The following is a 68,773-nucleotide window of genomic DNA, read 5'->3' as shown; positions in this document are numbered from 1 at the left end:
GTTTGCGACTTTAATAAATATTTTTTTTATCCTAATACCTAAAACCCCCCTTCATATATTGCAAACATATTTCTGTATTATTATTTATTATATTTTTTTATCCTTGAATCATATGCAGCTGATTAGTATTATCTTTATTAATGTAATTTTAAGCTTTACTTTTAGTGCGCATCTAGCAGTTGTATGATTAGATACTTTTATACTTTCATAATATGTCTGTGTATTAAAGAGAGCGTATAATCTTGGATAGATATTTTAATGTCGAAAATGGGTAAATGGCTGCATTAATAAACTCTGGGCCCATTTATTAATAAAAATAATTATTATTGTTAGTTTTTCTATATAAGTTGATGCTAAGCAATCACAAGAACATTTATGTTTAATGCCAAAAATTCAATAGGTCCAGAACTTATCTATCCCCAATATACAGAGAAATACCCCACCTGACCTATGTATTACTACCTCAAAATACCTGATACACCCAATATACTCTAATAATAATGATTTCTGAATTTCCATTGAATTTCAACCGCATATTTTTGGGCAAATTCTATGCTTTGGTTTAAACTCTAAATTCTAATATAAAATTCTTGCGCATCTTTGGTTAAGTTTATATCTCATATATCTTATATGAGTCTGGAACATTTTTTTAATATTAATATGACGGCAGCATGTAGTACTGAAACAGAAATGAGTATAAGCTAAATATAAGATATAGAATATACAAAAATTTTATTATCATCATTACAATTCCAAAATAACGAATTTTAAATCCTAATTCGAAAGCAACAGAAATAGTAAGACCGCAACACCAAGCTACAAATATGTAAATGCAATACGAAGTAGTTTCTGTGTCATTTACTGATCGCTAACAAAACAAGGATCCACTGGAACACAACAGAAGTAGAAGTAAATGTCGAAACAGTGGACTATATTAGTGGACAGAAGACTATATATTAGTAAAACACGCTCTCTAAATTATATTAAGATAACTCACATGTTGGCGGATATACATATGTACAGTTGCGGTCAAATTCTTAGTAGTGCTAGGCATTCATTTAATATACATACTTATGTGATCATACTTTTTTATTGCAACTTTTTTGTTGGGATGCATTTCAAAATAAGTTAGCTTCAGATGTTGACGTGAAAACATGCAACAACTTGTTTCGCTTGGTTTGCTGCTTTTGTTACAATTGCAAAATTATTTGCAACGCGTTTTCGGCCAGTCAAAATCTTAGTAGGGAGTGAAAGAAGTGTTTGAAAAACTAAAATTATCTGAAATTTTTTGTGAAAATTTAAAAATAACGGTAAAATTTATTTATTTAATTGAAGTTTTCGGTTTTAATGTTAAAATTTTACGTTTATTCATTTAGAAATGTCGAAAAATTAGAATTGTACGCCTGAGAAACGCCTGATAAAAAAATTGCTTTCTGGGGCAAAACTTATGTCGGTTTGATCCTAATAAATAGTCCTAATGGGTTATGTCGAAGTCCAAAATATTCTTAGTTGCTCAACCACAATGGTATGTAATGCTATCAGTTATCAATCAAGTAATAAAAAAACGTGGGAGCAAGCCAGAAATGGCAGCAAGAGAAGTCAAATCCATTGTCAGATACCCAAGGCAGATTCCATTTGTGGCTGCTACAAAGGTAAAAGGACGCCTTTAGTCTACCTAGAAGTATTTAAATAATATGCCGGCATTTGTGTGATCATGACTTGGGGCCCCCGATCCATAAAAAAGGCTTAAAACACATGTTGAACAAAGACTTTGATTCGCGAAAGCAAATTTTAATTGGTTTTCGAAAAAATTATGGAACATTTTATGGTCGGACGAATCGAAGATTGTTAAGTATGGCGGAAAAGGATCGAGTCAATATGTAAGACATCTGCCCAATACCGAATACCAGCCGAAATATACAACAAAAACGGCAAAACATAGTGGTGGGAGTATCATGGTTTGGGCATGCCCATTTATTAGATCAAGGAAAGCATGACTGATGATCCATATGTCGAAATACTCCAGAAAACCATGCTGTCGTATACCAGTGAAGAAATTCCGCTTGTTTGGACGTTCCAGCAGGACAACGATCAAACAAGTAAGGTTGCTAAAAAGGCGGCTTGAGAAGCGAATGACAAGGTAATGGAATGGCCGCCTCAGTCCCTGACATCAACCCCACAAAAAAATTTTGTGGACTGATGTCAAGGAGACAATGTATGTAATTTGACATAAATCACGCAACTATAAGATATTTTGAAGGTAGTCTATTTCCATAGAAAGATGCCAAGAACTCGTTGTCTCAATGCCACGACGCTGTGCTGCAATATTAAAAAATAAAGGTCACGCAAGTAAATCCTAATTTCATTAAAAGACAATATCCAATTAGAAAAAAAAGTAAAAACAAAAAATTTACTACATTTTGTCGAAATTTCGGGTTTAATTTGTTACACTACTAAGTTTTTGACCGCCGAAATTCCTCATAATTTTTTTCATATATTTTTTAATTCATTGAAACTAGTTAAACAACACTACTAAAAATTTGACCGCTGCTGTATATATATGGTAAGTCACTTGGAAGTTCGAAAATATATATGAACAAAAGTGCTTTCCAAAGTAAACAGGACTTAAAAGAAAACAGAACAAATGATTTTTCGGGAAAATCAATTTATTTTATTCAAAATAGTCTCCTTCTGCTTCAATACAGCTTTCTGCGGTCCAAAAGCATGTCAGTATGCCGGTACAAGCCTTTTGAATGGCCTCTTCGTCTGCATAACGCTTTCCATTCATGGGCAACTTTTTCCGAAAAGGAAGAAGTCGCACGGTGTCACATCAGGTGAATACGGGGAGTGGTTAATGGTTAAAAAGTGATTTTCGGTCAAACAATCGTCTTTCGAATGTTGGATTCGGAGCAATTTTTGGTCGTCAGTCAATTTGTGCAGAACAAACCGTGCACAACCCTTTCATAAGGCCAAATATTCGGTCAGAATGCGATAAATCGATCTTTTGGAGATGCTCAATTCTATTTCCATGAATTTCAATGAAAATTTCGGCTGTTTTTTGATGAATTCATGCATAGATTCAATGGAATTTCCGGTGATCACGAATTTTGTTTGGCCCACATGTTGATTGTCATTTATATCCTCACGACCACATTGAAAACGTTGAAAGCCCTCGTGCACTCTGCTACGGGATGGGCAATCATCGCAATATACTTATTTCATCAATTGAAGCGTTTCGGTGAAAGTTTTACCAATTTTAAAACAAAATTAATGTTGGCTCTTTGTTCGAAGCTCCTTTTCGCACCGATAACACAAATATACTGACACTTAAAACGCAATAACTTCACTTCCAATCGATAAAATGTCATGAAATTCTCACTGGACAATCGATAAAGATAAAGATAACAGTCGACTTATAGATGGCGCCACCAGGGGCGCTAGTTCAAAAGTCCCTGTTTACTTTGGAACGTACACCTTGTATTAAACTGTTTGACTTTTTCCCCATACGCTTGGCACACTTTTATTAAATTTCGCTACATCACATGGAATTTAGGAGACATAAGTAGTAACAATCACGATACTTTTAAGTAAATATGTGAAACTCATTTATTAGAAACAAGGAGATATACATATGTAAAACTCATATGCTATAGATCTAAAGGTCACTTTGACAGCTTAGCAAACAAAACCGTGAACAATATAAAAAAGATAGCACTTACATTGAAATATCTTAGATTTTATTATAGTTGTAGTTTTATAAGCTTTACACTATATAAATAAAAAATTAATTATATATTATTTACCTGAATAATATCAATATTTCTAAAATGCCAGTTACCTAGACAAATGAATGAAAGATAGGGAGACTCAATTCGAATGTAGCCGGATGTTCACAAATTGCGCGGATCAAAGGTGATGAAATACTTTCTGGTCTTGACAAAACTTTATATAAAATAATGTTGCGTTAGATTTATAATTCGTTATTTGATGGAATTGCTAATGATATGATAAGGGAATTTTGTATATCTCTAACTTATACTTAAGATTATACTCACTTGGTTTCAGTACCATGCTTGCTTCCTGTCCGATATTTATATTAAAATCAGCCTAAAGAACTCAAATGAGATATAAGCTTAACCAAAGATGCCCGAGATGCGCAAGAATCTGAAATCTTTATATTATTAATAAGGAATTTTGACCAAAGTCTAGAATCTTGCCGAAATATATGGTTGAAATTCAAATGGAAATTCAGAAACTATTATAACGGGTATATTGGGTATCTTGGTGGAAACAATATATTGGGTGTATTGGGTATAAATCTAGTACATTGGGGGCTAAGTTCTGAACCAATGGTATTAACTTTGGCTTTCAACATAAGTGTTCTAGTGATTGATTACTATCTACTTTTTCTACAAAACTAACGATAATTATTACTTTTATTAACATAAACTCTCAGAGTTTATTAGTACTTCCATTTACCCATTTTCGACTTCAAAATATGAACTATTTACGCTAACAAGTACTCGTAATACTCGTAGTTGGTCGATGCTGATTTACTGGTAAGTATATCTTATATCATATCATATGTATATCAATCAAAGTTAATGTTTTGACTTGTTTTTAATCCTAAACTGGTCGGACGCCTTAACACCATCACAATAAATGCTAAAACATTATAAAGTAGGGAAATATAATATAAACTTACATATATCTATTGATTTTATAAAAAGCACTTTATCAATATTTTGTGTAAAAATAAATAAAAAAATTAAAATCTTCAGAAATAAAATTCAATTTACCCTCTAAACACTAAACTTTTCTGAGTATTGGGAAGTGGCTACGCTCCATTTGCCTTGCAAAACTCTCCTCACATGCATTTACTGTTTACTGTATTCTGTTATTGAACATAAATATTAACCAAGAAGCTTTTTACAGCTTTACTGCTGTGGAGCTTTAGGCATGTAAGCTTTTAGAAGCACATATTTTTGATATGCAAAGTGAAAATACATGCTTGACAGCTTTAGCTAAAAAGCTTTTGCTAATACAGTTAAAATGTAAACTTCTTAGAGCTTTTTTGCAGCAATACTGTACATGAACCAACATTAATTAGGATTTTCCATAAAATTATAATATGTATAAATGTTGCAAAAAAGTCTGTCTGTCTGTTTATATATGAAATCTTGGCGCTCAAGCGCGTAAGTTTATTCGTGCATTCATGATCCAAAAAAATGATTATTCGTTTCTTTTAAGTCCTTTGAGTTATAGCGTCGCAAACATGGATCAAAATAAAGAGAAAATACGGCATATTTTACAGTTAATTTGTTTTTAATACGATAAAGGCAAAAATGCATCTCAAGCCGCCAATAAAATTTGTGCAGTTTATGGACCCGATACAGTTTCCATTTCCACCGCACAACGATGGTAAAAATAAATTTCAACGTTTTCGTTCTGGTCTAGTATTGGTCGAAGATGCGCCACGCTCCGGAAGGCCTGTCTGTATTCTGAAAATTGCGATAAAATCACTGAATTGGTCGAAAGAGACCGGCATAGTAGCAGCCGTAGCAAGGTCAAGAGCTGGGAATGAGTCATCAAAAATTCATTTCAATTTCAATAAAAAAAAAAATTCAATAAAAATACCGCAAGACTTTTTTGACAACCCATTAATAACGCAAATAAAGAGAGGCTTAGAAAATCTTGCTAAAAACAAATATGATTCTTCTATTTCATTTAATGAGAACATTTTTATTAAATAATAATAATTCAAGATACAAAATTTGACTCGTATATTCCAAAAAAAAAAATTTTCTTAGGTCTTACGCCGTTGAAAGCGATACGTAAATTTGTTAAAATCCTTGATTAGTATCGTTTTTGACAAGCCTAAGTCCAACACAATGATTATAGGTTTGGTAAAAACGTACGTGCCGATTAATTTGGATTTACCACGAAACTTTTCGTAATATTCGCGTAATAGTTCCGTTTTATGCATGGACTTTATTAGACGAAAGTTTCCAAGGTAGTTAGTTGTTGGCTGCGGCACCCCAAGTTTCTCCCAATATTGAAACTTGTACCGCGGGAAGGTAACCAGCAGCAAGCAAAGCGTGGAGAAAATAACAAAAGAGAGAATCATTTTGTGTGTAAAGTTTTTATTACGAGCTTAACGAATTTTTGATTTTTCACAGTTCGGTTTCGGCCATACACTTTCGGTTTCAGTGAACCTAAATCGACTAGTGCGTTGTTGTAAGTTCCGCGGCAATTGGCGTTTGTGTAAAAGCAATCGCTTGACTTTACATCAAATACATTTTTATTCCTAATAACCCCAAACGCCCTTCATATAGTTGCAAACAGGTTTCTTTATTATTATTTATTATGTTTTTTTATTTATATTTTTTCATGATTATCGATAAATCTCCTTGAATCACATGCTGCTGATTAGTATTATCTTTATTAATGTAATTTTAAGCTTTACTTTTAGTGCGCATCTAGCAGTTGTATGATTAGATACTTTTATACTTTCGCAATATGTCTGTGTATTAAGAGAGCGTATAATCTTGGATAGATATTTTGATGTCGAAAATGGGTAAATGGCTGCATTAATAAACTCTGGGCCCATTTATTAATAAAAATAATTATTATTGTTAGTTTTGCTATATAAGTTGATGGTAAGCAATCACAAGAACATTTATGTTTAATGCCAAAGTAAATTCAATAGGTCCAGAACTTATCCTATCCCCAATATACCAGATAAATACCCCATACAGCCTATGTATTACTACCTCCAAAATACCTGATACACCCAATATACTCATAATAATGATTTCTGAATTTCCATTTGAATTTCAACCGCATATTTTGGGCAAATTCTATGCTTTGGTCTAAACTCCTAATTCTAATATAAAAATTTCCGATTCTTGCGCATCTTTGGTTAAGTTTATATCTCATATATCTTATATGAGTCACTGAGACTGTTTTTAATATTAATATGACGGCAGCATGTGGTACTGAAACGAAATGAGTATAAACTAAATATAAGATAGAGATATACAAAATTTTATTATCATCATTTACAATTCCAAAGAATAACGAATTTTAAATCCTAACGCAACATTCTTTAATATAAAGTTCTGTCAACACCTGAAAGTGTTTCGTCACCTTTGATTACATTCGAATTTAGTCTCTCTTTCTTTCTTTTATTTGTCTAGCTAAGATATTTCAATGTGAGTACTATCTTTTTTATATTGTTTGCGGTTTTGTTTGTTAAACAATCAAAATCAAAGTCATTTTTTTAAGGAATCTGGTCTAGTTTTACAGATATCTCTTTTTAGTAAATGAGGTTCACTACTTATCTACATTAACCCAGTATCGGATTGTTACTACTCTCCCACGTTCCATATCATTCTTGAATAATCGCTTATTCGAATAGAAGTTCCGGTCAAAGTTATTACATTACAAATTATACTAAAGATATCCATAGAAGTACTATTGTGCGGTGGCTATCGCTTCTCTGCTCACATAACTGATGGTTAATTCCTGTAGGGAGCAACAAAAGTGAAAATGAATACCTCTTTAAATCATAGGTAGGTAGGTAGGAGTGCAGCCCTATCGGGCTCAATTAGCACTTGATGTGCCATTTTGATACACTAATCGTAGAACCTCCTGTATCTGCTTTACGTTTCACCTTCTCTCTCAAACCATTTTGAGGTTTCGATGAAACTGCTTATGTCCGATATGCTTTTAGTGGAAATCCATTCAAGGTTTGGTGCTTGATGGATTCCAAGTGTTTTGTGTCGGATCTGTGCTAGAGCTGGGCATTCACAGAGAAAGTGGAAGATTGTTTCCTTGTTCCCTGCTACTCCGCAGCCACGGCAGATGTCGTTGTAGGGCATACCCATTTTGGATGCATGTTCACCAAATGGCCAGTGCCCTGTTGTGGTAGCTGTTACTCTGTAAATTATTTTTCTTGACCTATTTAATAAGTCGTTGGTTACTTTCCTGTCTTATTTTGGCCATAATTGTTTAGTTATGACGCATTTTGTAATGTTTTTCCACCTGTTTTTTGCAACTTGTTGAAATTGTCTATTGATATCTCCTTTGATCGATCCTAGCGGGCTTGGTATTAGCTCCGCCTCGGATTCGTTGAGGAAAGCTCCTGCCTTTGCCAACTCGTCTGCTTTTTCGTTACTGAAAATGTTCCTGTGGCCGGGAACCCAGATCAAGTTTAGTTGGAGCTTGTCTTTTATTGAGCTTAGTGCTCTCTTGCAGTTGTGAACTATGCTGGAATTTGTCATAGATGAAGCCAAGGCCAGGAGCGCCGCCTGGCTATCCGTAAATATAGTTGCTTTATGTATATTCCCGTGGTTTTCTAATAGAACTTAGCAGGGTCGAACCTTAAGCGTCTAACCTTCAAACTTCGCTGCTATGCCATAGAACGATGGTGCCGGAATGGGGTAGTACGCGGAATGGAATCTACGCGGACGAATTAGCTTCCAGGGTTGAGGGAAGTTTCGGAATACCAATGGCATTTCCATAAATCTTTTAATGGCCGAACAAATTTTATTCACTACAAAGAAAAAAATTTCAGAGGCTGATTGCCATCAAAGAATAAAGCAGGTCTTCGTCCTGCTGAGGGAGTTAAATACCTAGAAAACCAAATATATATATGTATATGCACAAATATATATATAAATATATAATCCTTTGCTGCGTAAGGCACTGATGGATTTAGAAGGAAGATCAATGGGCGCGACAGCTGCTTATGATTTCATTCCAAAGAACTTGAATCTCCACGTCTTTGACCCTAGCCCTGGCTATCGCTTCTCTGCTCACATAACTGATAGGGAGCCTGCTCCAGTTTTTGGCTTCCTGACCACTACAGCGTCTTTCAAATGAAAGGGTTGCCATAAAGGTAGCAGTAGATCTGCTGCTCCGAAGTGCAGCTTCTTTACTATCCACTCCGTAAGTATAGCAGTGAAATTAGCCTTGAGCTCCCTGACGGTGCGCTCAAAATTAGTGAAAGTATGTCTAGACTCCTTATCGCTATCACCGAGTTACTACACCATTAGACGAGTGTGGATACTTTTTCTTAGCGGTATTTTAGGAATCTACAAGGCTAACCTCATCAGCCTACGACATGTACTTCAATAACTGTGGAACGGGTAGAATGTTGGTTAGCTTTTTTGTAGTTCATTACCGGTCTATTGGGCCGCAGACCACCTCGGCAAGCGTCACAAGATCCTTCTGGCTTAAATTCTATGGGGTCTAGTAAACTCTTCACTTTCTGCAAAGTACATTTTTGTAAGATTCTAAAAATTTTAACTCCACACTGACCTTTCGGTAATTGTGCAGTAGGTTTTTACCAGATACCAGTTGCATCAGTTGTTTGGAAGAAAATGACATAGAATCATCGCAACATTCCACTTGCATTCGGCTTGCATTTGACAGGTCAAAGCAAAAGCATCACGGATCTCATAAATTTGAATATCCAGGTGTAATAGCGGAATTAGCAATAACTACTTACTTATAAGATTTGTGATAGGTTCAGGTCACTTTTCACATAGCTAATATCAAAGTACAGGAGGTTTTCATAGGGCTCCTCAAAGGACTATATACATATATGTAACCGTCTAAATGCTATCCCCCGTCATGTGGACGCATCAGCCACTTAACCCAATCTAATACACTCTTTCCAGGAAGAGGCGCTACTTGAATGTCATGAAGATTACTCTTATATTGACGGGTATCTAGGGTATAAAACCAAATAAAAGTACGAAGGACCTCATGTTAGGCGTATGATGGCTAGAAGACCTTGCTAGAAGGCCAATTTTTTTATAAAAAATATATTCTCACTGAACTAAAATAATATCAATGCGGTTTCGACTAATTTTGCCATACAAACTGAACTATCAAATTCATGTCCTTGTACAGACGGAGGCAGTTTGGAGAATATAGCAAACATATTTTTTAGATCGGTGTATTTTTTTGTAAAAGTTCGCGCAGCTGCCATACAAATTGTCCGATGGAAATTAAGCTCTGTCAATAAAATTAAACTTCGCAAAAAGAGATATTTTTATTAGTAGTGTACTGTAGTATCAGTATGGTAGTCTTATCTCATAACTATCCGTTCTTTTATTGTCTCTGATCTTCTAATATCTCAACCCAATCTTAATAATCAATACATTGCACATAAAGCAATTTCCGTTCATGCAGCAATGTGTGTCGAGTATGTCTCGTCTGACTTTCAGAAACTGTTAAAGGAATAGAGCACTACTGAGCTAGAGAGTTACTAAAATAAATAAAAAATAAATAAAGTACATATCAATCCATCTGCTCGACCTAAAATTTAATAAGTACTATTTATTACAAAATCTAATTTTTAGCTTAGCATCAATCAGATTATCTTTCAGCGTCTTTAGAATAAAAAGATTCATATAGTAATATAAGTTTTATCTTCACAATTTTTCTGCCTTAAGCCAAATTTTGGAACCAGGCACAACTACTGAATTTAATTTAGCAGACTCTATAAGTGCTGGTGTCTTCTCCGATACGCTGAAGCGATAAGATTTTAACAAAGTTACAAACCCAACGCGCACTTGCATGCGAGCAAAGCGGATACCAATACAATTACGTGGTCCAAAACCGAAACCGAGAAAGGCTTGAGAGTGACGCTTTTGCTCTTCATCTGGGTGAAAGCGCTCCGGGCGAAACTCTTGAGGATTTTCATAGATATCCGGATCGTAATGGATCTCTTTCATGGGTATGTAAATATGTGTGCCCTTCTCGAGGGTAATGTTTGTGCCGGGCAACTTGTATTCATCAGTCGAGATACGAGTAATAGCAGAGAGCGGTGGATATTTGCGAACTGTTTCTGAAAGCAAAATAAAACAATATGAGTCTCTTATCGCAAAAAGTTATTATTTTAATTAAATACTTAAATATATAAACGATGAAAATGCTTGTGAGAAATTTAGATATTTTCGGCTATTACGATAACTTTCCCATGAAAAAACAAAATTATAAGGAATGGAAAATATATCCTGTGTCCAACTTACCTGTTATAATTAGATCCAAATATGTCATCTCCATCAGAGCCTCATATGTCAATTCGCCATTATGTTTTTCAAGAACGCTTTTAATTTCCGCTCTCGCCTTCTCCTGTACGTGGGGAGTCTTCGCCATTTCATATAGCCCACAACTCAAGCCAGCAGAGCTGGTCTCAAAGCCGCCAGTGAAAAAAGCAAATACCTGTGCAGCCATCTCTTCAACACCCATTGGAGGCACGCCTTCCTTATCTTGTGAGTTTTTCAACTCAATCAACAAATCAATTAAGTCATTACGTTGTATGTTTTGTTCTTCGCGCAAACGCAATGTATCACGTACAATCTGCACCACAAAGTCTTCTACGTCTTTTGAATGTTCTTTGATGTTGAAAAATTTCAAAAGTTTAAAAATAGCGGGATATGTAAGCATAAATGTACGTAGACGTATGGATATAAACTTTGGATGGAAAATACGATGTCCCATGCGACGAAATATCACAGTAGGGTCCTTTAAGCTATTGCATTCAACACCGAAGGCGCAATGAGCAATCACATCGGTGGTAAAGCGTGCCATCCAATCGTATAATTCTACATCACCGCTTGGCGTCTTAGCTAAGTGCGCGCTGAAAGCCTCTTCCAATTGATGCGCCACCGTCAACAGCGTGGGAAACATAAACTTCATTTTCGCCGTTGTGAATATCGGTGTAAGTTTCTTGCGCAATTGACCCCATCTGTCACCGCCCACACGAAAAAGCGTCTCATTGAGAATGTCGAACTTGTGCGTATTGTTCTCGCGTCGTTGAAAGCGATCCATAAGTTTGTTAAAATCTTTGATTAGCATGGTCTTTGCCAAGTCCAAGTCAAATACAATGAGTATGGGTTTGGTGAAAACGTACGTACCGAGTAATTTTGAGGTGCCACGATATGTTTTATAGTATTCGCGTAGTAGTTCCATTTTATGCATAGATTTTATGAGGAAGAAGTTTCCAAGATAGTTAGTATTTGCCTGTGGCACTCCACGCTGTTCCCAGTACTGGAACTTGTAGCGTAGGTAGCTGACCAGTAGCAAGCAAAGCGTGGAGAATATAACAAAAGAGAGAACCATCTTGTGTGCGAAGTTTTGAGCCGGAACTATATGAGTTAATGACTTTTTGGGGTTGGTTTTTTTCCACTATAGGTTTCGGTGAACCTAAAAGAACGAGTTCGTCGTTGTAAGTTCCGCGCCAGTCAGCGTTTGAATAATGATTATCGCCTGACTTAGAAGCTGATACCTTTTTTATCACTAGACGCCCTGAACACCGTTGCATTTAAATGCAAGTAGCTATCTATATAGTTTCTCATGAACATCGATAAATCACCTTGGATTACATACTACTACTTTGTATTATATTTAATAATATAAGTATAACTCTTTACTTTTAGCGCGCATCTAGCAGATTAGATATTCTTATACTCTCGCAACATATTGCAATAAAGTATACTATCTGTAGTTTTCTTCACCTAACGGTTTTTCGTAAGACCTGTGAACCACGCCAATGGCAGCATTAGAAATATATATGTATATATATATTAAATATTCGGTTACATCCGAATTGAATCCCTTATTCCTTTCTTTATTTGTTTAACTGACTCGCAATTAAGAAACGTTTATATCTGTCAGGTAAATAATATATACTTCATTATTTTATTAGGTGTAGAACTCATAAGCTTACAAGTATGAAAAAATCTAAACGATATCACAGTACACTTTAATCAAACTGGGAAGATGGCTATCTTATCTTGCCGTTCGCAAAAAGATAATTGAGTATGTTTATTTAATTATTTTCACAATGTTGTCGTATTTGTTTACTAAGTTATTAGGTTTGTTCACGCCTATCTGTGAATGCTTTTATGACTTTTTCAGGGACATGGTCCAGTATTAGAGGCATATTCACTTATTTATTAGCTTTACTGTGTCAATATTTCTCTGGGAACTCAACTGACTTCCAGAGCGGCAGAAGTAACGTGTTATATTTCTTTAAATCAAAGTTCGTCTTATCTTATCGTTTGTAATCTTTTTATACCCTCGCAATTGGAGAAGCGCAAAGTAGGGAAAATATTCAGTATAAGGTGTGTCCCGAAAAACCGAAATTTACCCGACCTATGACAATGTGACTATTTAATAATTCCATAACGGAAAACCTATATGAAAGAAACATTAGATGATGATATCACGAGATGCTGAAGATCGTTTCTGTAAACTACATAAAAAAGTCTATCCCTATGCTGGTTGTTCATTTCAAATGTACTGTAACGAATAATTAACAAACTTGAAAGATATTTCAATGTGCATTTATTCCTAAATTAGGTTAGGTTACCTTAATATTGCCAAATGGAGATTTAGTTTAGTTTGAGGTGAAGTATTCGTCATACAGGATTTGATGTGTCAGTTTAATACTTCGTCCAGCCCATTTACACTCCGAAGCTCCTAGATACTTGAAAATAGGTTAAGATAGTGCGGAACAAAGTCTTAGGACTCCTCTGCACTTTATACATGTTTCGTCAACATACATTTGATGGGATGCCAGTAAGTTTTGACCTGTCTAGAGGGCAAAATCCGTCAACTAGCCTAACTAAAGTTCCTAATACTATTTCCTATATAGATCCGGTTAGTATTCCTAGAACTTCAGAAGATTATACATATTGGGAATTCTACTTAAAATCTGGTAGAAAACGAGGGTTTACGAAGTGCCTCCCAATCCTCGACCATTAGCTTTTTTTTTAGTATACATTGTGGCCCAATAAATGTTGGTTAATACCCCCGGTTAGCTACAGCTACATATGTTACTTGTCATTATACATTTAAGTAACGACTCACCTCTTTCGTTGGTATAAACGCTTCCCCATGCATGTGTGTCCATTGCTCCTGAACTAAAGCCGCATCGTATTCAATCCTCTTTAGATTGTTGAGGACTTCGGCAGAGGCTACTTTGCTTTTATGCAGATTTACTTCAAGAATCTTAACTTTCTTGTTCGGGTTTCATCACGAGGTTGGGTTCAGTCTTCGGCTCACCCTTATCTGCTTCATGGAGCTTAAATGTGTCTTTGGATTTCTCCTAGATTCTTTTCCACATCTTGCATCTCTAGCGAGTTTTCGTTTTTGTCGGCTGGTCGCGCTTCTTGAGATGAAGGTACACGCTACCTATGCCCCATGCCATCTTCCCGACCCGTTTGTATAAAATATGCTCGGCCGACTTGTTAATTTGGAGGATGTAGTTTTGGCCACCAGATTGCCGGAGTTGGTAACCTTCTAGACCCTCCAATCTTCTGTCGGCAAATTAGGATTTTGTCTCCTGCCGCCGAGCATCCTCTGGTTTTACCGCCTTTCGCCTTCGGTATGGAGTTGCTTCGGTCGATGAGTCACATGATTAAACGCCTCTTAGCTATCTCGCTGGCCACCGTTGCCTCCTGAAAGTTGAGGGTTTCACTCGATGGAGTCTGACGTTTAGCTATACAGCGTCGTCCTATTTCCCCGGTCATTTCGTCTGCACCGTTGTTTGATTTTCAACCAACCCATGCCTTTTGGCTGCAATTCCTTCCTCGATCCGGTTTGCAAATCTCAGATCCAAGGATGTGAATTACGACCTCGATGCGTAATATTTCCGGCCTTCTTCTATTTTTGCTGTAGCCGGAGCCAATCTTTCCTCTTGCTCCTTCAGTTCTTCGTCTGGTTGAACTTGCAGCTAAGCTTTTAATGGACTTTCACCGCTGCTTTGTAGGTCGCTTTTGCCTTCAACTCCTTTTTACTGGGGTTAGCTTTCAGTCTAGTCTTTATCGTCGACATAGCACATTTGGCCTCTCCCGGAGAGCATAGCAGAGCTTCTTTTCCATTGTATTTACGCTTTCAATGCTTTCGAGGTCTGGGTCTTCATGGACTATAGCCCATCTACGCCTCAAAGCGGGTTTGGTTGTAGCACTGCAACTACTGTGAACTGTTCCCTTCACAGCAGAGGTGACACAGCTAGTAAGCTCCCACCGATATTGCAGTACGAGGACCATTTCTATATTCCGAAGGTTGGTTATTTGAGCGCACACGCATATGGTTCTACGGAAATTACTAAACAGGTTTTAGAAGATGCAGTCTGAGTTTCACTAAAACATCCGGAATGTATCTAGCGTTTCGAGTTGACTGTAACATTATGAAATATTTAATTTTTGAAGAAATATGGGTCAATGATTCTTTCCGTCCATAAAGCAGACTTTTTGAGGATGCAATGGCGTCTCAGTAATCACTTCAAATGCGACAATTCTGCTTAATAGCGAACCCCTTCGACCAAATGAGAGCTTCATGGTTGGACAAAATTTTCTTGTGAAAGTAGGGATCGGTGGACGAATATGCGTCGTATTTGTTTGTTGTTCGGCTTACATTTTTACATGAACCGCATGGCAAGATCACTCCTCAAAATCTTCCATAAAATGGATCGGCACAGCTCCAATTCTTGCGCACGATGGCGTATGAATTCATTTTACTTGGAAACTCTGATGCACTGCAGCAGCAGACCCATAGTCTCTTAAGAAAAGTTGTCTGATCACTGTAAAAACTTTTTTTATATCTGAACATCAGTACTCCTATATTAAAATGCCTACGAAAACATGTGAAAACAGCATAGCTCTATAGATGGTTGGTTATGGAGCTCTTGTTGCTGTAAATTTTTAGAATAACCCATGTTTCACGAAAAATTGCGAAGGTAAGGTGGAAACATCCAGACAAAATATACTCCATCACTCACCTTTTGCAGACTGAGATTGAAACATCTCGGCAGGCATACCTTCTGCGAATCGTGAGACGTAGCCGCTTTAACAATTTTGTGATCGGTTCAAAGTTATCTGGTACTTTGTGAGAAGTTTTATAATCAATTCATAGAAGTCTACCATTTAACATAATATATCTTAACAGTTAAATGTATATAATAAAATAAATAAAATCACTTTCTCGTGGAAAAAAAGTATCAAATATTCAAACTTGATATTTCAACGATTTTTATTTTTCCAATTTTTCGGCCTTTAGCCATATTTTGCTCCGCGGTACAAGTACTCTACTAAATTTAGAAATTTCTAATTCTGCTGGTGTTTTCTCTGAGAAGCTGAAGCGATAAGATTTGAGCAGAGTTATGAAGCCAACGCGCACTTGCATACGTCCAAATCGGAGACCAATACAATTACGAGGTCCATCACCGAAACCGAGAAAAGCCTGAGGGTGACGTTTTTGCACTTCATCGGGATGGAAGCGTTCCGGACGGAATTCCTTTGGATTGTCATAGATGTCCGGATCATAATGTATCTCTTTCACGGGTATGTAGATGAGAGTGCCCTTTTCAAGTGTGATATCCGTATCGGGTATTTTGTAGTCGTCAACTGAGACACGATTGAGAGCGCCAAGTGCTGGATACATACGTAGAGCCTCTGAAAGCGAAATACACAAGAAGATTTTTTCAATAGCGGTTAATAAGTTAGTTCGAATATTCATAAATTGTTTCAAAAAAACATGTTGTTTGTATAATTGTTTCATAGAAAAAATTTCAAATCGTCAGCTTACCTGTTATAACTTGGTCCAAATATGTCATCTCCATCATAGCCTCATATGTCAACTCGCCATTATGTTTCTTTAAAACGCTGAAAATTTCTGCTCTCGCCTTCTCCTGCACGTGGGGATTCTTCGCCAACTCATACAGCCCATAACTCAAGTTACTAGAGCTGGTCTCATAACCAGCAAGAAAAAAGATGTACACTTGTGCAGCCATCTCGTCAATACCCATTGGAGGTACGCCTCTCGTATCTTTGGAGTTTTTCATCTCAATTAATAAATCTATGAAATCGTTACGCTGTATGTGTTGTTCTTCACGCAAACGCACTGTATCATGTACCAGCTTCAATATGAACTCTTCAATGTCTGACGGAACTTCTTTGATATCGAAAAATTTCAGATATTTGAAGATAGCGGGGTATGTAAGCATAAATGTACGTAGACGTATGGATACAAAATCTGGATAGAACATGCGATGTCCTATGCGACGAAATACCACATTTGGATCCTTCAAGCTATTGCACTCAACACCGAAGGCACAATGACCAATCACATCGGTTGTAAAGCGACTCATCAAATCGTGCAGTTCTACTTCATCACTCGATGCCTTAGTCAACTGTTTGTTGAAAGCTTCTTCCAATTGTTGTGCCACCTTTAATAGCGTGGGAAACATATACTTCATTTTCGCCGATGTGAAGGTCGGTGTAAGTTTTGAGCGCAATGGACGCCACTTTGCGCCTTCCAGACGAAACAGATGCTGATGAACAACGCTGACTACTGTCTTACGTTGTTCGAAGCGATCGATGAATTTATTGAAATCTTTGATTAGCACGGACTTCACGAAGTCTAAGTCTAGTGCAATGGCTATAGGTTTCGTAAAAATGTATGTACCGACTAATTTCGCTTTACCATGAAACTCCTGATACGCTTCATTTAAAAGTTCGGTTTTATGTATGGTTTTTATGCGGAAGAGGTTTCCAAGAAAATAATTCATCTTGAGCTGGGGTACGCCAAGTAGCTTCCAATATTGATATTTGTAGCGTAGATAGCTGATCAATAGGGCAAATATTGTGGAGAAAATAACGAAGTAAAAATCCATCTTGAAAGACCTTTTTGTCGGTTTGGATTGCTGTTAAAACCACTTTCTGATTTGTTAATATTTTTTAGTGGTTTTCGTTTTAATTCCTGTGAATTTTTTCTAAAGCTATGTATTTCAGTTCTTGATTTTAACACTTAAAATTTTGTTACCGTAATATGTTTTGAATTCTTCTATTATGTGTACTAAAGTGATCTAGATACACTCAGTGACTATTTATAAGAGAAAATAAGTCTCACCTGTATTTTTGCAGTGCACTTTGGATCGTATTTGTCTAGAAATATTTTCAATGTATTACTTATTACACTGATAAGAGACATTGTAACCTTTATTGTTGCCTTAAAGTTATCCTACTTTATTAGCTCTCTCATATGATAGTATGTTCAGTATTAGGTTGGTTTAGTCAAGTTTTTCATTCGAGCACTGTAGGTATAGAGATTGGGCTATTGAAGGAAACATTTATCAAAAGCAAGAATATTTCTGTAGGGGAATGTATTAAGAGGATTGAGTGTTGACTCTATAAGAACTTACTGGTTTCAAAGGAAAAGTCATCATTATTTCTAAGTGCTTATTTAGCAGTATTTAATTTACAGCGCACTTTCAAGGAACCTGTGTGCCATTTAGTTATTCAGAGTTCTTACAGAAAGAGGTTACAAGGATTATATCCTTTTTTTGTAATATTTCGCAATTGATGTAACCAAAGAAGCTAAAAGCTACAACCAGGTAAGCGCGGAATTTTTGCATAAAAATTTTGATTTTTCGTTTTAGAGACAAGGGTAAGGGTTCAGGTAAATTTAGATTTACAATGATTTTGGTTCATATTTGATACTCGTGCCGAAAAAAACAAACAAATCAATTCGGCTGATCACACACTTCTTTGTTGATGAGCCGAGTACCGACCAGCGTCAATAATTTTAATGAAATGTGGACAATTTATTACTCGGCAAACACGAGCGAGTAAACGGTGTGAGCGTCTTCGGTTTAAGTAAAATCTTATCAGCTCAAAGCGTTGCGACAATTACCTGAATACAATGTTCGAAGCGGTTAAGATACGACTTGAACCAAATTGACTGGAGTACTGTAGTATTGATTCAAGTCATGTTAGGCATACTTGGGTAAAAATGCTGAACCAAATTTACTCGAGCACCGTAGTACAAATTCAAGTCATGTTAGGCATACTCGGGTAAAAATGCTGTATACATACGTATGACCGCATGCTGGAAGGTTTCGATTCATAACATCATACACATAGTAAAGCAGTGTATACTGACAACTCAAACACTTTCGAACATTTCAATCATACAACCATGAGTATGGTTCAATTTAATTTATTGCCTGTAAACCGAAAGCTATAACCAAATTATGTATAAGCCAACTCCAAGTGATTCAAACTTGTCCTTTGTCGCTTATTTGAAGACATACCGCTGTGATCAAATAGAATTTTTAATTTATGCTTGCGTGTTTTTTGAATCTGTGAATGTCTTCTGTAAGTTGGTAGTACTCTATGCTAAATTTCACGTCAAAATATTCATTAATATTTAAGATACGCGTCGTTTTGTGAGGCTCTAAAAGTGAATTCTTCGATTTTTACTATATCTGAATTAATTGAACAGAGAAGTGCGATAATGCATCATTTCATATTGCATTGGTTATTCGTGATCATTTCGCCACATTTTCAGCTAATATCGTGCCGCAATCACCGGCTATTCAGCATATTCACACGACCAGTCCGAAGACACCGTTTTGACTCAATTGAGGGTATAAAAGCTGAATCGAAGAAGGCTCTGTTGGCCATCACGAGGGAGGATTTTTCCAAGTGCTATAATGACGGCAAAATTCGTTGGCATAGGTGTATTGCAGCGGGAGGGGATTAGTTTGAAGAAGAAGAAATGGACAAAATTCGCCTTTCAATTTGATCACAGTACGTGAATCAAACTGACAGCATCAGCCAGAGGAACGGATCGTACTTGAATATGAGAAAAGAAATCTATTACAGCTTGCAATTCTCTGAGTACAGACCTAATAATTCATGCGTGTTTGAGTGAACATAGTAAAATATAGACAATGAATGCAGCACATGTAAATATTAGTACATCATTAAAATAAATTTCAAGTCTAACTATTTCCGCAATTTTGTTTTGAAGATAACTCACTTTTAGTTTGCATAAAAATATATAGAAAATTTTTCTAACTTTATATGTACGTTGATATATATACAAAGTTTTTTCCAAAGTAAAAAAGACTTTTTGAATCTAGCGCACCCTGGTGGCGACATCAATATGTGCTTTAGAATCTGCTATCTTTATCGATTGTCCAGTGAGAATTTCATGATATTTCATTGAATGGAAGAGAAGTTATTGCGTTTTAAATGTCAGTATGTTTGTGTTATCGTTGCGAAAATGAGCTTCGAACAAAGAGTCAATTAAATTTTGTTTTTAAATTGGTAAAGCTTTTACCGAAATGTTTCAATTGATGAAATAAGTTTATGGCGATGATTACCTATTCCGTAGCAGGGTGCACGAGTGGTTTCAATGTTTTCAAAATGGTCGTGAGGACATAGGTGAGGACATGTGGGCCAATCAAAATCCGTGATCATCGGAAATTCCATCGAAACTGTGCGTGAATTCCTCAAAAATCATCCGAAATCATCATTGAGATTCATGAAAATGGAATTGAACATCTCCAAAATATCGATTTATTGCATTTTGACCGAATATTTGGGATTACGAAAGGTGTGTGCACGGTTTTTTCCGCACAAATTGACTGACGACCAAAAATTGCTCAGAATCCAACATTCGAAAGACATCATTAAATAGATTATTTGACAATCTGCTGCTTATGCTGGTGTACCTTATTTGTGCTTTACTATTTTTACAATGAATAAAAATATCGAACAAAAATTTGATCTCCAAACTTTTTTTTCTAACCAAATTGCGTGTGCAAAATCATTGTAAGTTTTGGAAAAGGCTTACGATGATTCCGTTTAATCAAAAACGCAAGCCTACCAGGGGTACAAAGCCTTCAAGCACGGTCGAGAGATCGTGAAGGACATAGTACTTGAAAATCGTGAGGCAAGTGCTAGAGAGATGGCAAGAGAGCTCGACATGCCTCGCGAGTCCTTTGGAAAGATTTTGATAAATATTTATGAGTTTGACATGCAAACGAGTCATTAAACATCGGAATGGTGGGAAAAAAACGATATGTAATCAAAAAATGCAAAATGGAAATTCGGTGGAGGATTCGTGGTGGGAGCTCTCTCCCACGATGTGACCCAAGATGCCTTCTATGAGCGCTTGGAGCGCACCGATGAGAGCTGCTCCCACCATAATGTCAAAATCGTGCTTGGCAATTTTAACGCCATGGTGAGCAAGGAAGGTATCTTTAGCACAACAGTCGGTAAATTCGGCCTCCACGAGGAAACATCTTCAAATGGGTTGAGGCTGATCGACATCATCGGAGCCCGAAATATGGTTAACTGTAGTACTAGATTCCAGTACAAGAAAATACATCAAGCTACCTGGCTGTCTCCGGATCGAAAAACCACCAACCAAAGCGATCATGTTGTGATAGACGGAAGACACGTCTCCAATGTTTTAGACTATCTTGATGCGGCCAAGATACGCACCCGCCTCTGTGCAGCAACAAACGTACGTTAACAAAAAAAAAAAAGAGAGAGCGGCCTCTCGTGAGTACGAAGAGCTTGACAAGCTGGCCGACAAGGGTAATGCTCGAAACTTCCGAGTGATTCTTTTCTTGTTCCCCAAACTGATACTGCCGCTCCGTGGGACCCGTTTTAAGCCGATCGAAGAGATAACGTAAAAAGGCCATCTCAAAAAATGCTTATTAAATTTGTTTCGAGGACTCGAAAAGTCGTTGTGGAGATTGCTTTACTTGAATTAATAGTTTCTAGTTTACGATAAGAAAACAGAGCTCAAACGAAAGAAGACGATCACGCGTGAGTCGTGTCATACTTTCATATTATTTTTGTTAAGTATTGTTTGGCATTTCATCAAGGAAATATTCAGTCTTGAACAACGTTTAAAAAGTGTTAACTTTATTATGAAAATTCACGTTTCGTAAGGAATGTGTTTTCCGCCGTTTGCTCAAGTTATGATCAACATAATAGGCCTACTGAACGTACTTTTCGCGATACCATCTCTCATATTGAAATCCAGCATTTATTACTGGATATTATTCGACCAAATATACTACATCTAACACGCAGACTGTAGAGAGCCGTTTTGGCGCCGTTCGCAGCAACTCGGACTGCGACGAAATTGAAAGCGTACCAAATACAGCTTGTGCAAGAACTGAAGCCCTCGACTTTCCCAAGCGACATCGCTTACTGCTATGGGCTCTTGATAAGTTCCAACTAAATCCGACGTTAACGAGACAATTTTTTTTAGCGGTGAGCCGGATTTTATGCTCAATGGGTATGTAAACAAGCAGAAATGTCGCGTTTGGGCCGAAGGGCAACATGAAGAGATTCAATACTGTGGGGATATGTAAAGTCTAAAGACTATGCAGACAATCCCGCTTCGATTAAGACCTTGGAGCAAAACATCAGGCGTGTCATTCACCAGTTAAAAGTCGAAATGCTCAAAGGAGTCATTAAAAATTGGATTTACCATCTGAGACATAGCCATGGCCAACATTTGAAAGAGATAATCTTCAAAAAATAAGTACGAAGGAATCTTATTTCGAATGAGAATAAACATTCCCCATTAAATTTGAAGTTTATGAGCTTTTTCTTAAAAAAATTAAGAAAGCTTGAATTGGATCACCCATTATATTATACTATAGTCGTTATGGTGGTTTCGTAAATGACTTCCTTTCCTTGATTAAGATATGAAGAGAAGCTCACGTCGAAGGTTATGAGATATGTTTTGAAAATGACGCGATTTCAATGCGGTTCCGAAATGGCAATTCGTAAGATTTTGTCTTAGGTGGAGTCGATAGACGGCACTTGAGAGACCATTTTAATGCCCTCACTGTAACGTATTCTGAGCAATTTTTACAAAAATGTTTCTTGTATGATTTATGTTTACTTCAAGTTTATTTGTAGTTATCAGTTAAGAAAACATGCATTACATAGGTCGCCTTTTATGTTTCATTAACCTTAGTGTTTTAAACCAGCAACTGATAACTTTATCGTAAAGTTGGTCATTTTTCATGTTACACATATTTAAAACGTGTTGACAATCAAGCGCGATTTGTGTTGTTTACAGTATTTTAATATTTATCTTGGCCAAAGAATGGAATTAAATCGCGAACATTTTCGAGCGATTAATTTTTACAACTTTAGACTTGTATTAACTCAACAATAGTTCATCGATGAACTTAATTCGTTTTTGACGATGAAGCTCAATCAAGGACCAGTTTTTATCTATAGAATAGTTTATCTAATCGATGTCGTATATCACTCCAAGACGAATTTTGTGTAGGTCGTCGAAAATCAATTGTGGTGCCGGAAATTATTGATGCTGTGGGCAAACTGATATTGCAAAATCGTCATGTGACCTATCGTCAGACTGAGAGAACTAAAGGCTTTAATTGTACAAGCATCTATTCAATACTGCATGAACATTTGACTATAAAAAAACTTTTGTTCACGTTGGATACATCTCAATTTGACAATCGTTTAAAAACAGATAAAAATATAAAATAATTGTATTTCGTCTAGACAAAGTGGTAAGAGATGAATTCTGGCTTTGCGCATCGAAAGTAAGCAACAGTCATCTGTATCGCTGGTTCCAGATGAGCCGAATCCGACAAAAGTAACTCGTGCATGAAGTACTCCAAAGAAAATGGTTGTACAAACTAATTATTATTGCGTTAGAAACATTTAATTTTACTGCACTTGGTTTACAGAAATATGATTCTGATATGAAAATCCGACCAGCAATTGCAACACACATAAAATAAATTTGGTTGGTTCATTCCACTCTTCTCCAAAACCCACTCACTCACATGCAAATAAAAACGTCAAACATCCACAATCAGTGAAGAAGAGAGGCGCAGCATAAACATCTTGGACTTGCTTATTAGTCGGTAGAACAAATAACAGTAAGAAATAAGCACAAAATATAAAAACAATAGAGTGTCGTGAACTTTAAAAATAACGTGACGAATGCGAGCGACAAAGTATTATATTAGCTATACGAGGGTAAGGGTAAGTATTGAATCGATGTGATAAATTCTTGTCATCACGCTATATGATCTTCCGAACACATGTTCTCTTAAATATTTTCGAATTTTGTTACCGTGTTTTATGAAACATTTTCGTATCACGTTGGGTGTAAATTAAAAGTCTCTGATGCATTTATTTAGTGAGTTATCGCACTTTAAGTAGTTTCCAAAGCAACCAATAGACGACGTGCTGTGTGATGATGTGAAAGAAGAAGACAAACATTTCCTAAAAGTTTGATCGATACAGCCCTTGTAGGTTGTACTGTTTTCACAAAAATTTAAACCATTTCACTTAAACCACTTTTTCATGGTTTGGTTAAGAACTTTGTCACTCCTGAAATAAAATAAAAAAAAAACGACTTTATTCTGCAGAAATTCTTATATGGCACCATTTATTGAAGCTCTGAAATTCTACTTCGGCACAAATATTGCTCAACTTCGTCGACCATAAAATATATATAATTGTGTATCAACACAAGTATAATCTTTACAGCTTTTCTGCCTTCAGCCAAATTTTGCTATGCGGTACAAGCACTATACTATATTTAGAAATCTCTAATTCTGTTGGTGTCTTCTCCGATAAGCTGAAGCGATACGACTTGAGCAGAGTTATGAAGCCAACGCGCACTTGCATACGCCCAAAGCGAAGACCAATACAATTACGAGGTCCGTCACCGAAACCGAGAAAGGCCTGAGGGTGACGCTTTTGCATTTCATCCGGGTGGAAGCGTTCCGGGCGGAATTCCTTGGGATTATCATAGATAGCTGGATCATAATGTATCTCTTTCACGGGTATGTAGATGCGTGTGCCCTTTTCAAGTGTGATATCCGTATCGGGTATTTTGTAGTCGTCAATTGAGACACGATTGAGAGCGCCGAGTGCTGGATACATACGTAGAGTCTCTGTAAGGGAAACACATAAGCATTTTTTTAATATTACTAATTAGATTTACTTTAATTCAATAATAACTAAGTTGACATATTTATGATATATGGGAGCGATATCTATAGTTTGCGCTATATGTTGCTTTTGAAAAAGATGTGTTTCAGGCCCTGCATAGTTGCATGGCCAATATTTCAACTGGTCAGCTTACCGGTTATAACTTGATCCAAATACGTCATCTCCATCATGGCTTCGTATGTCAACTCGCCATTATGTTTCTCAAGAACGCTTTTAATTTCCGCTCTCAGCTTCTCCTGCACGTGGGGATTCTTCGCCAATTCATATAGCCCATAACTCAAGTTACTAGAACTGGTCTCATAGCCAGCAGCAAAGAAAATATACACCTGCGCAGCCATCTCTTCAATACCCATTTGAGGCATACCTTTCGTCTCTTTGGAATTTTTCAACTCAATTAACAAATCTATGAAATCATTACGCTGTATGTTTTGTTCCTCGCGCAACCGCAATGTATCACGCACGAGTTGCACCACAAAATCTTCGACATCTTTTGAATGTTCTTTGATGTTGAAAAATTTTAGATATTTGAAGAGAGTGGGATATGAAGTCATAAATGTACGTAGACGTATGGAGAAATATTTTGGATAAAAAATGCGACGACCCATGCGACGAAATACCACATTCGGATCCTTCAAGCTATTGCACTCAACACCGAAGGCACAATGACCAATCACATCGGTTGTATAACGACCCATTAAGTCATGTAGTTCAACATCACCACTCGATGTTTTGGCCAATTGTTTGCTGAAAGCTTCTTCCAATTGTTGTGCGACCGTCAACAGCGTGGGAAACATAAACTTCATTTTCGCCGATGTGAAGGTCGGTGTGAGTTTCGCGCGCAATGGACGCCACCTTTCGCCATCCAGACGAAACAGGTGGCGATTGATAATGCTCTCACTGCTCTTACGTTTTTCGAGGCGATCGGTGAATTTATTGAAATCTTTAATTAGCACGGACTTCACGAAGTCTAAGTCTAGTGCAATGGCTATAGGTTTGGTAAAAACGTATGTACCGACTAATTTTGCTTTACCACAAAATTCTTTATAAACTTCGTGTAACAGTTCGGTTTTATGTATGGTTTTTATGCGGAAAAGGTTTCCAAGAAAATAATTCATCTTGAGCTGGGGTACGCCAAGTAGCTTCCAATATTGATATTTGTAGCGTAGATAGCTGATCAATAGCGCAAATATTGTGGAGAAAATAACGAAGTAAAAATCCATCTTGAAAAGACCTTTTTCCCGGTTTGGATTGCTGTTAAAACCACTTTCTCATTTGTTAATATTTCTTTGCGGTTTTCGTTTTAATTCCTGTGAAATTTTTTTAAAGCTATGTATTTCAGTTCTTGATTTTAACACTTAAAATTTTGTTACCGTAATATGTTTTGAATTCTTCTATTATGTGTACTAAAGTGATCTAGGTCCACTCAGTGACTATTTATACGAGAAAATTAGTCTCACCTGTATTTTTGCAGAGCAGTTTGGCTCGTATTTGTCTAGAAATATTTTTAATGTATTACTTATTACACTGATAAGAGACATTGTAACCTTTTTTGTTGCCTTAAAGTTATCCTACTTTATTAGCTCTCTCATATGATAGTATGTTCAGTATTAGGTTGGTTTAGTCAAGTTTTTCATTCGAGCACTGTAGGTATAGAGATTGGGCTATTGAAGGAAACATTTATCAAAAGCAAGAACGTTTTTGTAGGGGAATGTATTAAGAGGATTGAGTGTTGACTCTATAAGAACTTACTGGTTTCAAAGGATAAGTCATCATTATTTCTAAGTGCTTAGTTTAGCAGTATTTAATTTACAGCGCACTTTCAAGGAACCTGTGTGTCATTTAGTGATTCAGAGTTCTTACAGAAAGAGGTTACAAGGATTATATCCTTTTTTTGTAATATTTCGCAATTGATGTAACCAAAGAAGCTAAAAGCTACAACCAGGTAGGCGCGGAATTTTTGCATAAAAATTTTGATTTTTCGTTTTAGAGACAAATCCCTCCATGAACAAAACATCAAACCGCTAATGTGTAAGGTTCAGGTAAATTTAGATTTACAATGATTTTGGTTCATATTTGATTGAATCAGATCAAATACTCGTGCCGAAAAAAAACAAACAAATCAATTCGGCTGATCACACACTTCTTTGTTGATGAGCCGAGTACCGACCAGCGTCAATAAGTTTAATGAAATGTGGACAATCTATTATTCGGCAAACACGAGCGAGTAAACGGTGTGAGCGTCTTCGGTTTAAGTAAAATCTTATCAGCTCAAAGCGTTGCGATAATTACCTGAATCCAATGTACGAATGCGGTTAAGATACGAGTAGAACCAAATTGACTGGAGTACTGTAGTATTGATTCAAGTCATGTTAGGCATACTTGGGTAAAAAGGTATGAACTGAGACGCAAGTGAGAGCATCGAATGCTGTATATGTATGTACATATGATCGCCTGCTGGAAGGTTTTGATTCATAACCTTATACACATGTAGATGTGTACGGAAAGTTAGGGAGTAAAGCAGTGTATACTGACAACTCAAACACTTTCGAACATTTCAATCATACAACCATGAGTATGGTTCAATTTTATTTATTGCCTGTGAACTGAAAGCCTATAACCAAATTATGTATAAGCTGATTCCAAGTGATTCAAACTTGTTCTTTGTCGCAACACTATGATCAAATAGAACTTTTAATTTATACTTCGCGTGTTTTTCGAATTGGTATATTTTTTCTGTAAGTTGGTAGTACTGTTAGTGACATCTATGCTAAATTTCACGTCAAAATATTAATTAGTATTTGAGATACGCGTCGTTTTGTGAGGCTCTAAAAGTGAATTCTTCGATTTTTACTGTGTCTGAATTTATTGAACAAAGAAGTGCGATAATGCATCATCTCATACTGCATTCGTTATTCGTGATCATTTCGCCACATTTTCAGCTAATAACGTGTCGAAACCACCGCCTTCGCCTGATTTACCTTCGTGTAACTTCTGGCTATTCAGCAAATTCACATGACCAGTCCAAGGACACCGTTTTGACTCAATTGAGGGTATAAAAGCTGAATCGAAGAAGGCTCTGTTGGCCATCACGACGGAGGATTTTGATGTGTCCTATGATGACTGGAAAATTCGTTGTCATAAGTATATTGCAGCGGGAGTGGATTACTTTGAAGAATATGAAATGGACAAAATTCACCTTGCAATTTGATCACAATACATGAATTAAACTAACAGCATCAGCCAGAGGAACGGATCGTACTTGAATATGAGAAAAGAAATCTATTACAGCCTGCGGTTCTCTGAGTGCAGACCTAATAATTCATTTGTGTTTAAGTGAACATATTAAAATAAAGACAATGAATACAGCACCTGTAAATATTAGCACATCATTAAAATTTCAAGTCTAAATATTTCCGTAATTTTGTGTTGAAGATAATTCACTTTTAGTTTACATAAAAATGTACAGAAAATTTTTCTAACTTTTTAATTACGGTTACATACATATATACGTGCATTGTGACAAAAAAGTAAAAGCAAATTGTATTTTAAAATTTGTATCAAAAGTATTTTCCTAAGCTTGTAGGACTATCCTTAATAACTATGCTAAATATGTTAAACAATTTATTACTGCTGCCGCTTATGTTGGTGCACCTCAGTAATGCTTTGCGATTTTTACAATCCCCAATTTTGTATTTCTAACCAAATCATTGCAAGTGTTGGAAAAGTCTTACGGTTATTCAATTTTATCAAACACTCAAGCCTACCAGTGGTAAAAAGCCTTCAAACACGGTCGAGAGATCGTTGAAGACATAGCTCGCTTTGTACAACCTTGGACCTTTTCAGGTGATGAAAATATTAAAAAGGTGTATGTAAAAAAACACTAAGCTCGGGTTTGAGACGAAGGGCATCATGAAAAGTCTAAGGTCTGTGCGGACAATCCCGCCTCGATTAAGGCCTTGGAGCAAAACAACACGCGTGCCATTCACCAGTTAAAAGTCGAAATGGTCGAATGAGTCATTGAAAATTGGATTTACAATCTGAGACGTTGCCGTGGCCATTATTTAAAAAAGATAATCTGCAAAAAATAAATGTGGGGTGAGTTCGTGTTTATTTTATAAAAGTGATTATTTTATAAAACTGATTATTTCATAAAAGTGTTTATAAGTTGATTTTAATTTTACAAACTGATTTTTATTTTGATTTTACAAACTGATTTTATTTTAATCTTACCAGCTGCTTGCAACTTGAATCGTGCTCGTTCGCGTGTCGACTGACTGTCGTTTTCAAAGTCTTCATTACTCGTTTCTTCGTCGCTACTCGTTGTCTATTGCAGTCAGTGTTGCATGTTACTGTCCGTACGTTCGCCCACTTCTAGTCTGTCCTTTCTTCGTTCCCACACTCGGACGTCCTGACATTCGTTCGTCCTCGAACGACGTGCACCATTTTTTCATGAACTCGGCAACGGTTGTCGTTTGATACGGTCCTTCGTGTTCACCTACTTTTTCGACATCATACCTGCCATGATTCAATTTCATAACAATTTTGTACAGACCTAAAAACTTTTTCTTAACCTTTAATGCGGGACCATATTGTGTACGCTTTATAGCTACTAACTCATTTTATTCATACGTTTGTTCGGCTTTTTTTGTTGCATTAAAATTTTTTCGATTTTCTTCCTGTATTATTTTGATATTTTTCCTAGCCATCTCTTTAAACTGGTCACGTTCTGTTTCAAGCTCTTTGATTACTTCATTTTCAATGTACTCACTCAAGTCTATCTGATTTTCTACACGCATGTCAAGCCCTGCTAACGGCTTGAATGGGGACACCTTTGTGCTACGTTTTTGATAATTGTTTAAACTTTTTTGTACATTATCAACGTTTTTATACCATTGATCTGGATTGTTCAAAGAAAGTTTCGTCAACATTGGAATTACTGTTCGGTGGATGCGCTCTACTTGTCCGTTTCCTCTCGGCACACCCGTCGCTATAAAGAGATGTTGTATTTCCTGCTCACTACAATAGTCTTTAAAAGCTTGAGAGGTAAAAGCTGCTCCTCTGTCCGTGATGATTCTTCTTGGCTTTCCAAAAATAGCAGCTTGTTTACGTAACCTATCAATCACTGTTGATACACCAGTATCTTTGGTACGATATAACCAGATAAATTTGGAGAATGCGTCTACAACTGATAAAATGTGGTTATAACGTTTCGCGGTGACCGTCAAAGGTCCTAAATGGTCTAAGTGATAGGTGCCTAATGGTTGATCGTCTTTAGGAATTGGGGTAAGAAACCCTTCTTTCTTGCCCATTTTTGCATTTGCTACAATGCACTCTACGCAACTGTTTACTATTCGAACAACTTTCTGGCCTAGTTTCGGAATATAATAAGATTTCTCTACTAACTCTTGTGTTTTACGTGCAGCAAAGTGATTTTGTCTATGCACTGTCCGTATTATGTCATCTTCCATTGAACAGGGAACAACGATTAGTTCTTTGGAGTGATCTTTGCATAAAATTCCATAAGCGATGTAAAAATCTTCGTAAGGACCCATTTCTAATATAGTCCTAACTGCTTTTGTCCAATCATCATTCATCTGTGCTTGTAATAGCCGATGTCTTAAAGTATCTTCCATCTGTAAGCAATGCATTCTGCTTAAGGCATCTACATGCCTCATCTGAGTTCCAGATCTGTGTACAATTTGGTAGTCAAATTCCTGTAAAAATAATGCCCATCTTGCAACTCTGGGGGGTACGTCTTCTTTTCGCATTGTAAGCGCAAATGCATTACAATCTGTAACTATTGTAAATTTTACTCCTTTTAAATATATTCTCCACTTTTTTAACGCTGTAATGACTGCTAAAACCTCTAGTTCATATGAACTGTACTTTTCTTCTGCCTGATTTGTTTTTCTACTTAAAAATTGAACTGGATGAAAATTATGATCTTCACTACACTTTTGCATAAATATTGCTTCATATCCAAATTTGGATGCATCCGTATGAATTTCGGTTTCACCATGAGGGTTATATAACGGAGGAACTGGTGAGGAGGTTAACGCACTCTTTAAGTTTTGAAAATACATTACCTGTTCTGTTCCTATTTGGAAATTGCTATTCTTCTTTAGCAAATCTGACAAAGGTTTTGCCAGTGATGCATACCCACTAACAAATCGTCTAAAGTAAGAAGTCAACCCAAGAAATCGTTCGACACCTTTCCTATCATTTGGCATTGGGTAATTCTTAATGGCCTGAATCTTTTCCTCAGATGGCTTAAATGTCCCCGACTCAATGACATATCCAAGGAAATTAACTTTCCGCTCTAAAAATTGACACTTTTTCCATTTGATGTGCACACCGTATCGCGATCCTACTTCGAGAACTCGTCTTAATTTCATTATTCCTTCATTAACATCTTTGGATGGAATAATGATGTCATCCATATATATAACAATCGTCCCGTCCTTTATAAGGTCTCTGAAAATATAGTTTATGAACCTACAAAATACAGCTGGTGAATTACATATACCAAATGGAACGTATTTAAATTCGTAATGCCCATCTGGGGTAACGAATGCTGTATATTTCATCGAATCTTCAGCTACAGGCACATGGAAAAATCCATCTTCCAAGTCTAGCGTTGTAAAAATTTTTGCTTCTTGCAACCTGTCCAAAACGTCATCGATCTGTACCATGGGAAAGTTATCTCGAATAATTTTCCTATTTAACAACCTGTAGTCGCAACACAACCTTTTTGACCCATCTTTTTTATTTACCATAACAATCGGAGATGCGTAATTCGAAAAACTTGGCTGGATAATGTCAGCTTTTAGCCAATTTTCCACTTGCTGGCTTACGGAATTTTTCTTCTAAAGACAATTTTCGTGGACGTTGGACTACTGGTACTTCGTCACATAAAACAATCTTCATTATACCCTGAACAGGGTATATTAAGTTTGTCACGAAGTTTGTAACACCCAGAAGGAATCGTCACTATGAAAGTATATATATAAATGATGTATGATGAGATTTTGAGCGTTTTTTTTTTTAAAAATATCGATTTATACCATGTCCGTATTTCTGTAATGTCCGTTTGTCTAACGAATCTGTATATATACGAACTCTTTGAAAAAATCGTTTTGAAATTTTGCAAATCATTTTTCTTCAAGAAGCTGCTCAACGTTTGTCGGAACGGAAAGTTATCGGACATATTGCCATACAAACTGAACGATCGGATTCAAATGCTTGTATGGAAAACTTTCACATTTGACAAGATATATTCACGAAATTTGGTATATAATATTTTCCAAAGCAACAATGTAATCTCCGAAGAAATTGGTCAGATCGGTTAACTATAGCATATAGCTGCCATACAAACTGAACGATCGGAATCAAATGCTTGTATAGAAAACTTTCACATTTTACAAGATATATTCACGAAATTTGGCATATATTATTTTCTAAGGCAACAATGTAATCTTCGAAGAAATTCAGATCGGTATATACTATGCCATACAAACTGAACGATCGGAATCAAGTTTTGTATGGACAAACATTTGACAAGATATATTCATGAAATTTTGTATATAATTCCAAAGCAACAATGTAATCTCCGAAGAAATTGTTCAGATCGGTTAACTATAGCATATAGCTGCCATACAAACTGAACGATCGGAATCAAGTTCTTGTATGGACAACTTTCACATTTGACAAGATATATTCACGAAATTTGGTATATAATATTTTCTAAAGCAACAATGTAATCTCCGAAGAAATTGATCAGATCGGTTAACTATAGCATATAGCTTCCATACAAACTGAACACATATTTACTAACAGAAATGCACCTGTGAAGGGTATTTAGCTTTGGTGCAACTGAAGTTAACGTTTTTTCTTGTTTTATATTGACATTTTCAATACATTGGAGCTTATAACTGTTTATCAATTTCTGAATAACTACGTTGTCACTATATTCCCCTGCACTCACACATAACTCCTGAAACTCTTCTAATAACTCTATTCTTTTTCCTTTGTGGCTTTCTTTCACCTCTTGTTCAACATCACTCCTCTCTATGAATTCTGCACCTTCTGGCTTTATATTAATATTGATTTTATCTAGTACTGATGTGCCTATGAATACTGAATATGGAAAGCGGTTTCGCTGGTGATGTGGAACTGTTGTAAGAATTTTAAACCATCAACCTCCAATTCCGGGACAAAACTACCGTACTCGTATGTTGAAAACTCTTTGGCAAAAGCGCCATACAAAGTTTGCTTATCATCGACTACTTCACCGTCAAATTTAATATTTTTGAAGACATCGCTCCTTATTAAGCATAAACAACACCCAGTATCAACCAATGCATCAACTTTTAGTCCTCCTACCTTCACTATTTTTACCGGTAAACTTATTCCTGCTTTGTCAATATTCACAACATTAATTTTATCTGATTCCTTCTTTACTTTTGTACCCGCAGTACCATTCAAAAGACTTGTGTCCTATACCATTACACTTGAAACATTTTGTTTGTTGACTGCTGCAGTCGCGAATGAGTTGTTTAGAGCTTCCACAATTAAAACACGATTTTGAGACTTTTTGATTATAAGGTGTATTTACGACATTCTGTATTGCCTTGACTGCTTTGGTATGTATTTTTTCGTAAATTTTATTTTTTTCTTTTAACTAACTAATCGTTTTTGCTTCGTACAGAACCGCTTTGTTCAATTTCGTATTATATATACTATTATACTATTATACCCTCAATAAAATATTATATTAAACTTTCAGTATCGATATTTACTGGCTTTTCAATTTCAGTAAGAATATTCAAATTCTCGCGAAACGTTTCGTTTACCCTCTTCTTACGACTTCTCAACTGACTATGCACTTCTGACGACGACAGCTTTTTCTCAATTTCACAGATCAATTCTTCCTTCAGTGATTCCCAACTGACCAAGCCAAGTTGGTTTCTAATAAACAGTTGGGCAGCTCCTTTCAGCAACTGCTTACTATAAATAAATTTCTGCACACTATTCCACCCTACTACTAATGCATTCTCCTCAAATTCATTTATCCATTGTTGAATATCGATATTATCGTCACCACTTAATTGTGTTAGGCCTTCTTGGATTTCATTAAACATAAAAACAGATCTACCTATCGGTGCCACAGCGGCAGTAAAATTTGTTTTTGGTACATCGTCGTAGGAACTAACTGATTCAATGAATAATATATAGTAGGTTGTCAAAAAAGTCTTGCGGTATTTTCGCTAGTTGGCGCTGAAAGCGCGTAGTTCTAGTTTTATTCGTCGCATCGGGTCATGCTATACCTTTTTGGAAAGCTCATTTCACACACTAACACGTGTTTGATTGATCGTTGAGTCATTTCTTTTAAGTCCTTCGTGAGTTATAGCGTCGCAAACATGGAGCAAAATAAAGAGAAAATACTCGTACTTATGGCATACCAAAAACAGTACTACTACGATAAAGGCAAAAATGCATCTCAAGACTGATTTCAATGAAATTCAGTTTATGGAACCGATACATATTTTTTATGGTTTCAACGTTTTCGTTGACTGGTGAACAAAAGGGGTGAAGATGTTAACGCTCCGGAAGGCCTTCTTCCAATATAACGCTGAATTTTCGAAAGAGACCGGCATAGTGATGCCGTAGCATCGGTCAATAGCATACATTAGGAACCAATCATTTATAGCGGAATAAAACTTTAAACAAATACGGTATTTGAAAAATATGTAAATGACTGATAATGAAATCTCGATTATCACTTTATCGTGCGAGAGTATAAAATGTTCGGTGAGAACTTAGCCCTTCCTTACTTGTTTCTCATATTTTGTGTTCTCTCGTACTCGAATTCGCTACTACCACTTATAGCTGGATCTGTATTTCATACGAATGGAATACATTAGCTGCTTTTACGCCGTTAATTTTGAAATGGCGATTTCGTATGATGACGAACAATTAATGACGCTTCCCGAACTTTATAGAATTTTAGAATGTTTGAAAATAAGAAATTTATATAGCGTTTGAAGACGTTTTTTTCTCACTGGCTGACACTTGATAGATGTTCGTGTATTGCACTGCGTTTGACGACGCAATTTTTCAACGCACTACAAACAAATGATTTTAAAACTTTTTTTTCACAATTCCACCGGTTGAGCCCCCAATTTGTAGGGTGGGTTCGTGTTTATTTTATAAAAGTGTTTATAAGTTGATTTTAATTATACAGACTGATTTTTGTTTTGGTTTTACAAACCGATTTTATTTTAATTTTACAAGCTGCTTGCAACGTGAATCGTGCTCGTCCGCGTGTCGACTGACTGTCGTTTTCAAAGTCTTCGTTACTCGTTTCTTCGTCGCTACTCATTATCTATTGCAGTCAGTGTTGCATGTTACTGTCCCTACGTTCGCCCACTTCTAGTCTGTCCTTTCTTCGTTGCCACATAAATACGAAGGAATGTTATTTCGAATGATAATAAACATTCCCCATTAAATTTGAAGGTTATGAGGTTTTTCTTTAAACAAGTAGGAAAGCGTGAAATGGATAACCAATTATATTATACTATAATCGGTATGGTGGTTTCGTAAATGACTTCCTTTCCTTGGTGAAGGTACGAGAAGAAGCTCACGCCGAAGGTTATCAGATATGTTCTGAGAATGATGCGATTTCAATTCGGTTTCGAAATGGCAATTCGTATGATTATATGTTAGGCGGAAAATTGCATTTGAGTACCCCCACTGCTCCGGATTCTAAATGATTTTTATCAAGACGTTTATATTTGTCATCTTGGAAATTATTTATTTTTGCTTCAGGCTTGTTTCCAGTTATCGGTTAAGAAAGCATGCAAAACGTAGTGTTGGCGGGTGGCAGAGTAAAACACTTATTTTAAGCCGATTTGAATTTTATTTAAGTTCAATAATTCGATCGTTCGATCGTTCGCTAAAATAATTGTGCTCCTTGTAGGTGTATGTACCACTCCGCCAGCGAATCAAAAGAGAATGAGCCAACGCAAATTTTTGGCGAAGGCCGTAGGTGAGCTAGCATAACAAATAGCGGGACATACACACTAAATTTTAATGTACAATCAAAATTTAATAAATCCTTAGAATTGTATTTTAATGTACATTCTTTAAGTTCAAACATTTTATAAAATTATGGTTGTTGCGCGCTAACAACGTAGGTTGCCTTTTAAGTTTCGACTTTTGGTAGCCGAAACTGGCAACTCACAACTTTAGCGTAAAATTTCATATTTTTGATGCTACACAGACTCAAAACGTTTTGAGTATCGCGCGCTATTTGTGTTGCTTGCAGTATTTTAAAATATTCATCTTGGCAAATGGATTTAAATCGCGAACATTTTTGTGCGATCAGGTTTTGTAACTTTAGACTTGGATTAACCCATCAAGAGTGCATAGATGACCATAATTAAATTTTTGGCGATGAAGCTCCAATGTCTATCGATAGCATAATCAACTCAATGGATGCCATAGATCACTCCAAGACGAATTTTGTGTAGGTCGTCGAAAATCAATTGTTGTTCCGGAAACTATTGATGCTGTGAGTAAACTGATATTGCAATATCGTCATGTGACCTATCGTCAGACTGTTCAATACTGAATGAGCACTTGACTATAAAAAAATTAGTTTAGGTTAGATACAACACAAATTTTCAATCGCTCAAAAACGGGTTCGTGTCAATTGATCAAGAGAAGTGTTAAAAAATAAGATAACGGTGCTTCAAAGGTCATCTGTGATAACGTGGCAGGAGATGAATTGTGGCTTTACGCATAGAGACGGAAAGTAAAGAGCAGTTGTCTGTATGGAGTGTTTCCAGTTGATCCAAATCTAACAAAGGTAACTCGCGCATCAAGTACTCCAAAACAAATGGTTGCTAAACGTGTTGATTGTACGAATTATTTATTATTGCGTCAGAAACCTTTAATTTTACTGCATTTGGTTAACAGCAATATGATTCTGATATGAAAATAAAATAAATTTGCTTGATTCCTTCCACTCTTCCTTAAAAGCCACTCACTCACATGCAGAGAAAAACGTCAAACGTCTACAATCAGTGAAGAAGAGAGGCACAGCATAAACATCTTAGACTTGCTTATTAGTCGGTGGAACAAATAACAATAAGAAATGAGCACAAAATATAAAAATATAAAAACAATAGAGTCTAGTGAACTTGAAAAATAACGTGACGAATGTGAGAGACAAGGTATTATATTAGCTATACGAGGGTAAGGGTAAGTATTGAATCAATGTGATAAATTCTTGTCATCATGTCATATGATCTTCCAAACAGATGTTCTCTTAAATATTTTCGAATTTTGTTACCGTGTTTTATGAAACTTTTTCGTATCACGTCGAGTGTAAATTAAAAGTCTCTGACGCATTTATTTAGTGAGTTATCGCACTTTAAGTAGTTTCCAAAACAACCAATAGACGAGTTGTTGTGTGATAATGTGAAAGAAGAAGACAAACATTTCCTAAAAGTTTGATCGATGCAGCCCTTGTAGGCTGTAGTGTTTTCACAAAAATTTAAACCATTTCACTTAAACCACTTTTTCATGGTTTGGTTAAGAACTTTGTCACTCCTGAAATAAAATTAAAAAAAAAAAACGACTTTCTTCTGCAGAAATTCTTATATGGCACCATTTATTGAAGCTCTGAAATTCTACTTCGGCACAAATATTGCTCAACTTCGTCGACCATAAAATATATATAATTGTGTATCAACACAAGTATAATCTTTACAGCTTTTCTGCCTTCAGCCAAATTTTGCTATGCGGTACAAGCACTATACTATATTTAGAAATCTCTAATTCTGTTGGTGTCTTCTCCGATAAGCTGAAGCGATACGACTTGAGCAGAGTTATGAAGCCAACGCGCACTTGCATACGCCCAAAGCGAAGACCAATACAATTACGAGGTCCGTCACCGAAACCGAGAAAGGCCTGAGGGTGACGCTTTTGCATTTCATCCGGGTGGAAGCGTTCCGGGCGGAATTCCTTGGGATTATCATAGATAGCTGGATCATAATGTATCTCTTTCACGGGTATGTAGATGTGTGTGCCCTTTTCAAGTGTGATATCCGTATCGGGTATTTTGTAGTCGTCAATTGAGACACGATTGAGAGCGCCAAGTGCTGGATACATACGTAGAGTCTCTGTAAGGGAAACACATAAGCATTTTTTTAATATTACTAATTAGATTTACTTTAATTCAATAATAACTAAGTTGACATATTTATGATATATGGGAGCGATATCTATAGTTTGCGCTATATGTTGCTTTTGAAAAAGATGTGTTTCAGGCCCTGCATAGTTGCATAGCCAATATTTCAACTGGTCAGCTTACCGGTTATAACTTGATCCAAATATGTCATCTCCATCATGGCTTCGTATGTCAACTCGCCATTATGTTTCTCAAGAACGCTTTTAATTTCCGCTCTCAGCTTCTCCTGCACGTGCGGATTCTTCGCCAATTCATATAGCCCATAACTCAAGTTACTAGAACTGGTCTCATAGCCAGCAGCAAAGAAAATATACACCTGCGCAGCCATCTCTTCAATACCCATTTGTGGCATACCTTTCGTCTCTTTGGAATTTTTCAACTCAATTAACAAATCTATGAAATCGTTACGCTGTATGTTTTGTTCCTCGCGCAACCGCAATGTATCACGCACAAGTTGCACCACAAAATCTTCGACATCTTTTGAATGTTCCTTGATGTTGAAAAATTTTAGATATTTGAAGAGAGTGGGATATGAAGTCATAAATGTACGTAGACGTATGGAGAAAAATTTTGGATAAAAAATGCGACGACCCATGCGACGAAATACCACATTCGGATCCTTCAAGCTATTGCACTCAACACCGAAGGCACAATGACCAATCACATCGGTTGTATAACGACCCATTAAGTCATGTAGTTCAACATCACCACTCGATGTTTTGGCCAATTGTTTGCTGAATGCTTCTTCCAATTGTTGTGCGACCGTCAACAGCGTGGGAAACATAAATTTCATTTTCGCAGATGTGAAGGTCGGTGTGAGTTTCGCGCGCAATGGACGCCACCTTTCGCCATCCAGACGAAACAGGTGGCGATTGATAATGCTCTCACTGCTCTTACGTTTTTCGAGGCGATCGGTGAATTTATTGAAATCTTTAATTAATATGGACTTCACCAAGTCTAAGTCCAGCGCAACGGCTATAGGTTTGGTAAAAACGTATGTACCGACTAATTTTGCTTTACCACGAAATTCTTTATAAACTTCGTGTAGCAGTTCCGTTTTATGTATTGTTTTAATGCGGAAGAGATTTCCAAGAAAATAATTCATCTTGAGCTGGGGTACGCCAAGTAGCTCCCAATATTGATATTTGTAGCGTAGATAGCTGAGCAGCAGCGTAAAAATTGTGGAAAATATAATGAAGTAGAAATCCATCTTGAAACACTTGTTTTCCGATTTACTATATATTGCTGTTAACACCACTTTCTCATCTAACAATGTTTTTCTGCGGTTTTCTTTTTAGTGTCCGTAAATATTTTCTTTAAATTGTTTCTTATTTTTTTTTGTTTTACCGCAACATATTATGCATGCTCTGCATTATGTATACTAATGTGGTGTAGGTCCACTCGGTAAGTATTTATACGAAAAATCAGTGTCATCTGTCTTAGTGCATTGTACTTTGGATGGTATTTTTGTATGGCATTGTTATCGCATTGATAAGATAGATTGTAAGATTTCTTGTTGTCTTGAAATTATGCTGTCTAATTTTGACTGTGATACCATAACTCGGCTATAGCCAAAGAAAGAAGATAACATAATATGCTTAGTCATGGGCTGGATTAGTAAGATCTTGAATACAAAGTGCGTGAGAAAAAAGAAATTAAATTTCTAGTAATCGTATCATCCAACAAAATCACTCAAATTGAAGAAAATTAGATGCAAACGACTTCTTCTGTGGTACGCAGTATCCGGCTATAAAGTAAGAAACTTCGCTAGGAGCCTCTGTATTTTGCGAAATCGTGGCAGTTGTACATCTCAAGTCCATTTAGATTCATATATACTTGACTCTTCCATTGGATTCGTAGGCGCCCTTGCTTCCGGTGTTCAAGAATTGAATGAGCTTTTTGCTGGAGCATCATCTTCCATGCGAGTTTCACGACCTAACCATCGTGGTCACTCATGTTTCTGCACCATATAATAGTAAGGGAATAATGACAGATTTATGTAGCATCTGTTAGCCAAAGTTATTCTGCGCTTCATCTCCAAGCCTCCTAAAGATGAAATTTATGCTGGTTCCGAGAGATACATAGTGCTTAACCTTTTCAAATTTATAGCTTCCAAACAGTGACGTAGTTCCCCAGGCGTGAAGAATTTATGTGTTTGGCCACCAGGTAGTTTAGCACAAAACCAAGCTTTTTGTTTTTTTTTAAGGCTTACGATGTCAGTATCATCTGCGCACCCCAGTAGCATTTTATTTTGAAAATAGACCGCCCCACTGCGGTTTACTTAGCGACGCTTTGAGGAAATCCCGGAACGGAAAAGTCCTTCCTGATTTTTACGGAGCTGATGATTGTGCTCAACGGTATTCTGCTTAGCCGTATGACTTTCGCAAGGATACCAAATTTAAACTTGGCGTCGAATGGGCAGCTCACGTAAGTGATGTCGAAGGCGTCTTTGAAATCGATAAAAAGGTGATGGGTGTCGATCTGTTTTATTTTCTTCCTCAGAGATTGACATATTGTGAAAATCTGATCTATGGTGGATTTATCAAGTCTAAGGCCACAGTAATAAGTTCAAATCAGTTTGTTTGCAATAAGCTTAAGTGTTCCACACAATACTGACAATATGTCTCTTCTTGTGAATAAGCAAGATAAGCCAGTGTACACTCATATTCCACTCACCGCCGGCTATAAACAGTTCAGCCGGTAATCCATCGACTACTGGTGTTTTGTTGTTCTTAAGACGCTTTAAAGTTGCTCTCACTTCGTCTTTGTGGAGAGGCGGGACGACAATGCTATCACTACAGATTGTTGGTGCGGATTCTTTTATTCTCGTCGCACCACTGCTTTCGCTACTTAGCAGTTTCGTGCACTGTTCTTTCCAAAATTCTACCTCCACAGAGGCTGACCCCGAGCTTGAAAGCTTTTGTTTGCTGCTTTACCTTGTGATAACATTTTCGGAACGAACTCCTGCCAGTCAGCATCTCAAAGCAAATTCGCGCTTCCGTCGTTCTGCCACTATTTCTTTTCTTTTTCACTTCTCTGAAAAAGGGGTTCAAATTGAGGCAACAGGGTACGAGTAGATCTCTTTAATCGAGAACATTGGATCTTCCAGCCAATTTCTTCTTCAGCACACAAAACAAAAACCACCTAGTAGTGTCTTAGAAGCAATATTCCTGGTATCATAATTGCCTGCAGATGATGGACCGTCTGGAGATACAGAAATCGTTAGACCACAGTTTGTGATCAGAGTTGGAGAACTTGGCTTATCCAATACTCGGCTGAAATTTAGAGACTCGCTTATCTATTATATCCATTATTACACACAATAACCTTTATTCAAAATTTTATTACAGTTACATCTTTATAACGGCTTGAACTTGCAGCAGAACTTATGACAGGACTAAGTGCATATCTATATACAATGTATAGTTATTTAATATTTCAGTTAGAGCTACATATTGTACAGATCATTCATCAACTACTTCAAACTGAAATGGTATCAAATAACATCCCTGAAAATTACTTGTTATATTAGACAGACAATAGTTCCATATTCATTTACTGGTAAATCTAAATTCTCTGAGTCGAAAACTACTTAAAAGAAATTATACAAATCCATAAACATAAAAAGAAAATATACTATTACTAAATACATTCGTCTATCTTTATATTTTTTCTGCCTTCAACCACACTTTGCTACATGGCACGAGCACGATATGATCTTTAGAAATCTCCAATTCTGTTGGTGTCTTTTCTGTTAAGCTGAAGCGATAAGATTTGAGCACAGTTATCAAGCCAACGCGCACCTGCATACGTCCAAAACGGAGACCAATACAATTACGTGGTCCGTCACCGAATCCAAGGAAAGCTTGCGGATGACGTTTTTCCATTTCTGCCGGGTCGAAACGCTCCGGGCGGAACTCATTTGGATTGTCATAGATATCCGGGTCATAATGTATCTCTTTGGCGGGTATAAAGATGTTTGTGTCCTTTTCGAGTGTAATGTTGGTATCGGGTACTTTATATGCGTCAACGGAGACACGAGTGATGGCACCGAGTGCTGGATATTTACGGAGAGTTTCTGTAAAGAGAAGAAACATTTGTTTCATTTCGTTGTGATCGTTTTTAGTTGATTATGAAACGATATTAAGTATACACACCTACTATATATGCTCTGATCTTTGTTTTTGCAGTTTAAGTTATCTAACTGATAAAATACTTTAATGATATAATTTGATACATATGTACAGTTTGCCCGGATTACATGAATGCTTTTCAGGTACACGAAAAACTCATAGAGGCCGCAAAGTCTGTTGAAATTCGCGTCAAGCGCAGGCATCCTAAACGATAACCACTTCTCTTGGACTTAGCAAGTGAACTCCATCTGGTATCGTAAAGGTCCAAACTGAGCTATCCGTGGCCTTTTGGCCTACCAGATTAACTTAACCAAACCTAAAGGTACTATATAAGCAGAAACATCTTTTCACTTACCAGTTATAACCTGATCCAAATAGGTCATCTCTTTCATAGCATCATATGTTAACTCGCCATTATGTTTATTCAGCACCATTTTAATTTCCGCTCTCAACTTATCCTGTACTCTGTGATTCTTTGCCAACTCAAATAGCCCATAAGTCATATTACTGGAGCTGGTCTCAAAGCCAGCAGCAAAGAATACGAACACCTGCGCTGCCAGCTCGTCAATACTCATTAGTTGCACACCTCCCGAGTCCTTTGTATTTTTCAATTCAATTAATAGATTCATGAAATCGTTACACTCCACCTTGTGCTCTTCACGATAACGCACTGTGTCACGCACCAAACGAAATATGAACTCTTCGACATTGTTGGGGATACGTTTGACCTTGAAGAATTGTAGTATTTTAAACATAATCGGATAAGTGAGCATGAATGTGCGCCAACGTATGGAGTAATACTGCCGATAAAAAATAGTATGTCCTATGCGACGAAAGTCAACATTCGGATCCTTCAAACTATTGCATTCAATGCCGAAGACACAATAACCAATCACATCGGTTGTATAGCGACCCATTAAGTCGTGTAATTCAATAACACCACTCGTTGTTTTGGACAACTCTTTGCTGAAAGCCTCTTCCAATTGTTGCGCTACCGTCAACAGCGTGGGAAACATAAACTTCATTTTCGCCGATGTGAAGGTCGGCGAAAGCTTTATGCGTAGTGGACGCCATTTCTCACCGGGCATTGAAAAAACATTGTTACTTAATGAGTTTGTCGGGTTACGGTCGCGTTCGAAACGATCGGTGAATTTATTGAAATCCTTTATTAATATCGACTTTATCAGGTCGAGATCGAGTATAATCGCAATTGGTTTGGTATAAATATATGTGCCGACTACTTTTGTCTTACCACGAAACTTTTGATAGACTTCGTGGAAGATTTCTGTTTTATGTATGGTTTTTATGCGGAAGAAGTTTCCATAGAGGAAATTCATTTTTAGCTGTGCTACACCACGTAGCTCCCAATATTGATATTTATGGCGTAGATAGCTGATGATTAACAAAAAAAGCGTGGAACATATAATAAAAAAGAAATCCATTTTGTATATGAAATTAGTTTGCGCGACTAAACGTGTTATTGATTTTCAAGAATTTCGTTTCGGCTATTCGTTTCAGTGAAGTTGAATTCAACGCGTCCGTTGTTGTAAGCTTCGCGACAGCTGCCGTTTAAGTAATCACTATCATTTAGTTTTGTAAAATATTTTACATTTTTATAAAAGCAAACAATAAAATGCACTGCTGTATATAGTAGTCATATTGATAACGTGCCATAAACTACACGTTATGGTTATCTGCATTGTACAACTACATATGTAAGGTTTTTGTGTAGCTGTTTGTTTTGCTGACTTTCATTTTATAGAGACAGTTAAGTGAGAGACTTACAATTAGTTATCTGACATGTAGCAAAAATATATCTATATATTCCATATACAAATAACATGAAACTCGAATAGCCACAAAGTTCAATTTCAACAGACTGCAGACGTGACTATCTATCTTTATCGTTCTAGGGGTTCATATCGTGTATATGGTTTTGTTTATTATATTTTTTTCGGTGGCAACAATTTATTATGTTTGTGTAGCATTTTTATACTCTGAATAATCTTTTAAATTTGCCGAAAAGATTTTTGCACCCAGCAAAAAACATTGGAGACCTTAGATTTTATCGTATAAATAGCAATGATCAGCATGACTATCTGAGCCGATTTAGGCCGTCAGTTTTTGAGATATTATTCAAAAATTTTAAACACGTCTACCATCAAGAAGCTGCTCATTAGTCAGAAAGGCCGATTTCGTACCTATATAGCATTTAGCTGCCATACAATGTTAGCGGTCGAAGTAAAGTTCCTGTATGGAAAATATAAGTATACATTCGAAAAGATATCTTCAAGAAAATGAATAAGGGTTACTTTCCAGCAAAATACTGCAACGTATAAAGAAATTTTTAATATTGGGCCACTATAGCATATAGCAGTCAGACTAACTGATCGATCAAAATCAAGTACTAGTAAGGAATCTTTTGTATTTGCAAATGGTATTATGAAAAGAGGATCGATACACACCACCTTTTCTTCGATTTCAAAGCTGCTTTCGACTGCACGAAAAGGAGCTGCCTTTATGCCGCTATGTCGAAATTTGGTATTTCCGCAAAACTAATACGGCTGTGTAAACCGACTATGAGCAATTCTAAAAGTTTCGTCAGGATCGGGAAGGACCTCCCCGAGCCATTCGATACCAAACGAGGTTTGAGAGAAGGCGACTGCCTATCATGCGACTTCTTCAAACTACTGCTGGAAAAAATAATTCGAGCTGCACAGCTGAATCGAGAAGGCACAATCCTGAATATGAGTGGCGTATGTCGATGATATTAATACGATTGGCCTCAACAACCACGTTGTTAGCTCTGCTTTTTGCACACTGGACAATAAAGCGTAGCGCATGTGAACGAGGGCAAGACTAAATATCTCCTGTCATCACACAAATAGTAGTCGCACCCGCGACTTGGCTCTCACGTCACTGTTGATAGCCATAACTTTGAAGTCGTTTATAATTTCGTCAATCTTGGAACCAGCATTAATATCAACCACAACGTCAGCCTCGAGATCCTACCCAGAATAACTCTTGCCAATCGGTGCTACCTCCGACTGAGTAGGCAATTGAGATTTAAAGTTCTCTCTTGACGAACAAAGATCAAACTCGCCGGTGGAAGCAGAAGAAATGGAAAACCATCACTCCGATGAAAATACCAAGTGGCGAAGGACTTGGCTACACTAGGAATCTTCAATATCTGCCAAGAACGACTGGCGCGCTGTTGTTAACTCGCCTATCACTGCGTAAGCGATGATCTTATAGCTGTAAATATATAAGTATATCTACAAGAAAGTTTTCGAACCTTTTTTATGCCAGAAATTCATTTCGACGATCGTTGAAGTTGCATTGAATACGAGAGCGTTAATAAGTGTTAGTATTTATCACCAAAAGAAAAAAAAAATTGGAATAGTGCTTCAATTATTTGAACCGTCCGGAAATTAAATTTGCAAACCAAGTAATCCCCCATGATTGAATCTAATCTCCTTATTAAACATTTAGCACACAGTAGGTTAGGTTAGGTCGATACCTCCTCCAGTGTATCATAATGTGTGAACCCCAGATGATTACAGCGTAGTCTTGCCAATGCGGGAGAAGTGCACAAGAGATGCTCCATTATTTCCCTGGTGCCCTGATCTAATCATTTCCTGCAGAATTCTCAATCTGTCAGCCCATTCTGCGGACGTATGCCGCCACCAGGCAGTGACCAGTTATTATTCCGATCATGTTCCTACAGTATCTTCTCTCGAATGCCAGTAGAAATTTTGTGTATTTCCGATCTACCGTTTTGCACATGACTTTTACAGTTTTGCACCTAGGTAGCTCGTTTCATCGGATTTTGATTTTTTTTAACATACTTCTGTCGAGATTGTCGTATAGACAATGCATGGGTTTACCAATGTTTATCAAGTTTTCGGATGTTAGCCGTATAACATTCTTGCCAATCTCGCCCACTATTTCATTGCCCTCGATGCCTTTCTGGCCTGGCACCCAGTAGAAGTGAAGTTGGCAACACTTTCCACTGCCGCCTAGCTTCCAAGACACTTTTGACCGGATGGTGACTCTGGAATTGCCTGCAGGTGCATTGAAGGCCAGCTCCGCTGCTTTCGCAATAACATAGACTCCGCTTGAAATATACTGCAGTAGACCGGCAACTTAAGAGGTTGTCTTATGCGTTGGTGGACCGCATCGTTCATTTTCAAGTCATCGTATAGATGTTTAAAGTGTTGCGAGTAGCTAACATACTTTTACGTCAGCCATATTTTTCTGCGTTTACTTTAAACATTTTTTTTCAGTTGAAAAGTGGGGTCATGTGTTTGCCCAATCGCCATTACACACGGCGCTATACCTCAAGGTTCTATATGTAAATTCTCCTGTAGCCAGTAGCCGTTCCGCCGAGTTTGCTGTGCAGTTTTCAGCGAAAAGGTCTATAGGTGGCAAGTTTAGTACCATTTCAAGAGCCACCGTTGCAGTTGTTCTTAGAGCTCCCCTTATGCACATCACAGTGAACGTCTGAACCCTTTCCATTGGCTTTCTGGTAGGTGAATTTTCGTACGCTTGTCCACCATACTACTGCACCGTAGAGCAGAATTGGTCTAACTATAGCTGTGTTGCACCATTGGATGAGAGAGGGAGAGAACTCCAGGTTGTGCCGAGTATCTGCCTATACGCTTATAAAGCATTGCTGGTAGTAAAATTTAAGTACTCTTTTTTTGGATTGGGCGATGTTCCTTTAACAATAAGCATAGAAACCGCCACCGTTATTGCGTTTCTTGCTCACATTATTGTGGACCACCATCGAAATATTGTTTGAAAAAGTACACACTTTATTACTTTTTAAAAATAGCTCTCATACTCTTTTAGCCAATGAAACCTTAATTTATAAAATTTTTGTATCCACAATAAACGTCTGCTTACCTGCTGCACTCTTTGTGAGAGCCCTTTGGACGTTAACTAGGTAAAGTATAATGCAAATATTACCCAAGCCCCATATGAGTTCACTTTAGAATGGCAAACCTCGAGCCTCTGGACTTAAGAGCCCAGGCGGTTTGCTTTGCTGGCACAAACGGTTGAAAATTACAAAAAAAATAAATATGTACGAGGGTGGTCCTATATGTACCTAGCAGAGTCGGATTTGTGATTCTGTTTTGAACGCTTCGCAAGCCAGCTTGCCTATGGTTTGAGGGCAGTCCGATAGAGTTTCAGCATCGTTTTGTGATCGCTGTCGAATTATGGATTTATTAATATACACCAGAGACCAGAAGTCGAAACAGTGGAGTTCACCGTTTGGAACTGATTCAAAGATGGGAAAGACTATCCTATTCGCCGGAATGGATATGACAATCGGTTTCTGGGCTTCATAAGCTGTTAAGTACACGCATCGACTACTTGGTGAAAAACAGAATGGTGACAAGGCTCTATAATGCTGATCTATTTGACCGATTCGAAGTCCAATTGCAGAATATCCCAACCACTTGACAAAATACAAATGTTCTTCCATAACGACAAGGTACTGACTTGCAACTTCGCCATCACCACTGACAATTTGCTTGAAATATACTACCAACTGCCCCATTCACAATATTCTCCAGATTTGCTAGCACGAGACTTCTATTTCTTTCAATACTTCTCTCTCACCGTGCGAACACTTGAGTCGAGTTAGGAGTTTATTGCCCAGATACCTCAGAAAATCATAGTTTGTGCAATAAATTGACTAAAAATTTCCGTTTATCTTTTGTAAGCTATACGCTTATCGGACTGCCCTCGTATGTATGTATATACTTTGAAGTGAAAACGACGAGCTAAACAAAAAACTTACAAGTGGCCATAGAAGTGTCATTAATGTGACCATAAATGTAAAAAAAAGAAATAAAATTATTTACAGAAAGAGAAACGCTGTTTACGATGACGAGTGAGAGTGCAGGTGAGAGTGTACTCAACGAAGTTGTTTGTATAACATATTTTTATTCCATTTGGTTAAAGTAGCTTTTTAAAATGTTGTATATTATGAGATTAAAATACATACTTAGAATTATATATGTGTGTATATTTCTTTTGACCGAAATCAAGTCTGCAAGTGGGTGAAACACAAACTAGTAAGGACGGCTTAAAGTCTGATGTAGTCAATTTGGAGAGAGATAAAATTGGTTTTTAGATTAAACAATTGGAAAGATATATAGAAGAGATATATAGATTATTTTTACATACTTACAAACATTGCAGTGTCGCAATGAACTGTCTAACGAAGTGAAATTCGATGTAAACTCAAGTTTCGGGGATGTCCTAATACAGCAGAAGACAACACCAACAATGGCACTAAATGGCAATCTACATTCCACACCTCTAGACATAGCTGGTAGGCGCTTTGCGGCCAAGGCTGTTATTAGACTTAAGAAAGCTGGGTATACTAGGAGTGCCGGACAGGAACACAACAAAATTCTTGACTACTTGAATTGCATTCCTTACAATCTAGTTAACTGCATAGCAGAACCTTCTCTTGGCGATTCCTTCTCGGCTCATACACCAACAGGGAGTTTGTGGGCGGGGCGAAGCTGTAGGAGAAGGGTTGGGGTGAGTTTTCACGGCTGGTGAAAGTTAAGAGGGAGAATGAGACTACATTAATTATAGTTTTTAGCTACCAGACGTCTTTCAATCGGAAGTGACTGCCATCAATGTAGCAGTAGATCTACTACTTCGAAGAGCAGCTTCTTCTTGTATAAGGGTGTGCATTCACTCCGAGCGGCTATACTGGGCTTGAGCTCGTTTACTTTGCACTCAAAGCTAGTCAAGGGGTGTATGATATCTTTAGAAATATGCAGCTTCAAGCTTCTCCATAATAGTCTTGTATGGGTGCCAGGTCGCAGTGGAATTGCCGGAAGCTGCATAGCGGATGAGTTTTGCGAGTGAGGACACCCATACCCTAATTTCATTCGATTTAAAGCGAGTCGGACATCTCTTTGTGTTTTACAATTTGACCTATAAATCTCTAGTGCGCTCGGCAAGCGCCGGTCAACGATCAGCACTTATGCGACTGCGTAATCTTACTGGCCCAGAGTGAACCCTAAGAGGTCCTCCGAACTACTTGCTGACTGTCCAATAGATTCGCAAGCGGTGCGGCTAAATATTTTGTCGGACGCTCTTTGTCAAAGCGGTTTGAATGAAGACAATCATATTTGCAATATCTCCCCTACTACCGCTTTTACCGGACTGAGATTAAAATATCTCGGCAGACACATTTTCGGTGAACCCAACGGAGTGGCTGGGATTCATTCCTGGGATTCACTTTTAGGAGTTTTTGGGTAATACAATGGACGGAAACCCTACGACAAACCTTTACGAACCTACCCTAACCAAATCGATCAGAGTGTAATTCTATGTACTGATCCCACTCACAGAAACAATCTCCTACAACTTTTTTTTTCACTCAATCTCAAACTTGATTCTCAACAGTAATTAGTGCCATATAAAATAAGACATGGGTATAAAATTAGAAATTATACGCGACACATAAAGTAGAAGTGTAAATGGTGCCACAGTGCCACAAAGCGTTGTGCATCAAGCGAAGCGTGCTCTTATAGGAAGCTACGTTTGTAGCAGAGCGACATTTTCTGAGTGGATAAAAGGACATATGGCTATATTCTTCAAGTGTCATACGTGCCAGCATTTGTAGAGGGCATATGTTGGCTGCGTATGCTATGTGGGATTGCGAAGGTAGGGTTAGGTATATTGTGGCCACTTAATTATCATATGAGCGTGAGATGAGTAGCGCTGACGCATGCAGTGGAGCGCAATAAGAAAATTTTCTGAAGAGGTAGAAATGCAAAATGCAGAAAATACTCACAGAAATGCATTTAAAATTAGCTGGCTATTTCACTGAAGTAGAAAGAAATAAAAGGTTTCACAAATAAATATGTTTTTATGCTAAAAGCAAAAACAACAGAGTCGCGATTCATGCATTTACGACAATTGCGGTAAAGGTAAGTAGTGAAATGGGCACAAGATGAGATGCGGCCATTGGTCGAGTGTTTGGAAAAATGGTTACAATTAATGTAAAGAATTATTCCATAGTTATAGAGAAGTATTTTTAATTTATTATATTATTTGTGCGAAAGTTCTCACTCGAGGAGTGACATCAAAATGCCAATGTCATGATTATTTTTCCTTAGGAAGATCTGACCCAAAGGTTTAACACATAGAAAAAAACAAATTGGTTGTATCATAGGTTATGTCTCACTTGCTTTTTTCTACAGAACCACATATCGACTAATTAATGGAAATTCTCTAGTCCGATCGTTATAACAGGTGGCGCAAAAATTACCTTCCGATGTTTTTTGGAAAATGAAAAACTTTTTTAAAAAATGAAAAACTTTGATTCTGATTGTGCATTATTTTTATTTGGTCTTTTAAATATTTTTACATCAAGTCGAGAATATGATATCATGTAAATGGCCGCCACCACAGTTGATTGTCATTTGAGCCCTTTTTATGGCATTTTCCATCACTTTGGCCAGATTTCCCGGCGATAGGTCCTCACATTCTTGACGGATATTGTCTTTAAGAGCTGTAAGAGTCTGAGGCTTGTTGACGTAAACCCGCGACTTCAAAAAGCCCCACAAAAGCAAGTTTGGAGCGCTCAAATCAGACGATCTTGCTGGCCAGTGCAAATCGCCAAAACGGGAGATTAGGTGCCCGGGAAATGTGTCCTTCAGCATATCGGTTGTGGCACAAAGTGTAGCGTACTATTGTTTATTTACGTGTTATATCAAATCGACCGCATGAATTGTTGCTGAAGCACAAAAAACTGAATTTGGTTACCGGTGACGAAAAACGACAACGGCGAAATAGTTAGATATTGATTGTGAACCGACGCAAACGATGACCAATGAACAAGAAAGTTTTGCTATCCTGCAGCCAAACTGTTTATTAGGACTGTAATGATGAAAGCAATTGCCCAGATTGCCCGGCCAGCATTGGCTTATGGGAGAGAAATTGTGTTTCATGTTCCATGAGTACAACACTAGGAAACACTAATCGAAAGTGACTCCCTAGAAGCTGCGAGAGCTTGGTTCGAAGGCTCTTATGCATCCACTTTATAGAGTAATCGCCAAAAGCGGTGAATATTTGACAAAAATTTACTTAATTGCTTACATTTATTATTTTCGTTACCCCACTAACAACGGTCTCAAGCAAACGGAAGCTATTTACCGTAACTCATAAATATCATTTTGGATTATCTAGTAGTCTCCACATAATAGATTTTGAAATTGCAGATATTGTTATCATACACTTTAGCGATCTATAGCGACTGAAAATTGTCTACGGGTGATCCAAGTAGAGGTACTTCTCTCAATAGCCTTTTTTGGTGAATGAGTGGTGTCAAGCTGTCATGTTATTTTTGGTCAGTATTGTTCTGCATCTCATCATGGAAAGACTTCTGGTTGAAGAAGTTATGGTCAACATAATCAGCCTACTGAGAGTACTATTGTCGCATTTGGGACGAGGAGCAACTTGAAGAGATTCAAGAGCTGCTATTTCATCCAGAAAAAACAACGGTTTGGTGTCATATGTAGGCCGGTGGTATCATCGGTCCATATTTGTTTAAAAAATTATTTCGGCGAGAACCTAACCGTCAATGACGTTTTCGGGCCATGATAACCGACAATTTGATGCCTGAAATTGAAGCTCGTGATCTTGTGGACATTTGGTTTAAACAAGGCGCCGTCACCTCCCACACATCGTGTCAATCACACTTCGATGAGCAGATATTTTAATGTTTTAATGTTTTTGGCCGGTCGATTGGCCACCAAGATCCTGTGATATCGCACCGTTAGACTTCTTCTCGTGAGAATATTTAAAATCTAAAGTCTATGTGGACAATCCCGCTTCGATTCAGGATTTGGAGTCATGTCATTTGGCAGTTACTAGGCGTAATGCTCGAAAGAGTAAATATTTCATAGACATAATCTTCAAAACATAAATGCTTAAAAAAAGTAGGGAGATTTGGCTAATTTAACTCATCTTGTTCGTAATCGCAACGAAATGTAATACACTTACGCCAACGACTTTTCCAGTCCTCGAAATAATTTTCATAAGTACTTTTAGGGAAGGCCTTCAACTCCCTCAGCGAATTTTTTTTTATCTCTTCCATCGACTGAAAATGGGTTCTATCCCATTGATTGTAGACTTGTTTGGAAGTCGAACGCATAAACCCATGTTTCATAGGCAGTTATACTGTTCTCCATGAATGTGAGATCGGAATCCGCACGATCAAGCATGTCCAAAGCGACCTGTTTACGGTACTGTGTTTGAAAAAAATTCAGTTCTATTAGGACGAGTTGAGCAAGAACGCGTTTCATACACAAAATATCCACCAATATCATCCGAACGGACTCGAAAGAAAGATGTGGAGGTTTCTTATCATCTCTCTAACATTTGCCTGACGATTTTAAAACGCGATATGTTTCACTTTTTTAATATTTTCATCTGTTGAAGTTGTCCAGAACGAGGCATGTCTTCAACGATCTCTTGACCGTCTTTGAAGGCTATGAACCATTCGTAGGCTTCTGTTTGTGATAAAGCTGAATTACCGAAGGCCTTTTCCAACATACACAATGATTCCGCACTCGAAATTTGGTTAGAAATACAAATTCTTTGATCGGTATTTTTATAAAATGTTAAAATTTTTTCGAAATATCATGTACCCGGGGAATTTAATTACAATTTCCGGGTGCTTTTTTGTCACAACGTATATTAATTCAAAACTAACATTTTGCGTAAAATAAGTGTTTTTATATTCTGCCTCCAGCATGTGACCAAAAACATAAGGAGTGCAGGGAAAGCCTTCACTCCCACTAGTTAATATTCAAAATGCTCACTGTTTTTATACTCCACCGCAATGTGGCCACCAAAGAAACTGCCGTTTAACCAAACATTTGCGGTGGCTTTCAATATTTGTTTGCCATGGGCATGAGTAAAACCACAGCACTATGCACTCTATGCATGCGCAACTACGTAAAATCCTCTTGAAAAAAAGCAAAATCCCACAGAAACACAATGAAAAAGCTGGGCTCAAATGTAGAAAACAAAGAGTTCACTCAAACTTTGCGCGTCCAGCCAAAAAGCGAGTACATAAAGGGAGTCGAAAATTCACTTTGGTTGGATAGCAAGCAAATTGGCGCATGCATGAATGCCTACTTCTTCCCTCTTCCTTTTCCTGCTTGTGTGTGATAGGAGTAAATGCAGCACATCCCACAGTAATTGCTGCGAAAGCTGGCGTTTTAGCCGCTGTTTGCAGCTGTTATATTTGGCTTGCCACTTTTCCCTTGTGGTTTTGTGGCACACACTTAGAAATGAAAGCAAAGCTAAATGTAGATGCATACATGCATATATACACAAAGTGGCTGCGATTTTTTTCGATAACAATAAATTTTCGCAAAAGGAGGTGAATTTCAAGTTGCTGGCAATGCACTGCAATTTAATCTCAGTAATGAATATGTAATTTTAATTAACTTTGAAAACTTCTGTTTTAAAAGAACGAAGTGCTTAAAAATAATTAAATTTAATTCGGTTCATTTCCAATCAGTAAATTACCTAAAGTATATGGACATGCGGAAAAATTTTAGTCACATCTATAACGTAAAATATAAAATATTAACTTTGGGTTGCACTGAAGCTAAAATACACTTCTCAAATAAAAAAGTTTCCATTACACAACTTGATTCCAATATCTATATAGTAATCTGATCTAAAATTCTTTAGCCTTAGTTTATAACCCATGTTTAAATTCGTTTCAAATAAAAAAAGTTTTTCACACAACTTAATTTTAATTATTCAATTTGCATGGCACTCTAGTTCGATATCGACGTTTATGACATGAGCAGCTTTTTGGAGAAGCATGGCTAAATCGACTAAGCGCTTCAGCTGATAACTAATATACATATATGCGGGCAATCTAGCTTTGATTGAGGAGTCGAAATGCTCGAACTTACATTACAATAACAGCGCGGCAGTCGTTACTTCTTTTCGCAAGGTGGCGCCAATTGGAGATTCTACGCAAAGCCAAGTCCTTCTCCAACTGGTCCCTCCAATGAAGTGGAGGTCTTACTCCTCCTCTGCTTCCACCGGCGGGACTGCGTCGAACACTTTTAGAGCTGGAGTTTTTCGTCCCTTCGGACGACATGACCTAGCCAGCGTAGCCGCTGTCTTTTAACTCGCTAAACTATGCCAATGTCGTCATATATCTCATACAGCTCAACGTTCCATCGAGTGCGATAGTCGCCGTGGCCAACGCGCAAACTACCATAAATCTTTCGCTGAAGTTTTCCCTCGAAGACTCGCAACGTCGACTCATTAGTTGTTGTCATCGTCCAAGCCTCTTCACCATATAGATGGATGAAGATGATGAGTGACTTATAGAGCTTAGTTTTTGTTCGCCGAGAGAGGACTTTACTTCTCAATTGCCTACTCAGTCCGAAGTAGCACCTGTTGGCAAGAGTTATCCTGCATTGGATTTCCAGACTGACATTGTTGGTGGTGTTTACACTGGCTCCCAGATAGACGAAATTATCTACAACTTCGAAGTTATGACTGTCAACAGTGACGTAAGAGCCTAGTCGCGCGTTCGACGACTGTTTTTTTGATGACAAGAGGTATTCTGTCTTGCCCTCGTTCACTGCCAGACCCTTTTGCTTTGGGAAAGCAGGACTAACGGCGCGGTTGTTAAGGTTATTTTTTCCAGAAGTAGGTTGAAGAAGCCATACGAAAGGGAGTCGCCTTCTCTGAAAACTCATTTGGTATCGAATGGCTCGGAAAGGTCTTTACCGATCCTGATGGAGCTTTCGTGTTGCTCATCGTCAGTTTACACAGACATATTAGTTTTGCGGGGATACCAAATTCAGACATCGTAACATAAAGGCAGCTGCTTTTCGTGCTGTCGAAAGCAGCTTTGAAATCGACGAAGAGGTGGCGTGTGTCGATTCTCTTTTCACGGGTCTTTTCCAAAATTTGGCGTATGGTGAATATCTGGTCGGTTTCAGGTGTGTCGGCCGCGCGCTCTATGAACCTTTTTTCTCACTCCTGCAACTTTCCGCCTACATTCAATTTCGAAAAATTACTTTATTAGCACATTCCGTGAATGCTCTGGATTGGGTTTATACAATGCAAAAAAATCGATTATTTTAAAAAATCACACGGGATGATCCTATTAGTTAAAATTTTACTATGATTTGTGATTTAATTTATATTTTCCGATTAGAAGGATTTTGTAGTCGTGGCAGTAGTCATGTTTCGACGATCTGCAATACCAGCTTCCACAAGTATGTATCAGTTTTCGTCAAGATATTTCAAATCTATACAAATTATGACTTTTATATACCGGCCAATTGATGTCATGACAGACGAACAGCCGTCCATATCTATCTTAAAAAGATTTCAGTGAACAAAAGTATTATATACCCTGTACAACATATTTACAATAATTTTTCACCTTAGTCTGCGCTTTGGCTGGAAATACAGCTAAAAAAAACAATAATTTTTAAATATTGTTTTCTGACCGCAAACATTTGCTAAGCACGCAGTTAATATGCGCTTTATTATATAAATGCATGCTGTTTTAGTTAATTATGGTAAACAATGTGAAATAATAACAAGTAAAGAAGGCCTAAGTTCGAGTGCAACCGAAAATTTCATAATTTTGCAACTTGCAGGAATCAAAGCCAGCGAAATACCTCAAAGTGTAAAACGTCAACCAGAAGATCGGAATCCAAGCAACTTTATGCATGCATACATATGTATACTAGAAATAACTCATACACTGACAGACATATTCGGTATAAGGTTTGTTAGAATAATGAAAATCATTCTACGTAGTACAAGGTGCTTTCCAAAGTAAACAGGAATCTTGAATCTAGCGCCCCCTGGTGGCGCCATCTATATCTCGATAGATGTGTTAAAATCTGCTGAGAAGTTCATGACATTTCATAGATTGGAAGTGAAGTTATTGCGTTTTAAGTGTCAGTATGTTTGTGTTATCGGTGCAAAAATGAGCTTCGAACAAAGAGCCATGATTAAATTTTATTTTAAAATTGGTGACACTTTTACCGAAACGTTTCAATTGATGAAACAAGTTTATGGCGATGATTGCTTATCCCGTGGTTATTTCAACGTTTTCAAAGTGGTCGTGAGAACATAAATGAAGATCAACTTGTGGGCTAATCAAAATCCGTGATCACCGGAAATTCCATCGAAACTGTGTGTGAAATTCTTTATTTATTCTTCCACATCAATTTCATCCCCTTCAAAGTAATCCCCTCCCGATGCAATGTACTTATGCTAACGGATTTTCCAATCTTCGAAACACTGGTTGTAGTTACTTTCCGGGATGGCCTTCAGTTCCGTCTTCGCTGCGGCTTGAATCTCCTCTATCGTATAAAAACGGTGTCCCCGGAGCGGTCTTTTGAGCTTGGTCAACAGCCCGAAGTCGCACGGCGCCAGATCAGGTGAATGCGGTGGTCGCGGAACGATATGGGTTGAGTTTTTGGCGAAATGATGACGAATTACGAGGGCAGTATGGGATGGTGCATTATCGTGGTGTAAAAACCAAGAATTGTCTTTCCACAATTCCGGCCTTTTTAGGCGGATAGCGTTACGCAAACGACGCATAACGTTCAAATGATATTCCTTGTTGACTGTTTGACCGGTTGGAAGGAATGCATAATGCACAACACCACGATAATCGAAGAAAAGTCAGTCAACATGACCTTGATTTTCGAGCGGCTTTAGCGCGATTTTTTTGATCTCGGCTCTCTTTTGGCACGATATTCGCTCGATTGATCGGTTGTTTCGGGGTCGTAAGCATAGGTGTCTAATTGTTAATCGACGGTTTTTCAACACCAAATCTTTGATTTGTTGAACCTGAGCTTCGTTGGTTGAGGTTGATGGTCGCCCTGGACGCTCTTCGTATTCGACACGTTCACGGCCGGCTTGGAACTCACTATACCACTTGTAAATATTTTTTTTAGACATAGCCTCATCACCAAAGGCTTTCTGCACCATCCTCAACGTATCCGCAGCAGAAAATTGATTCCGTAAACAAAATTTAATGCAAATTCTTTGCTCAACAAATTTCGACATCACAAAAAAGAAAAACTAATGAATATTTTGACATGAAATTTGACATAAATGTGACTGACAGTACTACCTAAAAAAAAAAATAATTCTCCAAACTCTTCGACGCGCGCAGTTTAAATTCAAATGTCACCTTATTGTTCTGCTTTTTTTAACTCGTACCTTTATTTGATCATTTATATATATACATTCATATAACCCTATATCTATCTCGCTTAGTTTTAGGTGATACATACAACCGTTAGGTGACCAAAACCTTATACTCTGTAGCAACATGTTGCAAGTGTATAAAAATTAGCGCATGATGCAATTAATATTTGTTAAAACTATGCAAACGTTGTTGTAGTTTTGGAGACAATATTTACTTTAGTTTAATTATTGGCAAGAAAAACGTGTAAAAAGTTCAGCGGGCCGTATGAGTGATAAAAGAGCTTCCAAAAAACAAAAATGCTATAATTGCAGTGATTATAATAATTATTAAAAATATCAGCTGCCGTAAATCATAAATTCATAACTTTTTTTCTTTAAAATTATATGTGGAAAATTGACGTATGAAATTGCCTTAATTGAGGATAACTACCATTGCTTTTCAACTGTTTTAAATTATTGCCAGCAATTAAAAAAGTCACATAGATTATAATTACTTTTTTGTTGACTTGTGTTCTTGGAAAAAAGTGCTTTGGCTTTAGGCAATAAGGGAAAAATATAAAAATTGTGCTGAAAATTAACAGCGTCTACCAATAGCACATCCACACAACAGTTTTGGATAACCGTAAAATGAAGTTGCTAGAGATCGCAGTCATCGAAAATTGGACTAAATATTTGTAACCGAAAATCTTCAAAAAATGTTCTTTTGTATGATAATAAACATTCGCTATTAAATTTCCACTTTCTAAAGTAAATCTTGGAAAAGACCAGCGAAAAGAGAATCGACACACACCACCTCTTGGATGATTTTAAAGCTGGTTTTGACAGCATGAAGAGCAGCTGCCATTGTGCAACTGAATCGGAATTTGGCATCCCCGCAAAACTAACACGGCTGTGCGAACGGACGTGCAATACCAAAAACTCCGTCAGAATCGGGAAAGACTTCCCCACGCCGTTCGATACCAAACGAGGTTTCAGACGAGGCGACTCCCTATCGTGTGCCTTCTTTAACCTCTGAAGCGACTAATTCGAGCTGCAGAACTAAACAGTTAACAGAAGAACATATCATCTTCTATTGAAGCATACAGCTGCCGGCGTTCGCTGATGATATTTGATAACAGTGGCCTTAACAACTGCACCGATAGTTCTGCTTTCTCCAATAATGAATGAATAAAGAAGCGAAGCAAATCGGACGAAATATCTCCTGTCATCAAACAAACAATCGCCATACTCGCGACCTTCGAAGTCGTAGATACTTTCGTCTATATAATTTCGTCTATATAATATATATAATATCAACCTTGAAATCCAAGGCAGAATCACTCTTGACAACAGGTGCTACTTCGGACTGAGTAGGCAATTGAGAAGCATAGTCCTCTCTCGACGAACAAAAACCAAACTCTATAAGTCACTCATAATTGCCGTCCTGCTATATGGTACAGAGGCTTGGACGATGACAACATCTTATAAGTCGGCGTTACGAGTTTTCTGTAGAAAATTCTGCGGAAGATGTATGGTCCTTTGAGCCTTGGTCACAGCAACTATCGCATTCGATGAAAGGATGAGCTGTATGAGATATACGACGACATTGACATATTTCAGCGAATTAAAAGACAGCGGCTACGCTGGCTAGGTCTTGTTGTCCGAATGGACGAAAACACTCCAGCTCTGAAAGTATTCGACGCACTACCCGCCGGGGAAGCAGAGGAAGAGGAAGACCTCCACTCCGTTGGAAGGACAAGTGGAGAAGGACCTGGCTACGCTTGGAATATCCAATTAGCGCCACAATGCGAAAAAAAGCGCTGTCTTTCGTAAAAATTTTATGAATTTGGAACCAATCGTGCTTTCACTTTTCTTAGGTCCAAATGATATTTCAAAGTGGTTTTCACTAATCTTTCCGATATTCTTAAGGCGCCATTAAGATGTCTGACTGTTCGTCGTCGTTTTCAAGCACCTATTCCTTTCTGTTTTTGACGTGTTAATCATCAGTTAATGTTGGGAACCGTTTTTGACGTTGTTCGTACTAACGCGTTCTCGACCCTTTTTGAGTAATTTTTACCAATCAAAGATACTTGCTCGCGACATTTAGTTGTCACAGGAGCCCTTTTCCAACATTTTGAATATTGTGGAAAATTTTATTCTGCGCACAAAATTTAATGGAACTTCTTTGTTGAATAATTTCACATATCGTTAAAATCACCGTATGCTTTTTATGTACTGCAGAAAGGCAAGCGTATACTAAACAGTAATGATTATTTTGATGTGACATTTGGCACAGATGTCACTGATACTTACACCAATTTGGAAAAAAATGTTAAAATTAAAAAAAATTTACTGTTTTATGCTTACAATATGTTCATATATGCTTATATCTAGCTCAAGAGGGCGTATAAGTAATATAACAGCACTAAATTTACGATAACCATTATGAATATTTAAAATAATTAAGTGGTAATAATTAAATGCTTCTTTTTATTCCAATTAACTAATGAATAGCTAATTAGCTTAAATATATTTTAGCGCGATTTTATGAAATAAAACACACATTAAATTGCTTTGGAATAATTACATTAGCGGTTCACATATAGAAAGTACTACATACATAGAAATGTATTACGAGCAAACACATGTCTGTATTAAAAAATGTATATTTTTTGCATGTAGTTAATTTGAATAGTTTAACAATGTGACAATGTTGCAATTAAAACTTATTTGTGCACAGTTTTTTGTGTAAATTTTTAGAAATTATTTATAAATTCCATGATATCTTAACTCATAATTCCAACTGTTAACGCTGCTCAATTAAAATATATTTTCAAATTAATTCCCAAAAAACCAATTATGTATTTTTTTCAATAGATTGACTTAAAAGTCAGAATTGCAGATTGCCACCTGCAGGTATTTTCATAAAGAAAAAACTACTGAAAGCGCTTATAAATTCATATTAATGTGAAAGAAAAAATTAATCAATATATAATAAATAAAAGTGGCTTAACTTAATAAATTTACGCACTAAAAGTTGCTTGTTTTAATTAACTTTATATTGTTGCAAAATTTTGCACAGCGTATAATTATTTTGTTCAGTTAGCAGTTTTTTGTTCCTAACGCATGTAGTCATTTTGAAATGGCTAAGCTAGTGACTCCCAACTTTGAAGCAAACAGTTCTTGCATTTGACACGCATCCTCATCGAGCAACACCTGCAATTCACCATCTTGGTACGTTTTTTTCTTTTTTACACGCACGGTCGTTAAGATCGAAATCGTCGTCTTTAAAGCGACAAAACCAATCATGGCGCGTTGTTTTACTAAAAGCAGGAATTCCGTTAACTTTTTGGAAATCCTGACATGCTTAAGCCGCCGATTTCTTTGAACACTTTCCGCAAATGATGATTTTTTGGTAAAAAATCGCACATAGTCGCACTACCAAAAGTATATGACACATAAACAAAGTCGTTAATTTTCGTTTATCACGTTTTGGGTATATCAAAATGGATCACCACTAACTGCTAGAGCCATCTCATAACAAACGGCAGGAATTTTGTTGCGCTTCAAGATAAAATTATCGAGATAGATTTTTTTTTGTTAAAAGTTCCCTAAAGCTATTGGATTGCATATATTTGGGATCTGGGGTTTTGAAGAGTGAAAGTCGTAACTTTTTAGACACGAGCTGGCTTACCTTAACTACGGAAAATGATACGACTGACTTTCTTTCGCCGCGACTGTACTTCGGAGTGTGTTCGCACCGACTGGATTCGGTAGAGGGCGTTCCTAGACAACGAACGTTCGCTAGGGCAGAAGTACGTGATTAAATTCTGTGTGAAACTCGGTAAATCTGCGACAGATATGATCAAGCAGGCTTACCCAGATGTTGCTTTAGCAAGAAGTGGTTACCGTCTGCGACTTCCTCCTGGAGAAACCGTCAACACCACAAAAGACTCAAACGAAGAGTCAATCGGTTCCGAAAAGACATCGCAGCCGATTGGAAGTTGCACAACGATAACGATCCAGCTCACACCGCCTTTCTTATGAACAGCTACGTAATCAAGGCCGGCATCTCAACGCTTCCGCATTCGCCCTACAGCCCAGATGTGGCCCCCGGACTTTTTTGTTTCCTTGCCGGAAAAGGCCGATGAAATTCCAGCATTTTAAGCCGCAGAGAGGATCCAAGCAGCATGAACCTCGGCTCTGAAGGCGCACTGTCAGAGCTGCATCGACGCAGAAGGAGCCTATTTTGAAAGTTTTAAAGAATTGTAACGATTGGTTCAATAAATTTGTTTAAATCAGCTAAGTCCTATTACTTTCCGGACAAACCCTGTACGTATACTATTTGCGTACACTTTTACTCCGTTAGCTTTATCAATAAAATTTTGCAAAGTGAAAGTCTTATATAGAATTTGAAATGTGATTTCATCGATTTTCATACCGTATAAGGAGTTGCTGGAAGCAATATTTTCAACAAGCTCTTGTTGCTTGCGAAATATGTTTATATAAATAAAATATCCTACTGCGATGCCCTGTAAAAGATTACAGTTTTATATCTTCATTTGTAGCTTGGTTTTAATACTTTATAGGTTTTCGACTAACGCCATTTTTTGGGCTTGGAAATGACTCGGTTTAGCCCTTCGGCAATACCCCCCAATCTGTGTAAGAACTCTGATATAAGGAAGAAATCGATCTTTTTGAAAACTACACAGGTTCTATGTATTTCACTATTCCCAGATTACCTTATTTGCATCTATTTTGAAGCCCTTGACCTCCCCATTTGTGATCGAAGTTCCTCAGCAGTAGCAGTCTGCTTGGCCATACTAGCGCAGGAGTGTGTGTTTTCCTCATCAATCAGCATTATTTCACTGTTTCTGTTATCAGTAATTGTTTTATAACCTATAGTATAGTCGGAAACCTCGCCTCTTGGTTTGTAATGAGCCCGAGAGCAAATTCTTGCCTTTTAAAGCATCAGCATAACTGCGCTGTTCCTCCACTACTTCAAAAGTCGAGGCGGGATGCTGACCTTCGGTGACCTGTGCATAGTTTTCTTACTGTCTTTTGGAGTTTGGTAGCTTCTGGGGCGTAATGGTCCTGCGTTTCACGGTTTGGGTAATCGGAGGCGCTGCCTTTTTACTACCTCAACGACTCCGAATCTTGCTTTAGGTACTAAATTAAGCTGGAAACGCTCAGTCCCTTCTTATGTGGATCATCATGTCCTCCGGGATAACCAGCTGCTGGTAGAGCCCGTCCCCGTTGCGACTTACCCGAATCCGAGGAGCTGAGCCAACGGCATCGGGCACGACAATGTCATCATATTAGGCATGATTCTTTGACAGAAAACTTACTTTTAACCCTTGAACCTCCCTTATCTACACCAGTGTTGTCGTTGTTTACGTTGTCCTTCGTCGTGGGCTGTTCTTGTTGATTGATTAAGCCCCTACGTCAAGGTGCCTTCTATTCACTGAAGAGACATTGACATTGTTCTATTCGACTTCATGCTGTGGGGCTTAAATTCCGTTGGACACAAATTATCCAAGTTGCATGGAAGAAGATAAAGTGAAACATAACATTTCAGAAATTTAGATTTTTATTTTGGTTCATACGATTTAGAGATATCTAAAGAATATTCGTGTTAAATCAGTTAAGTTAATTGACTGATTAGAACTTCAAATATCGTGTCCACATCGTAATAGTAGTTTCAGAAAAATGACAAAACTAAACTAGATTAACTTTAAATATAATTCTATCAGAACGGGATCTACGGAACCTTTGTTGGAGCATAAGACAAAGTTGTTGCTAAATTCTATCGTTGCTGCAGTTACTTCACTGAGAAGTCAAAACTCGAAGGCGCTCTCATTACTCCAACAATTATATGATGATCGAAATTCCTTGTTCGTAAAGCTTAACGAATTAAAATCAGAGATCTGCACTGTTCACAACAAATTATCCGATAACGGTAAATTCTCTGAAAGCCTGCAGCCTCTACTAATGATGTTAAATGTGCCGATACATTTGATGAGGCCGTTGCTAGGAATATCAACGCTCACTCGAAAGCCAGTACCAAAAACAATCAAAATGGTGTTGTTCAGTCAGAATGCATCAATATCGCTATTAAAGTTGCTCAATCTGCTGCTGTTAATCAAAACTCTTCAATTAATGCTACTAATACTTTGAAATACAGTAAGCACTAGGAAAAAATATCTCCAACTGGTTCAATTGTTATTGGCGTTAATGACAATTGTGATCTCGATGTCGTCATATCCAAGAAATGGATTAATCATCTATATGTCGACTGGTGCGTTAGAATCTTTAAGTGTTAGTATGTGTGTGGTATCGGTGTGAAAATGAGCTTCGAACAAAGAGCCAACTTTAAATTTTCTTTTAAAATTAGTAAAACGTTTACCGAAACCTTTCAATTGATGAAACAAGTTTATGGCGATGATTGCCTATCCCGTAGCAAAGTGCACGAGAGGTTTCAACGTTTCCAAAGTGGTTGTGAGGACATAAATGATGATCAACAAGTGGGCCAATCAAAACTCGTAATCACCGGAAATTCCATCGAAACTGTGCGTGAAATCACCAAAGATCAGCCGAAATCATCATTGAATTTCATGGAAATGGAGTTGAACATCTTCAAAACATCGATTTATCGTATTTTGAGCGAACATTTTGGCTTACGAAAGGTTTATGCACGGTTTGTTCAGCACAAATTGACCAATGACTAAAAATTGCTCAGAATCGAACATTCGAAGGACATCATGGACCTATTATTTGAACAAAAGTTACATTTTAACCATTAACCACTGCCGTATTCATCTGACATGGCACCGTGCGACTTTTTCCTTTTCGAAAAAATGCATTTGCCCATGAAAGGAAAGCGCTATGCAGACGTAGAGGCCATACAAAAAGCTTGCACCGGCATACTGACGGCCATACCGGCCAACGAGCTAAAACACTCGTTCGACATGCTTTTGGACCATGCAAAAAGCTGTATTGAAGCAGAAGAAGACTATTTTGAATAAAATAAATTTACTTTGCCGAAAAAGCCATTTGTTCAGTCGTTTTTTTGTAAGTCCTGTTTACTTTGGAACGCACCTTGTATTATACTTTTCGTTGTAAACATGCTAATGTTGATGGACAACATCTTTTATGTTATAAACTAATTAAAAAAGATACTAATATGAAAAATTTTAAGAGTGTATATTTTAATTTTGAAGTGTCCCCACCTTTTTTAACGCCGTTTTTTCTTCTTCAGTATGGCCGAATGGCATCACGTTGCGTCCTTTTAAGTTTATTCCAAAGATAGGGGACAAAACAACGCTGCGGACTAGTTGTAAGGCATACTTTTTTAACAGTCTGTAAAAATTATTGTTCATAAACTTAAGTAACTAATAAGTTTAATAAATAAAATCAGGGTAGATGTTTGGAAAATTAAATATTAGTTTGTGCATAAATAGTTTCAGTAGTTACTGGTGATTGATTTTGATACATCCAAAATTTGATAAATCTTAACTTCGACATTTGAAAAAGAAACTACGTTTCCACATGTGTGAAAAATAATCGTCATTTGCGGGGAGTGTTTATTTTCTTCTTTCAGGCAAATAAATCGGCGGCTGAAGCATATTGGAAACTGCCTCAAATGAAACGAAAAGGCTTGATTCTTGGATAGTATCACAAGATCAACATTTTTTCCGTAATGGTGTTCGAGCCAAGCCAGAAAGATGGAAAATATTGTGACTAGCGATGCGTCATACTTCCAATATGTATATGTATATGTATATGCTGCAGTTTTGCGATGTGATAGATAAGCCTGAAGATAAGATTTAAAGTCAAAACAATTAGTCTTGTATATCTATCTTCTTACTTACCTGTCTGCTTTGTCATCTAAGAAAATAACAACATAACTACATATATATTCCATTTATCTCATAATATAATGTAAATTTATTTTCATTATTATTTTACACTTTCATCAACAACTATAAATACACACAAGTTTTTTTGCGCGCAAATCTAATTTCTTGTTGTTCTCTTATTAAACTATTTATCAGCTCCACATTTCTACTATTTACATTGTGTTGACTTTATTTTAGCTATCTCTCAGCTGCTTAGCTGAATAAGACGAGTATTTGTGTAGGTAATATATCTTTTGCCGGCATTTACACATGTTTGTAGTTGTTTTTGATTTTATATGCAGTTTAGCTTATCATAATAAAAACTTATTGTTTGTTTATAAAATAAGCGGTGTATATACGTATATATACTCCTATTTACAGGGCTGGCTTATTTTCTGTATATTTAACACTAACTTGTTGCAAATCATAACGCAAGCAAATGCATGCTAAAAGCAATTGCTAGGTTGAAAAAAATGAAACAATTAAAATAACCTTTAAAAAGATATTCGGTCTGTTTAAATTTCATTTACCGATTGAAAAAACCCTATTTTTTGCACAAAATACTACTTTTGCTCAACCGAGCTGTCAGCGAGAGCGATACACCGATAGTATTGAGTTTTTTTTACCACTTTTATAGTACTTCTTTGTTTTCAGGAAAGGTTTCAATCTCGGCGTTACCTCTTCAGTATTGGTAACATGTTTTTTTGAATTTTTCAAGGTCTCGCATTAAATAAGATCGTTGAAAGGGAACAAAACAGTATGCAAAATCGAATAATTTCACTGACTTTCCACCAAGCTTCATTGTTTTGAGTATGAGCTTCACAGCAACCCACTATAATTTTTCAGTGGCGCGAAAGAGTAGAGTTAAGTGAGGAAGAGAGACAGAATCTCATCGAACTTATCAGTGTGGCTTTAGATCTGGAAAATATATTATAGACCTGATTTTCATTACGCGCCAAATCTAGGAAAAGACTCGTGAAAGGAAGAGTGTCGCACACTGATTTCAAAGCCGCCTTCGACAATGCAATAAGGAACTGCCTCTATGTTGCTTTGTCTGAAATTGGTATCCTTGCAAAGGTTATACGGCTCTGTCAGGATTGGGAAGCAACTCGGGACCCGTTCGATAACAAACAAGGTTTCAGACAAAGAAACTCCCCATCGTATGACTTCTTCAATCTATTTCTGAAGATAAAAATACGAGCTGCAGAACTAAATAGAGAAGACACTGGCAGTGAACGACGACAAGACGACATATATCCTGTCATCAAACAAACAGTAATCACTTTCGTCATTTAGCTGACACGTCACTGTTGATGGTCATAACTATGAAGCAATTGCAACGCAGAATAACTCTTGCCAACGCGTGCAACTTCGTACTAAGTAGGCAACCGAAAAGTAAAGTCCTCTCCTGAGGAACGAAGATCAAACTCTAGAAGTCTCTCTTCATTCACGCCCTGCTATATGGTGTTAAAGCATGGACAATGACATCATCAGATGAGTCGAAGTTTCTCGAAGTATCTCGAAGTATGGCGCTATTGGCGCCAAATAGCGAAAAAAACGACTGTCAGGCTATTACTATAACCTCGTAAACGATGTCTATGCCAATAAGAATAAGAAGAGCCAAGAGAATAAGAAATGCATTGTTTCTTGAGCCAAATTATAGGACATTCTTAAAACCAATACACGTTTCTTTTAAATGAATTATGAAGCCTTTCTAGTTGTGGTCGTACATAGGGACGATACGAACTATTCCATTTGCCTGCTAATAATAAATGTCTCACGATAGTTGTATAATATAAATATTATAACTTTGTTTTACAAAATTTACAGCATTTAAATGAATGCAAATCATATGAAAATTATAATACTTAGTATTCAATGTATTTAGGAATACTATCCTTAGGAAAATGTTGAGGAAAGTTTGGAAATAGGACAATTAGTCTCTAAGAATATTCTCTAGCGGAACATTAATGGCAATAAAAAGCGGTCACTTACATCAAGGTCAAGGCAAAACGCCCTAGGAGAATGGAAGAGAAATTGTGTTCCATCAGGAAAACTCAATGCCACACACATCGATAGTGACTTTCAATTTATTGCAAAAATATAATATTTTTTTTTAACTAGACTTTATAAAAAAGCTTATATAATTTGGAAGAATATTCAATTATTTTCGAATTAAATTTCTTATCTGTCCAAAATGACAGACTGTGTTCTTCAAGCATATTATTCTTAACGTTTCTTTTCTATTGTAATAAAAACTGAGATAAATAGATTGTATACATGTCATACTACCCTTCAAAAACTGCAACTGCTTACTCAAGTAATAACAGTTTTCATAATTGTAAGTGTGATTATGTTGTGTATTAAATAACAATAAATAACAAATACAAGCAATGCACGATTTTATTTACAGAAATCATTAACAGCGAGCAAGGTATTTATGCATCTTATCTGTTTAAATAAGTACTATCAGTATCATTATCATCATTTGTATGTACCAATGTATCTTGGAACATCATTTTGTCACTTTGTCACTGTATAACAAATTGCTTTAGCCTACCTTGATTATTCACAACTTTTAAGTTGATTTTCATATTGTATTTATTTTATATTTTTTGAGTGGGTATGTAAATATGCCCTGAACAAGGTATATTAAGTTTGTCACGAAGTTTGCAACACCCAGAAGGAAGGGTCGGAGACCATATAAAGTATATACATAAATGATCAGTATGTCAAGCTGAGTCGATTTAGTCATGCCCGTCTGTCTGTCCGTATATATTCGAACTAGTCCCTCAGTTTTTAAGATATCGTTTTGAAATTTTGCACACGTCATTTTCTCTACAAGAAGCTGCTCATTTGTCGGAACTGCCGATATCGGACCACTATAGCATATAGCTGCCATACAAACTGAATGGTCGAAATCAAGTTCTTGTATGGAAAACTTTTGCATTTGACGTGGTATCTTCACGAAATTTGGTATAGATTATTTTCTAAGACAACAATGTAATCTCCGAAGAAATTGTTCAGATTGGTTAACTATAGCATATAGCCACCATACAAACTGAATGATCGGAATCAAGTTTTTGTATGGAAAACTTTTACATTTGAGAAGTTATATTCACGAAACTTGGCATAGATTATTTTTTGAGGCAACAACGTAATCTTCGAAAAATTTGTTTATATCGGACCACTACAACATATAGCTACCATACAAACTGAACGATCGAAATCAAGTTCTTGTATGGAAAACTTTTGCATTTGACAAGATATATTCACGAAATTTGGTATAGATTATTTTTTAAGCAACAATGTAATCTCCGAAAAAATCATTCAGATCGGATTACTATAGCATATAGCTCCCATACAAACTGAACACATAGTTACTAACAAAAATGCACCTGT

General features: G+C 37.1%; 5 protein-coding genes across 7 annotated transcripts; all 5 read right to left on the bottom strand.

The window, feature by feature from the left end:
- Positions 1-10,305: 10,305 nt before the first annotated feature.
- Positions 10,306-12,303, bottom strand: LOC126753211 (probable cytochrome P450 6a13). The gene is made up of 2 exons (XM_050464459.1): positions 11,046-12,303; positions 10,306-10,861 (listed from the first exon to the last, which is right to left on the bottom strand). The coding sequence occupies exons 1-2, from the start codon at positions 12,136-12,138 to the stop codon at positions 10,446-10,448; spliced, it is 1,509 nt and encodes a 502-aa protein (XP_050320416.1). The 5' UTR covers positions 12,139-12,303; the 3' UTR covers positions 10,306-10,445.
- Positions 12,304-16,028: 3,725 nt separating this feature from the next.
- Positions 16,029-26,231, bottom strand: LOC126753212 (probable cytochrome P450 6a14). 2 transcript variants are annotated; one of them, XM_050464462.1, is made up of 3 exons: positions 26,074-26,231; positions 16,609-17,705; positions 16,029-16,475 (listed from the first exon to the last, which is right to left on the bottom strand). In XM_050464462.1, the coding sequence occupies exons 2-3, from the start codon at positions 17,693-17,695 to the stop codon at positions 16,054-16,056; spliced, it is 1,509 nt and encodes a 502-aa protein (XP_050320419.1). In that variant the 5' UTR covers positions 17,696-17,705; positions 26,074-26,231; the 3' UTR covers positions 16,029-16,053. The 2 variants fall into 2 exon arrangements, with proteins under 2 accessions (XP_050320419.1, XP_050320418.1); XM_050464461.1 differs by lacking the exon at positions 26,074-26,231 and having other exon boundaries at positions 16,609-17,866.
- LOC126753215 (probable cytochrome P450 6a14) lies at positions 24,242-26,074 on the bottom strand. Its single transcript, XM_050464466.1, has 2 exons — positions 24,976-26,074; positions 24,242-24,784 (listed from the first exon to the last, which is right to left on the bottom strand). The coding sequence occupies exons 1-2, from the start codon at positions 26,060-26,062 to the stop codon at positions 24,369-24,371; spliced, it is 1,503 nt and encodes a 500-aa protein (XP_050320423.1). The 5' UTR covers positions 26,063-26,074; the 3' UTR covers positions 24,242-24,368.
- LOC126753213 (cytochrome P450 6a22-like) lies at positions 24,242-39,328 on the bottom strand. Of its 2 annotated transcripts, XM_050464464.1 has the most exons (3): positions 38,221-39,328; positions 37,606-38,029; positions 24,242-24,345 (listed from the first exon to the last, which is right to left on the bottom strand). In XM_050464464.1, exons 1-2 carry the CDS (start codon positions 39,305-39,307, stop codon positions 37,614-37,616), a joined length of 1,503 nt encoding a protein of 500 aa, XP_050320421.1. In that variant the 5' UTR covers positions 39,308-39,328; the 3' UTR covers positions 24,242-24,345; positions 37,606-37,613. The 2 variants fall into 2 exon arrangements, with proteins under 2 accessions (XP_050320421.1, XP_050320420.1); XM_050464463.1 differs by lacking the exon at positions 24,242-24,345 and having other exon boundaries at positions 37,487-38,029.
- A 2,063-nt stretch (positions 39,329-41,391) lies between these two features.
- On the bottom strand, positions 41,392-43,811 carry LOC126753214 (cytochrome P450 6a2-like). The gene is made up of 2 exons (XM_050464465.1): positions 42,586-43,811; positions 41,392-42,175 (listed from the first exon to the last, which is right to left on the bottom strand). Exons 1-2 carry the CDS (start codon positions 43,670-43,672, stop codon positions 41,760-41,762), a joined length of 1,503 nt encoding a protein of 500 aa, XP_050320422.1. The 5' UTR covers positions 43,673-43,811; the 3' UTR covers positions 41,392-41,759.
- Between the last annotated feature and the right edge of the window lie 24,962 nt (positions 43,812-68,773).

This window comes from Bactrocera neohumeralis, chromosome 3 (genome assembly GCF_024586455.1).
Source record: "Bactrocera neohumeralis isolate Rockhampton chromosome 3, APGP_CSIRO_Bneo_wtdbg2-racon-allhic-juicebox.fasta_v2, whole genome shotgun sequence".
NCBI classification, from domain to species: Eukaryota; Metazoa; Arthropoda; class Insecta; order Diptera; family Tephritidae; genus Bactrocera; species Bactrocera neohumeralis.
This window is presented reverse-complemented; position numbering and strand designations above follow the sequence as displayed.

What these genes read in the sequence shown, in the direction of transcription:
- LOC126753211 (XM_050464459.1), bottom strand. Translation starts at nt 12,138, where the DNA reads ATGGTTCTCTCTTTTGTTATATTCTCCACGCTTTGCTTGCTACTGGTC. An exon ending in TTTGGATCTAATTATAACAG is followed by an intron (nt 10,862 to 11,045) that starts GTAAGTTGGACA and finishes TTTTGCTTTCAG; the next exon opens with AAACAGTTCGCAAATATCCA.
- LOC126753215 (XM_050464466.1), bottom strand. Translation starts at nt 26,062, where the DNA reads ATGGATTTTTACTTCGTTATTTTCTCCACAATATTTGCGCTATTGATC. An exon ending in TTTGGATCAAGTTATAACCG is followed by an intron (nt 24,785 to 24,975) that starts GTAAGCTGACCA and finishes TTTCCCTTACAG; the next exon opens with AGACTCTACGTATGTATCCA.
- LOC126753213 (XM_050464464.1), bottom strand. Translation starts at nt 39,307, where the DNA reads ATGGATTTCTACTTCATTATATTTTCCACAATTTTTACGCTGCTGCTC. An exon ending in TTTGGATCAAGTTATAACCG is followed by an intron (nt 38,030 to 38,220) that starts GTAAGCTGACCA and finishes TTTCCCTTACAG; the next exon opens with AGACTCTACGTATGTATCCA.
- LOC126753214 (XM_050464465.1), bottom strand. Translation starts at nt 43,672, where the DNA reads ATGGATTTCTTTTTTATTATATGTTCCACGCTTTTTTTGTTAATCATC. An exon ending in TTTGGATCAGGTTATAACTG is followed by an intron (nt 42,176 to 42,585) that starts GTAAGTGAAAAG and finishes TTCTCTTTACAG; the next exon opens with AAACTCTCCGTAAATATCCA.
- LOC126753212 (XM_050464462.1), bottom strand. Translation starts at nt 17,695, where the DNA reads ATGGATTTTTACTTCGTTATTTTCTCCACAATATTTGCCCTATTGATC. An exon ending in TTTGGACCAAGTTATAACAG is followed by an intron (nt 16,476 to 16,608) that starts GTAAGCTGACGA and finishes TTTCGCTTTCAG; the next exon opens with AGGCTCTACGTATGTATCCA.